We start from the raw sequence: 72,089 nt of genomic DNA, 5'->3' as shown, positions 1-72,089 counted from the left end.
TCACAATATTTCGGTTCCAATTTTTGATCGGAGTTAAACCCCCTGTTTGTTACTATGATAAGTGACGGGACTAAATAAGTATTTACCTAAAGATTTTTTTTTATATTTAACCCAAAATATAGATTATTTTAATTTTTTGGTTGGTATATAATGCAGTACTGGCTTTGGTATCACCTGAATCCTTAAAAGTTTCAGCCTTTCAGCGTCTGCTATTTCCAGCAGGACTAACCACCCCTTCTCTTCTTTTAAAAAAATGTTTATCAACTTGGTAATTAAACCTTCTTTGCTGCAGAGGAAGTCAGAGTTTGATTTAAGGAGGTAACTGATAAAAACACGTGATTTGAAATCACTGAGTTAACTGTAAGGTAATCCAAAATAAAAATATAACTGTCTGGAAAATTTTGTTTTCGTTTAATTTTTTTAAAATGATCTGGATTATGACATCGTCATTAGAAAACAGATTTTATTTTTTCTGAATAGCGGCAAAACAATGAACAAAAGTTATTTAACATATTATTTAGCATTAGTAAAATACATATTATAAATAAAAAAAAGATTTGTCGGTTTATTATCCAGGTGGTTAGCATTGGGTTCTTACTTATATACTCTTCGTAATATAACCACGCTTCGGAAATACGTGCAACATTCATAATCTACCATGATGGAGACTGCAAGCTTGTCCGAAACGTAGACAACGAAACACAAAAATCGACAAGCATATTAAGTGAAATAAATTTTTTACAATAAACGTGTGAAAGAATTTTAATGTTGCTTTTGTTGTGAAGGAACACTTTTGAATTATTTGACTCATTTTCGATTCGGCACCGAAAAATAGCCGATTATAATAATTTATATAAATAATTCCTAATCTCCCTAAATGGATTTCCAGTGCCGTACCTTTTGCCTTCCTTTGCCCCCAGCTGTCGCCGCCGGGGCTCCCCGCCGGGCGCGCCCCTGTCACATGAGACCGCTTTAATCAACTCTTTCCACCGATTTTTTTAAACCAAAAAGGCAACTTGCCGTGTTATGCTGCTAATGCAGGTAGAGAAGCCACTATGAAAAATATTGGTATTTTTATATGTTGTTGAAACCTGAAATTAGTCCTGAAAAACTTTCCAATGAATTTATTGAAGAACTGAAAAACAATGCAAATAGAAAGCATTACATTACATGTTAAAGTAGGTTCTTAGATTGTATTAGGTTTTGTAATTGTTCTAATATCATGTAGGTATATTTAATTCAAAACTTTTATAAGCGGTTAGTAGCCGATAGAAGAAATGAGCTAGGTTCCCACCCAGGCGTCGGTTGTCAATTCCTCTGCTAGTTAAGTCTTCCATTATTGCACTGTCAACATTTTCGTAAAAATGCCAGTAGTAGAAGGTTTTCAAATATTGTCAGGTTATTTGTAACCCGGGAATATTGATTTTTCTTTTGGAGGATTGGATTCCACCGCCCCAGGAATAATTTATTAGCAAGCCAATACTCCTGCCACAAGTCACCCCGAGTTGTTTGCTACGTTTGGTGACTTAGCAGGGGTGCCTGAGTTCATGGGGTGAGGTTTATCTGGGTCTTAGCGGCGGACGCGTATGCCCACATACACGTGTCGGGCCGGGTCGGGAGATACTGGTTGAGGGAGATCTTTTGACCTCTCCAGCTGGACTCTCGCCCATCGCCTTGCACCGCATGGGGGGGATGGATTCATACGTCCGTCACTCCTGGACAGAATTACTTACAGATTCGTACGCACTCCTCATACCCTTTTCCTGCCCAGAACTTAATTTCCTTCCTTCCTATTCCTAAAAAGACCCTCCACACAGAATCCTCAAAGATGATATAACCCTTGAAAATTTTTTTTCCTTGGTGCCTATTCCGTGGAGCTTTAATGATAAAAAAAGGAGAAAAAAAATAAGGAACTTTACCGAATTACCTAGCTACAATTTAGTGACTAAATCACCTCCAACGGTACATGATTTACCTGGAACATTAATATTGTTTCACTATTAATGTTTGAGGATACTTAAAAATTAAAAATGGAACATAAAATTTCGAACATTTGTAATAAGGATTGTATTCCGTGCATTCGGGTGAGTCTATAAAACGCTTGAATATCTGTTATTGGGTTAACAGTGATTAATATTTTATATCTTTTGTTATAAAACGTTATATATTTGAGGTGGCCTTTATTCGGGACCCTTACAGAATCATTATTTCCCAGTCTCTCCTCAGAAGCCAGGTGATTTACCGAATGTAGAATACGAATTCGAGGAGCGTTTGAATAAATTCCACTCGCTCGAATTGCAAGTTTCCATTAATTACTGTCGCACACTTACTTAATATTAACTCTTAGCTATATTCTGTCAGACGGTCGGAGACAATTCCGCTTTGCAATATAATCCAAATAAATGCAGTGTTTCTGAACGTATCCGAAAACTAAAAACTGTTTTTGAAAGGTATCATATTTTATTGCTAGAAAATTGCTAAAAACACATATTAAAGTTTTAATGCAAACACAAAAAAAAATAATTGTTCGCTTATCGTTTTTTGCAACTAAAATTACTTAAAATAAAAATATATATTTAAAAAAACACACTTATTTTGTAAGACAATGTACCTCACTTTCTTGTCGTTTCATGTAAAAATAATTAATTAAAAAATCACGAATTCTCACAACTTGTTTTCAAATTGCAGTACCTTTGGTTTCATACAGGTGCACATTGTAATTCTTCTGTGGTTAACTTCTACATTTGATTAAAACGTGGTGTTTTTTTTCATTCCATCACTTTTTAGATCATATTTCTAACCACAACAATAAATGAGACATAATGACTTCTGTGAGACCATATGATTTTTTCCCAAAAGCCAATAAAATAGCCTGAAGGGTTAAGATCTTTCAAGTTTCTAAAAACATGTCACTCTTTATTGATAACATAGAACATAAATAAGACACCCTTTAACAACAACATAGAACATAAATGTGTCATTCTAAATTGATAACATAGTACATAAATATGTCACTTTTTATTTATTAATAGAACGTTAATATGTAATTATAATAATTGATAACATAGTACATAAATATGTCACTGTTTATTGATATAGTACATAACATAGTACATAAATTTATCCTTAGCAACACTTGTTCATCTAACTACGGTATACCACAAGGTAGTATATTAGGTCCGTCTTTGTTCCTGTTGTATATTAACGACTTATGCAACATTAATATTCAGGGGAAAATCGTTAGTTTTGCCGATGACACCGTTTTACTGTTTGAAGCTGACACTTGGCTAGCTGTCTACAAAAAAGCTGAAACGGATATAAGCATGGTAAAAAAATGGTTGGATATAAACACGCTTACACTGAACACCGAGAAAACTAAATATGTCACACCAAGTATTAATATTACTGGTCAACCTCCTGATGATGCCTCCATCAGAATACACTCGTGTTTGAATTCCGATGAATGTTGTCAGTGCCCCTACATTGAACGCTCTACTCAGATGAAGTACCTGGGCCTCACCATTGATCCATATCTCAAATGGAACCTTCATACCCAAATAATTGCAAACAAAATAAGAAAAACCATGCACTTTGTTAGAATCATACGAAACTTTCTCGGCTTTCAACACCTGAAAATGATTTATTTTGCAGTCTGCCAATCTATTATTGAGTATGGTATCATAGCATGGGGAGGCGGCACTTCATCTGCACTAGACCCAATCATAAAGGCTTAGAAAACAATCTTAAAAATAATTCTAAGGCCACCTATAATTACAGACTCGAATCTAATTTTTAATATTATGAATGTGTTTGATGTTCGGCAGCTATATGCAAAAACTATCCTGACTCATCTATACTCAAATATACATAATTACTACGTAAAAAGTTCAAATACACGATGTACACGAAGCAACAACAAAATCTTACTACAAATTCCGATAACACATACTATGTTTGGTCAACGAAACTTTAAATACTTTGCGACAAGACTCTACAACATTTTTCCATTCAACATAAAACAATGTTATTCACAAAAAATTTTTAAAGATAATGTAAAAATTTGGATTAAAAATAAGAATAGGGCCTTTACCGGTGCATTCACCCAAATTCGCAGTTATTGAAGTCACCACATTACCACCACATTATTGAGCGAATACTTCAAATATAGGTATGTTCAATGGTATTAGGAACTAACACTAAAAATTCTGCCTCAACACAGGCTAGCCTAGTGAGGCGGTATTTGAGAAATCACAACTGTACTTTTATTTGCTATTTTCCTTCACAATATTATGTTTATATTAATAGTTCTTCATTTTTATTCATTTAATAACCTTAAATATAAAAGTTACAAATCAATGTACACCATAATATGTATGTATAGTTGTAATGTGTAAACTTTCCTAAGTAAAGATATTATTATTATATATTATTAATAAATATGACACTCTTTATTAACAACATAGAACATTTATGTTATTCTTAATTGATAACATAGAATATAAATATGTCACTTTTTATTGATAACATAGAACAAAAATCATAACAAATAAAGATTAGAATTATTAAAGAAGAGCCAGGCGTAGGTACCTTCCTTTTTTGATAGAGAACCCATTACCTACCTTAATTTGGTGAAAGTAATATATTATTTTTTTATGAATATAGCCAAAGATTCAAAATATAAGCATACAATAGGTAACTCTTTTGTACCTCTAAACGTAGTAAGTATCTCCAACAACGTAATATGTTCGTAAAATATTGTCAGCAAGTTGTCAAATGACACTGTATGTGAGCACAAAATACATGACCTTTGGGTGATTTTTTCATTTACTCAGTGATATCTGTGTTAAAATATTTCAAACTTTTACATTATTTCAACCGAAAAACAGTTTGAAAACAAATTGAAATGTTGTGATTATTATTTGTTATGGTTTTTATTCAGAACGCTCCTCACCAAAAAGCATCACACTGTTTTATATCTCATCTGAGCGGCCCAACATTCCAAAGATATCACAGGCCGCCTAGGAGCCTGAATTCGTCCTAGGCATTTTAATAACAAAGGACCTCTTTCTTGTTATTAAATAACCTAATATATGGTCCCGGCGAAGAAAAAGAAAAAAAAGTGAATAGTAGGGGTGAAATGTGTTGACAAATATTTTGAATCGCATTTTTCTCTAGTTATGAAGGTGTTTACATATTTTTTTGTCACAATCAAAGGACAGAATGGTGACAACGGCGCGGTAAGTGGTTTATTACACATAATAAATTATGTATAAACGTGTGTCATGGTTTTTTCTACGGCTTCCTAGAAAAGGACAATGCGGCAGGTATTTGAGTAAGTCAGGTGATAATATTGTGTTATGAAAGCTTCGTTAATCTTTCTTTTATGACAACATTATATTCATTTTATATGTGTATGTACGTACATATATAATAATTCTTGTTTTTTGCTTAACAAACTCATTAACGGGATGGTGATTTTGGGAAGCCATTTGTTTATTTCTGTTAATGAAAGCGCATTGCACAACAGAGCGGATACATCACAAACCAAGTGAATCAAATATTTGAGTCGGGTTATGTCAAGACAAAGTTACCTAAACATAGTAACTATAAATTTTAAGATATACCACCTTGGATGGATCAAGGAGTGTATGTCATAACAAAGTTGTCTGCCTATACTAAAATCGAATTACGCGATGGTGAGAAAGTTTAGCGTTGTTGAATAAACTTATATTTCTGGGAAAGCTGTCAGGTTTACCGTGTGTTTTACACTCCACCGTTTATATTCCAAATGAGATAACACCAAAATAATTTCTTAATATTGCCGTGTTCATCGTATCCGTCAATGTTTCCAACATTGTAATGATTTTTACAAAATTATCCAATCTTCACCAGCGGTTAACCGCCCAACCATTCGCGTGCGGCGGCATTAAATATGGTTCAATTAAATAATTTAATTATCCGTCCAGTGACGCGGGGTCGGACTGCGGTCGTCGGAGACCTCGGCCATACCCCGGATAGCCAGGGACTCGGAGACCTTCAAAATGGTTCTGTGACAAAACAGAACTTTTAGGTAAGAGAAGTGAAGGAATAAAACAACCTAACCAACTTTTCATTTATAATGTTCTATCTTTTCACTGTTGAGTGAACTTTCAAGACAAACATTCCCGAGTTACGAATAACCTGATCATATTTGAAAAAGTCCCACTACCATCAACCTATAATGCTTATGCAGTAATGAAAGATTTATCCAGCAAAGAAATTGAACCCACGAAGCCTGGGTGGGAACACTGGGAGCCCGACGCATTTGTCAACTCAGCCACTGACCTGTTTTATCCGGTTACTCTTCGACATAATATACCCCGGACAGCAAAACCCTTTATACATATGCCGGACGGCGACAGACCTATACAGATCCTGCCTCATGCTGCTCTGGGTCCCAAAACATAAATGTTAATGCGGCCGGCTACTAAAACAATTTATTTATAATGTCGTTTATGCACCGTCATAAAATAGTATTTTGTTGTTGACCAAAAATATTTGATATCATTTTTTAAAGTCGAATAAATTTTGGACTCTTGCATTTAGGGCCAGCGCGCATCAACCAGTGATATTCTATATGGGTTTTAATATCCCAAATACAGAATACGCATAATAATATACGTTATCCTATCCTCACTTTTTCGGGATACTATTTTTAGAAATCGGTGACAGTGTTGACCAAATACCTTGTCGATTCTGTATGATATGCATAACTAGACGAGAGCATATCATACGAAAAACATAACCTGAATGTCTGAAATGTGCTTAATTAATGGGGTTTTATACAGGAGAGATGAAGAGGAGTTCTAAGCATTTACACTCTTTCAATAACATCAAGCATAACTGTGAAATTGCGAGTCAATTCCGTAATGAACTCCAAAATATTATTACCCCCCACATGGCATTCCGAAGATGACATGGGACCCAAAGGGAAATTATTTCTTGCTTTCCATACTACACGGAGGAAAATGAGTGTTGCCAATCTCGTCAAATCCGGTTAAAAACTGGATTGCAAGCCAGTTTCCAGATAAACTTTTAGTAAATTCCTTTTATGTCGGAACACGTCTTCATGTACGTGCATTTACCTTGCGAATATGTAATCTAGAAATGCGAAAATATTGGTGTAATATTAATATATTGGTAACTTACTAAAAGTTTATCAGGAAATCTATTAATTCGTTCAACCCCTTTCTTAACTGGATTACCAATTATTTTAAGAGATTCTTAATAAATTAGCAATATCGGGTTGCCAAGGTGAAGTAAAAAAATGTTTTTTGGTACCTAATTACTAAAGTCAAATCTGTGATAAGAATCATACGTTACTAATATTTATTATTAATTGTTAATGATTATATTGCATAACGTCAGCTGACTTGTAAAATCTTCACATGGTCTTGATTTTAAGTACTTTAATTACAAACGACTTCTGATTTATCCCAAAAACAAGTTTCGACCATATTGCGTATGTTGTCAAAATGTTAACTTTAGAAATAATTTTGGCAATTTACTTTGGTTACGTATTTTTGTTTTTTTTTAATTTGAATCCTATTGATTTAAAATATTTGAAAACGGACTTTTAGAAAGTTTTACATTTTTTAAATCATAATGGCAGCATTTAATTTCCTATTACCAGCATGTGGTGTTATAATTATCGTAGTTAAAAGTAATGTTTTTATACAACAAGAACCCTTTTCTTATTCTCTCTCATTATTCATTTGCATAACCATAAGATAACTCACGCAATTTCAATCGATACTTCAATAAGTACGCAATCTGCATACGAGAATAAATACTTTGCGATTTCCTTTCTCACCTCGGTGCCATATTCGGCGGCGACGATAGGTTTAGCCGAGTTCTTTACCTTCATTAGGGAACTAGCACCCCTGGCGGCCGCCACGGGAGGCTCGCCACAGGACCCGATCCCCTCCCTGCCAGAAAAGTTTCCAGTTGCCAGTACGCAAAGTAGTCAATAAACCTGATTACCGGCAGGACAAATAATAATATTGCCTCGAATTCTTACAACGATTTACTGATTTAGAAAATGTATGAAACCCATTATCTTTTTCGAACGTTATTTTGTTAACCCGTTTTAACCTTAACCTAACCTAACCTGTTTTTTTAAACCTTCTAAACCATAGGTTTCCAACTAATGGGTCACGAGCCTAAATGGTATTTTCTGTGAGATCTTCTTTCTTCGGCAAAGCGTGTGTCTTGAAGTTTGAATAGCATCATAATGTTAATTCTTACATCCGTTCAATCTAAACAAGAAACAGCTTTATGGCCGAGTATGACTTAAGGTTGGCAGTGGCTATAGTAGTAGTAGTATAAAAACCGCGAATTTTCAATGCTTAAATATAATTTAATGTAGGTATATACATAAACAACGCCTGGCAGATGTGAAATACTGAAATTGATTTTTAGTCAAGAAAGTGAAAATGATTGTAAACAAGTCTTATTATATTTCTGATAGTAAAACAATTCCTATATTATTATACACAAAAAATCTATTAAAAAAAATGTGAAAAGACCCATTGTCAAGTTTAGTGAGAATAAAAGCAAATATACCGCACAGAGTTTTGGCGGCCGGGCGGAAATAATCGACGACTGGCCAAACGAAGCGTTGTTCCGCGCAAGAGCGTTTCACCAACTTGCCAAGCTTGCTTCGTCGGTTTTACACTCCCAGGAGCGCCAAATGATGTTTCACATCAAAAATATTTTTTCGATGCGTATTCTTTACAACTTTAAATATCGTTAAACCGCGGAAAAAAATAGGCAGGTTATAAATTTTATAATCCCCAGCAGGAGATATTCATTGTTTACCCGCCTCCGGGGGAGGAGGGGGGTCGTGGTCAATGGGTTGTTGTAAAATGGGGTCGCGACCCGAAAGAAGTTGGGAATCCCTGCTCTTCTATACGGAATGATTACAATTAAAATTGAAATTTCCATAAAGGAGCACTAGTGCCCAGTTACTATGACATTTCTAAGAACTAGCTATTTCTAATTCAATTCGGCAATCAATTTAAATAATTTTAATTTAATTTAGGTTCTTTGACAAAACTGCAGAACTTAGAATTTAGCAAAAGATAGCGTAGAGTGGTGTATTTTATAAAATGAAAAACAGCATGTTAAAGTAAGTATGCTTTGCTCAGGAAACTAACACGCTGCTTCCCAAGCTTCCATCTCAAAACCAAATGGGAAGACGACTACGCCATGGGGTTGTGGGGCGGAAGGAAATAAAGGAGGGTCAGGAAAAGGCGGAAATGAGAGATTTCCTGTCTAGATAGATTTTTCTTAGATATCTGAGATAAAGCGACAGCTTATATGGCTTCTGTCATTTCAAGCAGGATTTTGATTTTGAATGACAAGGCCATACTTTATCCAGGATACTGAGCAACTACTCTTAAATGAAAAGGAAATATATATGTACAGGATGTTAAGGCGATGCCATACGTAGTAATGCAAAATCATGTGTTTTTGGTTTGAAAATTTGGTCTCCTAGAAATGTTTCAGATGCTTTAATTAAATACTGCGAGTAGAATACATCTTGGCCTTTGAAATAATCGAGTATTTTTTATATAAATCTTTTTATAAGACCAGAAAAAAAATAATGTAAAGGCCTATGAAAACTGCTTTAAAGTTCAAAATCTCCTACTTACGAACCCATTTTCGGTTTTGATTTTATTGTATAAAATCAAATGTGCCTGAATGTGGCAAATTAAGTTATTTACAAAATGATTGAAAAAAATGAATATTTATGCCTGAACATCCACAAAATAAAATAAAAGGCAATTTTTTGCCGTGTTTTTTCTTGCATAAATCAAAACAGGCGGATGGTGTTAAGCGGGAATTTAAACCTTATCGCAATCTACGTAAGGGTTGTTATTGATAGCGGCTAAATTTAAAGTATTACACGACGTAGTAAATCGCCTTAAGCGATTTACCTGACTTACTTTACCAGATATTTTTGAGGTTATTTGGAGTAAAAAATGTAGATGACATTTGGTTCTCTGGTGACCTTCTTAAAAACTAAAAATATTCAAAAAGTAGTAGTCAATGGACAGGTAGGGTTGGTTTAGAAATATGAAGTGAGAGTGATGACCATAGACATGTAAAAGTATTTTTTGTTATTGTTTATAAAAAAAATATGAAAAACCAAAATGAAACTGGAGACCAAAACTTAATTCAATTTTTTACTGCATATCATGTCAGAATTCGCTGGTTTAAGTAAGTCGGGTAAGGCACTATCCTGTATATCAGGGGTGCTCAAACGGTCGATCGCGAGTGCTTTTTGAGTCGATCTCGAGAAAAAATTCCCATTTTTCATGCCTTATTTTTTATTATTTATTTGTAGCTTGTAGCGGACCGAGTTACTGAACGGAGTGTTCTGGAATATTGCAGATAATATCAGATATACATCTCATAGCCACAGCCTCTGACACAAAATTCTGGTATTTTATATCTGAAGATAAATATCCGAATCTAAGGCAAATCGCCCTTCAATTGACGACAATGTTTGGGTCAACTTACTTGTGCGAGTCTGCATTTTCTGAAATTAAGATAATTATGTCAAAATATCGCAATCGACTAACTGACGAACATATTATGTCATCGTGCTTGCTATTAGCACTCGGTAATTACGTACCATCGTATGAAAAGTATGCTGAGGACATGCAGTGCCACGCTTCAACATCCAAAGTCATTATTTAGTTAAGTTTAGAAACTAGAACTCGTTTGTTTTTTGTAAGAACCAATAAACTTGCAATTTTGAATAAATATAAGTTTTTTATTGACTTTTTAGTGCAGACCTCCACCTACCTTGACTAAAAAAATGCATATTGCGAACTAATTTCTGTCGTTCCTACAAATTCTATGTGGATTTGTGGCCATGCAATTGTGCAACGTCCCTATATATACACTTATACCTGCGCCACGATACACCCTACCTACATAGACGACAATCCTGCATCACACATACTTGCAGCCTCTCAGAGTCGATCGATCGGAATCTAATAATATTGAGGTAGATCGCCAGCAGTTCAAGTTTGAGCACCCCTGCTGTATATGAACGCTGTAAAGAAAATGTTTGTTATGTTATATTCGTTGTAGGAGGGTGTGTGCTGAGGGCTGCATAGCGACTGGGGTGCCTCATGTTAGCGCGACTGCGGGGTTAAGGTTAGGTTCCCCGCAGGGGTCGCGGGTCTGTCCTTCCTTCCCGCGCCGCGCTTTTCGCCGCGCTTCGGGAACTTATCGCCTTACTTGCACATTAAATAATAAATAAATAAAATCATCTGTCTGCGCGCGCACACCGCTATATTGCCGCACCGCAACACTGGCTGCCTTTCATACTTCGTACTCACGTGAGTCCGCTGATTAGAGGACCGGCCGCCGCGAGCTGCGGGGGGTAGTAGACCATACCCCAACCAATTCTCTTCTCGATACAAATTCCTAATATTAACGAGAATTATTTTATATGCAGCAAATGTACCACCCCAGGGGCACTCCGGTAAAAAAGGGTGCAAAAATTTTCTTTTTTTTCTTTGGAAATCTTTGTAGGTGATTTTATATTTAATATTTCAGTTTGTTATTTAAAATCATTTTCCATCGCGCTAAATGTGGTCAACGAATGCCCGCTCCATTCATTCCCCGGTGGGATTTATGAGGTTCGCTTGGCAACGCCTGAGGCTCTGGAATGGCTAGCAGAATACGCTATAAATTTTTTTTCTTGTATTAATATAATTATTCGAACTTACGTGATTTTAACCTGTGTTAATATATAACGTTAGTTCAGTATCAATATACTACATCTAAATTTATCGTTTTATACTTGTTATGAAGGGAGAAAAATGATTGATATAAAATATTGATAATTTCTTTATTTGAATTATTTGTTTCGATTAAAAATGGGATTGCAGGCCCTTAACGAATGAATTGATAGGTTTCATGATAAACTTTTAGTAAAATACCAATGTTTTATAACGATGCGATGTCGGAAAACGTGTTTCATAAAAATTCTAAAATTTTCGCATAGCCTTATTATATATTATCAAGACAAACGCAGGGGCATGAAGATTAACCGGATTACCAACTATTTGAAGAGATTCTTAATATGTATATGAGCAATCATTTTCCAATTATTTCTAGCCCGAATAGTTGTAAACACAGTTTAGTGTAAGGAATGATAAAGATAATATCTATATTTATATGTGTGTATGCATGCATATATGTCTATTTATGTATGTATATGTATACATGGGTGTATGTATATATGTGCATATAAATAAATATTTTTTTTCCTTTTTCTTTAAATAACAATGTACAATAACCATTTAAAAAAAATTAAAATCCCAACTTACACTTATATAAGAAAATTTAACCGATACACATAAATACATGTACCATTTAAACATAACCACGTAAACACCTCAGCACAGGTTCTCCCAGTGAGGTGTTCACGAAACATATAACACTACCTACCACAGTGTCACCTACTCAAACCTACCTCACACCCAGAATAAAAATAAAAAAAAACACCATATTAACAACAGTTATAAATTTATGTATTATATACAAATGTAAATATTTGGTAGACACTGTAATGTATGTATGGAAATAAATTAATAAATATTTTGCGAGTAGGCATACTCTTATTTTTTGTATAACAGGTTTATACTACACATACATAATTATTGTATGCATATACGTATTTATTTACTGGTATATGATGATTATTATGTTATTGATTTTACTACTTATTATGTACTTAAAATCTTTTTTTTGAAAACCATGTATAGTAAATGCCCAATGGACGTCAAAATAAATTATTAAAATTATTATTCAGGCGATAGTACCCACCTCCTGCCGCCGGCTTTGCTGACAGGAATGCGAACAATGAAGCCAATTGTAATGAGAATTCGTATCTAGATTGGCTGTGAAGCCAGAACGTTGGCAGTTGTGATTGCAATCTCTACGGAAGCATTGATTGCTACATTTTTTATATATTTTTTTATGAATTCCAGATCGCTTTGGCACGTAATTATATGGTGTTATCACTCCAATGACTTAAATGGATTAAATCTGCAATAAATTTATAAAGCTTTTGCAAAAATAGAAACATTTTTTGGGCGTTAATTTTTATTCGTTTCTAAAAGTAGATTTATTAGTATTTTAAATAGATCGTTGTATTAAAAAGCTTAGTATATTTTATTGCTTTTTTGTTTTTTTTATTAAGATTGAACAAAGGCAAAACCCTTGACGCACAGTCGGGTTAAGCATAAGAATTAATCATACCATAGTGTAAGTGTTCGCACTCTGCTTTATTTTATTTTATTTGGGAAACAAACAGTTATACAAATATATTTTAATACAAATCATTTTTACCAAGTTGCATAAACCAGTAAAGTTTCCACAGAAGATTCATTTTATATATAGGTAGAAAAACATATGAATATAAATAATACAATACAATATAAATACTAACTAGTAGAAAAGGAAAATCTCAAAAAAAAAAAAATAAAAAGACTACAGATTCAACCCATACAAAAACATTACACACACTAAAACTACTAAGTTTCCCGCAACGATCGAACGCTACTCTCTTAGGAATGCTATGAATCCTGCGAGGCTCGTATTGAACACATCGATATTTGTGCATAATCTATTAAAGGTGCTACAGCTTCTTCTTATAAATACATTTTCAAGATAATTAGTATTGCTCTTGGGAATATAAAATGTGTCCGGAGATCGAGTTACTCTTAATGGACATCTGAAATGAATATTTTGTAAAAGGTATGGGCTATCAATAAATTATCTAGATTATCTATATAGATTATCTTATATAGCATTAGTAGGTCTCTGATATCTCGGCGTTGATCAAGAGTTTTAAGGTTCATGGACACATTGTTTTCATCATTTCGCATGCGACAAGAGACATATTTCAAAAACTTTTTCTGAACTCTTTCTGTTTGATTTATATGTAGAACTATGAGGGTTCCACACTGTTGATGCATACTCTAGGTGGCTTCGGACGTAAGATATGTAGAGAATCTTAAATGTTTGTGGATTTTTGAAAACTGAACATACTCTAAGTATAAATCCCAGCATTTTCAAAGCCTTCGACGTAATATGCTCGATATGAGTTTGAAAAAGAAGCTTACTGTCCATTAGGACTCCAAGATCTCTAATCACATTTACCCTGTTTAAGAGTTTGTTTTTAATTTTGTAGGGATATAATATTTTTTCAATATGTTATTTTGAATGTGTTATTTTCAATATATTTCAATATGATCTTGAGTGCTTGATGCTTCTTTATTCATAAAATTTTTTAAATAATAAGCAGGTATAATGGTAAATGTACGCACTTACAAAAAACGCGTACGCTTACCCCCGCACAATTACCCCATCAGACAGAAATAATATTTACTTAAATAAAAAAGATGAATAATTATCTCTATGAAAATAGCTCTTTTGTATCCATGAAACTAGCATTATTTTACTAAAAATGGTCATAGACCATACCGTTAAGTTTCAATTGATTACACAATAGCACCCATCGGCAACATAGGTGAAAACCAGGAGAAAAAGCAATTTAATTGTATTTTTAAAATTGTAATTAGGGCTCACTGTACACGTACACCGGATTCAAGACGACCTAAATTACTACAGAATTAAAGAATAAGTGCAGGTGAATCATGCATGGATTCAATTCGCAAGTATCACCGCGTACACTTTCCCAACGCGTACGGTTACCCCACGTGACTCTACTTTTGTAATGATAACTCTATTTTTACAACTACCATATTTTAGTGCCTAACTTGCAATTAATGATCTAATACCAATACGATTTTTACAAAGATAGGTACTTACGCATAGAGATTTTAATACAGAACAACACAAAGAATTTTAGTTCGTTGTATATTTAAAAAATATATTATTTACTAGGTGAATATTTATACCTGCATAAATCGGTGTAATAAAAAGAAAACAAGAGTTTTGTACATAATTACGTCCAATCAATTCAAATTGGTGAACATGAGCCATTGATTGATTTAGCAGACCTCAGAAAAGTGGGTCGAGTCCCTCAAAGTCTCGGACCCCAATCACTTTTCAGGTTAGATTTGGTGCAAATTTGCATTAACCTTGGATAGTTTTTGCGCTCCATCGATTAAAGTCTGCGTTTCCCACATGGTGATAGGCACAGCATAGCAATGGCCTCTCAAACTTACATATTTAATCGATTGACTTACTTTAATGATGAAATTTTTTTCAACCAATTTCGATTATACCATCGATCGATGTCACATCACATCTACCGTAAAGTTATGTTTATTTTTCCCTTTGTTTTTTCAAATATTATTATTTATTTATGTTTTTATTTATCGAGTTTTATAAAGAAATGAATTTAAAGTCCTTTGCGATGAAAATAGGTGATTGAAGATGTTAGTTTGTCAGATTTACGCCAAGGAGGTTTAATTATAATAGCGTATGGATATGTTTAAGTTATCAGTTAAGGTTGAAAAATACTGTAAGTACACTAGGCAGTCATCTCGTCAAAGTAATTGAAAAAAATATCTGTGAAAAATTCTTCCTTTTTCATATTATGGTAGTCGGTTTCTTGAAAATATTCTGAAATAAATGTGGGGAATCTCTGGATGCAGTTCTTTACAAATCAGGATCCATGCCTTATAGAAATCCGTGGGAAATCCTATTGGATGTAAAGTGTTTTCGTAGAATAAAAATGGTTCAATAGAAAACGCGGTTTCTTAAACTTTGCCAGAAAAAAATATTCATTCATTTAATAAACAATGGTAGGTACATTGCAATAATATCATAAGCTGCTCATCACACTAGGGAATTCCTGTGTCGAGATGTGCAGATTTACAGTTATAGTATATAATAAATAAAATGAAATACACCTGGACTTAAAATAATGTTGAGAATATAAACCTACGAAATTATTACTACAATTATTCAAACCAAAATTACAGCTGGGCAGTACGTTGGCAACAAAATAGTGACAATAAATTATATTTTAGGTAGGTATTTGAATAATTTAATTTATATATATTTTTTTTAAATGTCGGAATTTTTTTAAAAGTATTTTTCTATTGCATTTTAAAAATAAATATTGTTATTCAAATAATAAAAAAATTCAAAAAAACAGTTACATTTTTGCTTACTTATAAACAAGCTCTATATTTATAAAAGAATCAAGATAGTTTCTCGTTAGTTACATGTCTATGAACTTAAGGTGGTGATAAAAAATACTGCGGTTAAGATGAAGTAAGATAATATCTGTTTTAACTTTCTTAAATAATTATTATTTAATTTTAAAATGTATTGAATAAAATGTATATTTCATGGTAAAGTTACAGAGCCTCTGGCGTCACGTGACATCCGTTTGTGTGTTGTATCTTTACCAATGAGCGCCGATCTGTGATCACCATTTAAGGGTATCCTCTCCCCATGAGATTGACAGTTTGATTGTGCCGATATAATGTGAGCAGCGAACAGCGAACCATGGGAACATTCGCGACCTTTGCATAGCGCGGCTTCGAATAAATCCCTAATCTGTGCTAATCCTAAATCGATCCGAAATAGTTTTACATCTAGTTTTTTAAAAGTAACCTCAATAATATTTTAAAATAAGTGACACCTCACAATGCTACCCCTCTCTGTGCAGTGGAATCACCAGAAACGCTATGTTACCTCCCGATTGAGCAGCGTTGTGAGGCTCAAGGTAGGGGTGAAGGAAGGAATTTATTAATGCGGGTCTTTAAAAGGCCCGGACTACATGAAGTAGGAAAAACAGATGTCGTTATCTCGTTCCACATACAAGCCAACTTACACAAAAACGAGTTGAAGAAACGACCCATTCTCATCAACTGTGAATGGGTGTTCCGCTCATGTCTGTCAAGTTTGTGTAAACTAACTGTAGAACAGACTCAGCATGCTTTTTTGCGTCTGTTCATTGGATATGCACTTGTCGAGTAGATAAAAAATATTTATATGATGTTTTTAACAGCTTTGTGGCAGAGTTTTAAAGCCGGATCCAGTTCAAACCCCGGAAAAGCAAAAAAAAATAAAAATATATTTCCTACTCTACCTTGTGTGGAGGATACCTACAATTCAAAATGCCATAACATGAGTCAGAATCAGAATGTTGCTTGCAGATTTGGATTGGATATATATATATATTCCAGAGTGGAAGATACTACCAGTATCGCCCTGGTGTAAGACCACCATTCAGAATTGAAACGTTGCTCCAAATGGCTTTAGCCGTGTTGAGTGACTAGATCTGAATAGCCAGGTACTTCCCCACCTTCCTCTTTCCCTTCCCCACTTACCTTCAGCCTCACAACATCCCCCAATTGGGGATGCCATAGTCTCACTGGCTCCAGACGGGAGCAGTTGGGACTCTTGTGAGGCATTCACTGTAAAAAAAATATATATATATATATATAATATCAATGCCATTTTCTTCAATTTTCCAGAGTCTAGAACCGATAAATGGTAGATTTTAAAAAGTTTTGCCATCTGCATTTCACCTAGTATTACTCCATATAATCCACCTCTCTCAGACAATTTAATATATATAAAATCAATGCCATTTTCTTCAATTTTCCAGAGTCTAGAACCGATAAATGGTAGATTTTAAAAAGTTTTGCCTTCTGCGTTTCACCTAGTATTACTCCATATAATCCACCTCTCTCAGACAATTTAAGAACATGTGCATACAAATAGATCTATTATAATAATTTTACAGAATATATCAAGACTACTTTCAAAGACATTATCAGGAAATGTAAATATATTAGTAATTATAACGAAGGATCAATAAATAAAAGATTTTTCGATTAATTTCGTGAGTCTGGGGTGATGTTATGAGGATGAAAGGATGACAGGAAAAAAATTGAGAAGAAGAGGAGGAAGGGTGGGAAAGGGAGATGAGAATTTGGCTAGTCCGACTTGATAACTAAACACCGCTAAAGTCATCTCAAGCATCATCTCGCTTTGATTCCGAATGGTGGTCTCGCACCACGGCTGTACTGAGAGTATCCTTCACCTTGATTATTGATGCTTCACTTAGCATGACTGTCCAAACGTCCAGCGAACATCGTGTCTTGACCCCAGACTGCCCATAAATAGAACGCTATTTTCCCCCTTTAGATAGACAAAGGCGTCCGATGTCTGGACCAAAACGTATTTCACATCCGTATAAACGATTTTCGGTAAATCACGACTCAGGGATACGTAGATTAGATGGGTCGGTGAAGGGATTGCAAGCGGATATTAGCGGATCTTAGAAAGATGTTGCTGCTCTATACTAAATCGTCCATTACTTATGGATGCTTATCAGCTTGTTCTGTCATTTGCGGAGGCGTGCATTTATGAAGAAAATAAAGTTGTGAAGAAAAATAATATCCGATAAAGTTATGGAAAACTAAAATCTCTTTACTTACATTAAATATATATTTTGTTCTTAGTGCATTTACTACTTGAGCGCACTGTTCACTTCACGTCCCTGGTCATTTCTTAGGTACCTACTTCTTCGAATATGTCTTCTATTTATGTAATAAATTACTACATTTATCACAAAGGTGGCGAAAGACATGTTGTTACATAGTTCTAGAAATGCGTAGCATTGAAAAAAGCTCAACGAATAACCTAAAAGCATTTAAAATGTGTCCGTGCAGGAGATTGCTGAATATATCACTGAGAGCACCGGTCACTAGCGGGTGCTGAGGATTAAATTCAAAAAGCAGAAAGAGTTCTTGGAAAGTGTGAACGACGTATAAAACAGCATACCCAGACACTAGCTACGGATAACAAGTGCTACATACCAAAAGCGGTCATGAATGGTGGAGTGGGAAGCTGAACCGGTATAGAACATGGCCAGTAATTATAATGGCTGAATGGAATTCGTCTTTGAACAACACATGATCGAAGTTTTCACGAGCGCTGTAAATTGTATGAGGACCAAGAATGCTGTAGATTGTCTGAAGATCAGGAGAGTTTGAATGATGGCTGTAGATTGTTTGTCCGAGAACCAGGAGAGTTTGCATGAGTGCTGTAGATTGTCTGAGGACCAGGGGAGTTTGAGTGAGTGCTCTAGATTGTCTGAGGACCAGAAGAGTCTGCATGCGGGCTGTAAATTGTTCGAAGGCCAAGACAGCTTGCATGAGTGCTGTAGATTATATGAAGATCAGGAGAGTTCGAATGATGGCTGTAGATTATCCGAGGATCAGGAGAGTTTGCATGAGTGCTGTAGATTGTCTGAGGACCAAGAGAGTTTGCATGAGTACTGTAGATTACCTATGTGAAGATCAGGAGAGTTTGAATGATGGCTGTAGATTGTCTGAGGACCAGGAGAGTTTTCATGAGTGCTGTATATTGTCTGAGGACCAGAAGAATTTGCATGAGTGCTCTAGATTGCCCGAGGACCAGAAGAGTCTGCATGCGAGCTGTAGATTGTCTGAGGACCAAGAGAGCTTGAAAGAGTGCTGTAGATTGTCTGAGGACCAGGAGAGTTTAGGCGGAGTAACCAACATTATTTGAAAAAACTTGAAATATTTTGCATTTACTTTATTCGAATTTTTCGCATGATATCGGCTCTTTTTTCTGTTTCCTAACAAAATTCTTCAATATATTCCTTGCGGTGTTTCCAAACGACAAGCACGGGTCGATGGCACTCTGTTTAGATCAATCCTGATTTAGTAGACTCTTGTAGGTTGTAGAAACATAAGGATATTATATGAACAGAATTAATAATAAATATTGATAGTAATTCAAATAAATAAGTAGATTGGTCACAGGCACCGCTTGTGGATTTGTTCTTACAATCTTAAAAAAATATATTTATATGAATACAACACAAGAATCCCAACTACTCCCAATATTTTGGAGCCAGTGAGATTATGGCATCCCCAATTAAATAAGTTTTATTATGAGGATGAAGGTAATGGGGGAGGGGAACGAGATGGGGAAGATGAAGGTTTAGATCTGTACCTACTTGTATATTTAGATCTGGTTACCATTGTTACCAAACAGGGCTAATGCCATTTGCCATGCCATACACTGAAACCAAAGGTGAAACCCCCTCTAAGATTATTGTATGTTACTAAAAACTATAAAGTTTACAGTGAAATTAATTATTTAATGTGCTATGTTCGGCAAGTTTCAACATTATGGCATAAATTACAAACAATTTATTTTTATCCTTCAGGTAGAATATTTCAGAAAACGACCCAACACCCAAACTCAATTTCTTGACTTAGATCCCAGCGCATAAAAAAAAATACAATTCCAAAAAAAAAATTTGTCAAAAAAATAATCAAATATTTTTTCACTATTTTCCAATAAATCTTTTCCAGCAATTAATAGCATAACCTTTCAAATTTTCTACGCAACAGCCTCCGCGGATGGTGGGCGTGGCCCGCGGTAAGTCCACCAATCACAGAGCGGAAGAGGCGGGGGGCGGGTCCGCTGGGCAGGCCTCTCCAACTCCCCATCGGGGTCCATTAGATCCATTGTCAACCGAATTATAGACGAAGAGGAAGATGGTATTATTTTTTTCAAAAATTGACTAATAATCTTTTTTTGATTTATAAAATTGCTGGTTTTTTTGTTAAATCTTGATGAAGATAGTAAGCAATTGTTGTGTGTAGGCAACATTGTCCACTGAGTAAGAAGTTACTTATTATTAATTAATAATTTAAAATGTATTCTTGTTTCAATATACAATTTACGATATTTTCATTATTATCAACTGCTTTGGGTACTAACTACTTTTACAACCTATTTAATGCAAAAAGCTATTCTTTAAATTATACTATATCAAACATAGGTTGACTGAAGAGTTTTTTTTCCAGAACACTAATATTGGAAATAGATTTGATTAGGTTTGGTTAAAATATGATTTCAGATTTACGCAGGCAAATATTACATTTTTGGGCTATTCATTTTATTTTAGCCGTTTGTACATTCAAGTTTACAAATGTCTATATTGTTATTAAATACATACATGCGTTATTACATTTATATTATTATTTTTTTTTTTCTTTAAATGAACCTGTCTCCTACAATCCAGCGTAAATCTATCAATTGGTGCAAAATTAATGGTTTCTGGCAGCGCGTAATAATTTTGTATATATGTGTACATTAAACTATTTGTATAGTTAACTATTTTCTACAGTAAACAATTTTTTAATAGTAAACTTTTTTGTATTGTTAACCATTTTGTATATTAAACTATTTTGTGCAGCAAACTATTTTGTACAGTAAACTATTTTGTATAGTAAACTATTTTCTATAGTAAACTATTTTGTATAGTAAACTATTTTGTATAGAAAACTATTTTGCATATCAAAACTATTTTGTTCATTGGCTTGGTCCTTTTTTCTAAATTTAAAATGATGCCGTGACATACGATGCCCTGTTGATGGTTACTGCAATGGTTGGCCAAAGAAGGAAGAACCGCAACAACTCATCTCACAACTCAAAAATTAATCACGATTAAGACATTTAAAAGTAGCTAATATTTTTTTCGTATGCTACAGGCAAATATAAAGGTATGTAGGTACTACTTGATAATAATATAACAGAAAACCGTCTTGAAGTAAAGATTATGAAAAAGTGAGATTAAAATCGTTGGTTACTGTGAAAATTCTGCTAAGCATATCTGAAAATACTGAAAAGTTATTTTTATAAAATAACTTTATTTTTATAACAAAACATTTTATTTGTAAGGGGGCTCGGAAGGAAAGTGTGATTCCAATTAAATTTTTGGTTTTTATACATTGTCATATTATTAAAGTGCCTACCGTACCTTTAAAACCCACCAATCCAGATATGATTTTTAATCTCATCTGTATATAAATACCCTTGAATATTTACAGATTTTGGAAATCTTCAGCAGTCGTATTCTGTATCATAAACAATCACAATCTCATTTCCACCGAATATTAAAAAAAATATGTTTTCGTTTTTCTAACCAGTAAGGTTAGAAGACATCAATTTTTTTTTAAATATATACGAACAGCATTTTTTAATGGAGACGATTATTCAATGATCACCATGGTTAGAAAATTTAAGAAATACATTTTTGTAGTTATTGTTTTTTCAACAATACTAGTAGACACGATGACGCGCTTCCGTCTCTGCCAAGGACATGTGGCAAAGAATAGACCACGACGTCTTAAGGTCGTGACTGCCTTCAGTTTCCATCTGGAATTACATTCATACTTCATACATTCCCATCGTCGTGTGTCTTCACTTAAAGGCCTTTTGTTAGCGCTCAACGAGTGCAGTGAACATTTTTTACATTTCAAACATCGACGCTATTCTTAGTTACGAGTAGGAACTAAAATCATTGTTCAACGTTTCGAACAATAAAAATAATTATTTCAAAAAAAAAAATCTGTGATTATTCATCCATAAATTGTACTTACGAACTTTATGATTTTATACTTCCTTCACTAGGGTCATCAAATACAAGGTCACCCATTTTATAATCAGTAGTTAGACTAAACTAGTCCCGGCGAGAGCTCGTACGGACGTCATCGACGTTCATCCTCTTCCTACTCACGCTTCGTTTGAAAACGAAAAAGACAGAAGATACTAGTACGATCACATCACACACGATCTCTCGATGGGACTAGTATAGTAGTTTCCTGCGCAGTTAAGAAGACCTCGTGTCCAATACGTACATACGTTTCTAATAATCTCTATATAATAAATCATAACATAAATTTTCTCAGAAATCATAAAATTTGTTAGTGGGTGTTTAAATACCTACCTACATAATTAAAATTACGTGTATTACATTTTACGTAAACAAATAGGTAATTTCAAATTAAGAATCATACAATTTGTCTAAAGAAACGTCACTATCTTAATGACGATTCTTTATTCAAACTCTCTTTAGACAGGCTTTTCGTGCCATCATATTGAAAAGCTCAGTAAATATTAGCCATCTAGTCAAAGTAAGGCTTACTTGAATAATAAACTGGAAGAAACAGATTTTAGAAACCAAAAACGGAACACACAAATAAATTTGCAAACAGATGAAATGCAAAACAATCGAGTTAAAACAGGACTTCAGCTTCGTTCAATCAATTATTGAAAAAAGTAAACGAATCGTGATTTATTTTTGGGGGAGGTAATGCCGTGTTGAGCTTCTTTCTTATTTGGCGAACGTTTTGGACAGTTTTAAAGTGTCCATCATTAGAACAGATGTGACAGGGCATAATACACCTAAAATACAATCACGATAATCAAAATCTCAAATCATACAAAGTAGAACTTAATGTCCTTGAGACCAAGCAACTGGTAGAAGAAAGTTCAGTTATTCCAAGGCTGAGAAATCTGCAGGGCGAAGTTTGCAGATTGCCTTAATGATATCCGACGAAGAAGTAATATTTCCCGTTGAAGATTTTCCAAGTCCATTTTAAACGATATTTTAGAAGTTAGTCGCTGAAGGTGCAGCTAAACTTTTATTTACGGAGACGGTATACTAATTTTACTGCAATGTGAAAATCTAGAAGCTAGTATTTATAAGTCAACACAACAAAATATACCACGAGATTTTCTGCCAGTGTGTTTAAACAACTTAAAGGTGACTGCTGTGTATTAAATAAAATAAATAACTGTACTAAAGCTTCTAATAGCCTCGTATTACGGTATTCAAATAATTAAATACTTACTCCTACTTGAGGCTAGTTATAACGTTTGTTAAAATAAAAATAATAAAAAAATATATTTGATACCATGTTCTAGGCAGTAGGTACCTATCTACCACCACTATATCAGGGCGGGATTGTTCTTGACAATAAAAGTTGTATCAAAATCCTTGAAACTGCTTCCTTTCAACATGAATGCATTACAAATAATTAATGTAACTAATCAACCAGTATCGGGGTCTTCATTGGGGTCTCAGTTGAGTCTTTTCAGAAATGATATCTGTAACCTAAATGGTCTTATACCCGACGAGTGATTGTACTGTCAAGTTAAAAATGTGTAATTTAAGATCTCAAAGGTTAAGTTCTCAAAAAATATTGACAGCGATTTCTGAGCATACTTGAAGTAAAAAAGTAAATGTCAATTTGCTGTCCGTTGATATACTTTTTCAATTAAAAACAAAAATAATGAATTTTCATCACACGATACCACTGGGGGCATTTAACTGCATCACGTGGTCTGCACTCCGTCTCATTCCAGCACCATCGTGCAGATGAGACAGAGTTTGTATCACGTTAACAGTGTGATCAGTGGCGACGTGTGATAAAAAAACATATTTTTGTTTTAATAATGTACATTTATTTATTACTCCAAATGTGTTCAGGAATATCGGCGCCGGTTAAAATATTTTTGGTACGTGCTGATGCATACTGTATATATGATTAACTTTCTTAGGAAATTAACGTTAGGTAAATACTGTAGATTTGAAAGGTTATTATTTTTCAAAAGCTTTGTTGAACATTCGATTCCACCCCTGCCGATATAACTTCCTGGGATCACTGCCTGGTGGTGATACTGCGATGCACTCCATCTTGCATTATATCCCATACCCTCCCGCAAGATCATCCGAATCATCTCATTTATCAAGCAGCATCCACAATGGACCGTCTTGCTTCAAGTGATCCGTGTCATTAGTCACCTTCAGTAGCCCGGCTTTATGGAGACGCTGGCTACATTCTGCCTCATGATGAGACGGTATCATTCATGCTGTCAAGTCCCGGGGTCGAGAGTCGAGAGGCAGACAAGAGTACAGACCGTCATTTAGCGCACGAAGGGTCGCGGGTTCGACACCCGTGCATTCCTCTTTGCCTTCTTTATTGGCATGAAAAGTCTTTTTTTGTTTCATTTTGTTATTAGCGCGATGGATTACCTATAAATCTAGAGTTGCGCGTTATAAATGATGCGAATAAATTACTCGGGTATCTCTTCTTCAAGTCGGTTTTGTTTTTTCACTTTGATATTACGAACGACCTTAAAAAGGTTTGATATATTGTTAACCTAAAGATTAGAGATTCCTGAATAGCAATGTACCAGCATAAATCAGAAGATGAACACGCGGCGATTACTCTAATCCTATCCTAAAATTACAGCCACAAGTTTTTAAAATCACAGATCCTGTACAGTTATAGATAGTATTCTGTTATAGATACGGAAAAAACATACTGATATAAAATATTGCGAATTTATTGATAATATAATCAAACTATTCGAATTCCTGTTGAAATGGCCTTTAAATAATGAAATATAAACAAACTATTCAAATTCCTGTAAAAATAGCCTTTAAATAATGAATTGATATGATATGATATGATTTGTCTGAGGATGTCGGAACACGTGTTCTAAAAAAATATTATATTTTCGCACAAATCAGGATAAGCGCAGCTGCAATAACACGTTTTCCGATGTTTTCTGAATTTACTGATATTTTGTTAGGAAATGGCGAGCCATCATGTTTTTAATAAATCAGCAATACTCCGTGTACACTTGATTGTTTATTTAAATAGCTAACCAAACAGGTTTTGGGATAACCGTGCCTCCATCAGGTTACATAATATAAACCAGTTCATATTGGCAATTACGTGAAATACACGGTTGAAATACGTTGTAATAAAATAGTGATGTACACAATGCAACAGTGTTTCTAATAATAAATTTCCTTGTATAAATTACTACCTATATAAATAAATTAACAAATCATAAAAACATTTCTTATAAAATTCGTCTTATTCAAATGAAAAATAATAACCGTTTGGAGACCTACAACGTATGTGCATATTTACTTATTTAAATTATCCATAATGAAAACTAATTACCCAGCAGCGTGGGGCAAGGAGATTATCGCAGCTTGACACATACAAGGGGACTTAGTTAATCTCGCCTGCGTTCACATGATCGCCTTTGGAATCTGTTCCCAACATCTCCAGGGAGACTTATCGCAGGAGGTAGCGAGGAAGCTGCCAGGATTACCGCATACATTGCAGAAATAAGCCATCCCTTTCATAAGCAGAAGTAAGCTATCCCTTTCATAAGCCTCGACAATACAGCACACCGAAGTGTCAAATTAAGGTTCTTTGAAAATGGTTTGTTTATCAACAGTATAATGCTGTGGTTTGGTGAAAGAAAAGCATTGTTAGAGTAAAAGTTCTCTTTACTTTGTATGCCAAAAAGTTTGCTTCATTTCGTTTTCGATGAGTGTGTTTTTTGTTGTTATTTCCCGCCCAAGACGATCTACGACTAGAAGTAGGGATGGTAATATAGACATAGATTGTAGAAGAATGAGGAAATTGATAGTAGTTGATATAATTATTACAGGTGTAGGAAATTTCCGTAGAAGCTGAAAATATTCTTCATTTAAATGGTTTAAATAAATAACTGAACAATTTTCATAACACTAGAGCTCCATGTTTGAGAACTTTCAATTGCATTATCCAATGAACCGTATGCTTGAATTATTCGTATTTTTTAAAATAATTTGCCCACTATTTTCTATGTTTTGTAAGCTAAGTACATTTCTTTACACGCATGGCACCAAAATATTTCACCTACTAAAAGCATTTTCAAAGAACTTACCTGTTAAAAAAGATGTAAAACTCTCTCTTCAAACACGCATTAAAAATAATTTCCCATGAGACTTAAGAAAAACTACAAACTTAAGCAAATGACGTTTCGAGTATTGTAGGACCACACGCGAGAGACAGCATGGCGTCTTTACTTGTTACTAAACATAAACACCCTTGGGACTCCTATTCTTGCCCTGATGGGTGATTGTTCACTTCTTCAACACTCGCACAACTAAGGCTAACCTTATTCAAACATAGATCTAGGTAGATATATATCATTTGCACGCGTGCTTGCCTTTCCTTGAATCGGGCCACTCTTCTAGAAAATTTGCAATCGAATTTCAGAAGAAAAAAAAACAGTTTTAATTTGATAGGTAATTATGACGGTCTGAAGGATTGTGCATGTTTTTTACGTCATTTATAAAACATTATCGTTCCTTGAATTGGCTTACACAGAAGATAATGAGAAAAATAAATTCCCTCATGGCTGTAGTAGGTATATTATAATCCTATGTACCTACTTATGACGCTTTATCTAAAGCATGGGACTACACTAATTTAACTAACTTTTAAATGGATTAATTTTTTATAATTATTATTATTTTTCCGATTTTATGTCCGAGTTAAATCTTCCCAATAGGAAAAACTAAACCCTTCCACACACTTTTCCACAAATGATCATCTAGTCAATCAACATTATGCAAGTGCATTATATAAGCAAAATAAATACAAAACAATACAAGAACAACACGTCAACTCACCAGAGATCAAATGGGAAAATAATTCACCGACTCCAGATATTTTCATATCAGAGGGTTCGGCTCGGTAGAACTCCTAACAGGGCCTATAAATCCTACTGATCCCACAACATAAATATTTAAAAAATCTTTCGTTATCCTACATGTATTTAAAAAAAAATTTACATTTTTATTTACAAATTTTTTGATAGATCTAATACGCCTAAATTTTTAATGAGAGAGCTAGTTATAATGCCAGTAGCCGAAATAACAAATGGTAATATTTTTATAGTCTGAGAATGCCAAATTCTTTTTATCTCATTTTACTATCATTATTATTATGAGGTCTACATAGGTCTTGAAGAGACCCATGTTTTAGGGGGGTGGAAACAAAGAGGCCGGCAAATCGTTCCACAGCCGAGCTGTTGAACACAAAAGATTTTGTAGAAACGGCCCATTCATGTGTAGAGTTGATAATAAACTATTTATTAAAATACCATCTTTATACTTGTACAGATTATATTCATATTACATTATATTTACACTAAATTTTCGTTGATACCTACGCTGATATTTATTTATATTTATAGTTAAGAAAATAAGGATTACGAAAGTTTGGTGAAATCTTATGTTCTTATTTTGAAATGTACCTATATAGAATATTGTTCTTGTTTTTTTTTTAAATATTACAAATAATTATCTTGAGAATTACAGTTTTAATACGTTGAATAAAATAAATAATTTTCATGGTTTAAATCAAACGATTTAAATTGTTACCCTTATATCGTTAGACGTAGGCAAACCATGTCAGGTTAAGTACTTAGGTAGATAAGCCAAGTCGGCATTCAAAAGTGCAATTCTATTTTTCAGATTCATCACTAATCTCTGCTTAGAATATCTGTCATATTATAAATATCAACTAAAACGTTTTCACTGACAGAACAAATTGTAAGGGGAAAATCTTAATAAAGTGAGTGATTATTTTATAGTCCTTTATATGAATTACAAAACCGCATCTTTACAGCATCTGCCAGGTGGCCTCGTTTCTCGCAGAGTGGCGCAAACCCTGATATGATTGTAGCATAATTATCCGATCAAGCCATGCGATTCGCACTTACGCTAAGCCCCTCTTCAGGGCAGGGGCCACTTCTTCTTCAATTCAGGTAGTGGCCAAATGGGGTGTGAATAATGGTGTTTATTCTGCAGAAATAAGTTAAAATGCCTGCGCTAAGCCGGGTATTGTGTGACCGGGAGATGCGGCGGTGGATTAAGATGTTTGCGACACCTTTTGGCGGAGAGAATAAGTTTTCAGGTATTGACAAACTTTTTCCAGAAGTAAAGCAGGTTTTTAATATTATTGTGTTTTAGTGAAATTATAAAAAAAAATACTAACGATTTTTCCGAAGGGCGTGTATAATCATTTTACAAGAGAAATGAACATTTTTTTCAAAAGGTAATTGACAACAGACTGTGTCCAAAGTAAGATTAAAAGAAACAAGGAAGGTTCAATAATAATAATAAATAATAATAAAATGGCATTTGTTTAGCGCAGTTTAGTGTCATTTCATTTCAAGTGCGCTTAACTACTCGTATAACAAACTTTAAAAAAATGGTAATTCAGTATTAGTGGTTCTTAAAATTATTCCTACAGTGTGCCTTACCCAAAACAGATCTAATATTATAACACTAAATACACTGTTTATACGAAGTGATGACAAAACTTAGAATAACAATAACAGCAGGACAGGACAAACACGAATATTAAAACTAAAACATAATACAAAACAGGAGGCAGTTTGTGCTCAGAAATGAGAATTTTCTGAGCAGACACTTTCAATGCATCTAAATTTACAAAATCACGGAGATGATTAATGACACGTTCCCACTTCATCTATACTATGAACCATTTTATAGAATCTATGAAATAGACCGATGAAAACGAGCTTTCTGTACCATAGAACACCAGATAGAAATATAAAACCAATGTTAAATCATCTTCAACTTTCATTCTACTCTATATAGAAACGCCGCATAGTACGTACACTTATATCTATGTTTATGTCGTATGGAAAATAGATCAGTAGTAGAGCAAGTGCGAACGTGTAATAATTCTTTTCCATTTTAAAGGGGTTCGTTCTATGAAAGAGGTCATAGAATAGATCAGGTGGGATTCCAGCTTTACTGAGTAGTAATAGATATAACATAGATAACGGTTTATTACTATTGTGAGTTCTTCCTCTCTATAACTATTTTTGACAGTATTCCGCTTGACTAAGCAATAAAAAAGTTTAAATTTATAAATCCACGACGTAAACAAAAAAAAGATTGTCGATCTCACTAAAAGTTTGCGAAAGTAATAAACGCGCCATATTATTACGACACTTTTAAAGGAGGTCTCGAACAAAACCACGACAAAAATTATATACAGCTTAACTATGGTTTCTGTTATCAAAGTAGAGACCACCCAGACTTACGAGACTTCATAAAATGAAATTCTAACCACAAATAAAGCGTATTGTTCTTTGCCTCATGTTGAGGTCTATTTAAATGTTATCTACTTTGTTGCTTTTTTATTTATGAGGAGGCAATGCTAATAAAATTCACACCAATCGAATCATCAGTGTGTTGAATTTGGTGAACACCGTGACACCTTTTACAAAGTACCTGTGTACCTACCTACGATATTATTATTCAATTTAAGAATGAAAGAAAATACAAGCGAAAAGCCACTGAATACCGATCATTTTTATTTTTTTATTAATTAAAGCTATTTTTCGGAGCTTTTACATAAGAATATTAAGAAATATACATTATTTATTGTACATAACTGAATTGCTTCAATGACAACATTTTATATTTGTAGATAAATTGAAGATGTCCACTGACTTGGTATAATTGTTTCCCTCCATTAGTATTCTGGTCAAAGAGGAATACATATGGTAGTTAGTCCCAGAATTTCTGCACTGAAATTAATCCTGACTTTTGTAATGATTTTATTATATGGTTGTAATTATTTAGGAAGAGCGGGGGGAAGAGGAAAAAAGGAGGGTAGGTGGAAAATTTACTAGAATAATTTTTGGGACCTCCTCTTACCACAACTTACTATTTACACAACCTTGAAAAAGAGATGTTGCAAATAATATTTGTTTTACATTGTATGAATTTAATGTACAGTGGGTACTATTCTATTATTTTTCCTACAGAATACTAGAGAAACTGGGAAGGTTTAAACCCCTCACCCACCTGTATTTATCTGATTTGGGTACACGTTGGCGTTCGGTTATTTGTTTCTATCATCGTTGGGTAAGTTGAAGTAGCGTCGCCATTGGAACCGGAAACTTTTCGCCTTCTTCTATTTCTGCTGGACTGCTAATTGAGTCCCATAATTAATATTTTTTTAACAGGACCGTTTTGAAAGAATGCCAGGTTATGTGTTTCTTCCCTCTCACGAAGATTACGTTTTCCTCGGGCGTCTCTGACATCTTCCACCATTCTCTACTGCGTACCACAATGTTAAAATACTAATATAATTCGACTCGGTATTTCATTTCGGTGCAGTGATATTGCGTTTCTCGGGCGTCCCCGACTTTTTCTACCATTCAAACTACTCTTTAAACACCCCTGATTACTAATAAGAACAAACATTGAAATTTTCAGCGATATCGGTCGACTACTTTTCGAGTTTTGCGAGCGCAAACATAAGCAGGCTGAATTTTTATATATAAAGACTAGCTGGCGTGTACCCTGCGTTAGTTATTAGTTTTCTTTTGTCAAATTAACATTTTATCTATGTAAATATTATAATCTAAAGTCGCTATCCGCGTCTGTCAGAAGGTTTATTTATATATAATACACGCATATTATATTTAAGGAAAGTACAGAAAAGTCTAGCAAAGCCGGGTAAACGTTAGCTAATTAAACATAATATATTTACTCTGTATTTCAAAGTGTTATATATTCTCAGTAGGTACCTGGTGAAAGACTACCATTCACGATTAAAATGGTTTTAGCCGTGAGAGGTAACCAGAACTGAATACCCAATCACTTTCCACCTTTCTCTTCTCCTTCCTACTACCCATAGCCTCACAACATACCTAAATTGGGGAATGTAAACATCAAACTTCTCCAGACGGTTGAGAGCAGTCGGGACTCTTGTAGGGAGTATTCACATTAAAAAAAATATAATTGCTTAGCTTTGTACATTATTACAAATATGAACATCTTTTTAATTGATATTTAAATAATGATGTCTAGTATGTAAGTATTGTAATTATTTTGAGTCCATTGAATTGCTTCAGGAATGCGGGGTCAGGGGGCGCCACCCACCGGAGCTGCTATTTTGCTCATTAAAGTAGTATTTTTTTTCTTTAAAAATAGTCAGACTTACATCATCACCTCTTCCTATCCCCGGCCGCAGTAAATCTGCCGAAGCTTCGCCGGCTTATTATTGTGTGTCCATCTCATTACCACTTACCACTCCTTACTGCCAAAGGCGATTCGGCGCAGTCCCGTCGATATACAATACAATACGTTGGTCTTGCAAGCACTGAGAATGAACATTTAAGAAAACATGTGGTATTACTTCGTAGATGTTACTAAATGTTCAACTTAATTGTTTTTAATGTATTATGCACATCAGTTTACTTCCACGATTCTAAAAATATAATACGGCTATAAAGTAACGTTTAACTTGGGCAGGAATCACAATATCTAGATAAGATTACCTATTAAGAAAACCTCTGTAACATAAGTTAGTTTTTTTGTTTAACAATTCTTACTCGTACTAATAGAATTGATTTATTTGGTGTAATTACATCTTCAGCAACTACTGACACTTTTATAATCGTTTGTTTCATCACAAACTCAAGCCCAACATTTTACATTAAGTTGTTTATCAAATCACAGCTATTTCTTACATGTATTTTTTTCATTTTTATATCAAACCTGTAGAAGCCTAACTACATTATGTTTCGATGTTTTAACTGAAAATTGGTAGGCATAATTTCTTTACAATGTATCCTTGGATATAAAAACGAAGGGGGTTACAAGTTACAACAGGAGATCAATATAAGTCGAGTGTTTTCTAAAGGCAAAGTTTTTGTGGTGGTTTAGAGATGATACTCGTAGTGATGTATTTAGCCTTAGACACATAATTTGCGCATAGCATATACGTATTATATGTTGGGGTGACACACCACGCTATAATCTTACTTAGGAGAGGAGATCGGATCAATCGGGGAACTGCCATAGAATATCATTTCTTTGTATTGGATCGGTCACTTTGACAGATAACAGTTGCGTAACTGCGGAGCTCCGTAAATTGTTCTGACCCCTTCTCCTGGCGTAGGTATATCACTGCGCATATCTTCGCCATGTCTACACTTACAACAGATCATCTTTTTAGGTGTGACATGTCTGTATGGGATTGTATGGCGAGCAATATGGAGTTATATAAAACGATTTGAACTATTATCGTAATCTGCCACCCCCATTATCAGCTGCGAGGTGTTAAAGATGAAGAAAGGATGCTGTTTTATCATAATGGATGTGACATTATCATAGAAAAGATAGATTCCAACTCATAGATAGAATAAACACATTGGGCCTAAAATAAAGATTAGCCGTTTAATTTTAATTTGATTCCTTCCCCATCCAGAGGACCCATCCACCGAATTTTATATCAATGGTTGGACGCTGAACCATATCCACTTTACTTCGTCATGTTAAGCGTTTAAGAACGCAAAGTTCGTGACTATTTTCTTGAAAATTTTATTATAGTGTTATTGGAATAACCTGCAGGTATAACAACTTACCATTGCATTTTAGGTATAACAACTTACCTTCTGGTCTTATTATGACCTTGTCGAAATATTATGTATTATGCTGAAAAATTTCATTTTCTATATATTCATAAAGTTATGTTAGAAAACGTCAATTCTAACAGACGATCAAAATATTAACTCATTAAGTTAAAGTTTTCATGTTCTCGTACAGATTTTTTGCCAAATTATGTAGTTGATACCTACGATAAAAATGCTACCTGAAAAATACATCTAATTATTGTATTACACAATTAATTTTTCGTAATTTTTAAATAGTTCTTCTAAAGTTATTCTACTTATTTTGAGGTTATTTAAGAAAATGAAACAAGTATAATTATTATTCATGTATATTTTGCAAAATTTGCTTATTTTAAGGACGGAATCTTTTTTTATAATATCTACGTACACGATACAAAACAAAAATTAAATTAAAAATAAAACTCACGTTACATATTAAAAAATCGTAGATAAGTTTGTATTTTTACCGACAGGTGGATTTCTTAGTAATATTGGACGCAAATTGGTGCTTAAAATATCAAACTCGTTAACTTATGAAACCTTTTCAAATATACCTTTTGGGCACTTGTCATTACAATCGAATCGAAGACTTGAGCTATCCCATCAGGCAAAATGCTATGATATCAACATTATGGCCTCAGAATAAAGAGTTATTCTTTATTCCATGTAAATGATTAAGGCCTCTGATTCGGAAAATTTACAAACGCTAATAATTATCACTCGATTTTTTCAATCACTTAATGGATGAACTAAATATTTACAAATTATCGGTCTTCAATGCGAAAACTATAATTATCATAAAATATTTTCACTGTCAAACAAAAACATTATTTACGCATTTATTTACATCGATTCATAAAACGGACAATAAAACTAGAATATTTATCAAAATATATGTACAAATACCATTTTACGTTTACAATATGCATTGAAAGCAATACGAAGAGATCAAATAATATTGAATTAATCGAAAATTAAGAATATTTTGAACAGTGAAATTTTTTGCATTTTAAACAGTGGCGTAGCGACCTAAAGTATAATAAGGGCAGCCGCCTGCGGCAATACAACATTAATAGTAAAATTAAAGTATAATATAAATGTTGTTATACGCAGTTAGATAGAGCGTATTTTAATGTAGGTAAATTCGTTGTCCAGTTTCCATGGTTGTCAGGCTGCCCGGTATTTGTCACAACGCCACTGATTCCAAATTATTGATTCATAATAATTATTGTCACTTGAGTATTTTGATAAATCACATACCAAAAATTGCGATATGAAATATACAAATTACCATGTCAGAGAAACCGTAAATTCCATGACTTTAGAAGCCATTAAGTAGAGCTCGGGATAAAGGTAATAAGTAATGCGTTGAAAACAGTTGAATAACATAATGCGTATATAAATTATATTGTGTTGCACAAAGTATTGCAAGGAAGGAACAATATCTCAGACGGTTATTGACACCCCCCAGCGATAAATCCCTATTTATGTTTTAAATTCTTTATATTTTATAACAAGACAATTTTAACACCTTCAGTTCCTGGGAAAATTTTGTGTTTTATTTTATTTTTTAAATCAGAGATTTAATCGGACACAGTTATTTGAATTAAGGCAACAGGTTTCGGTGACAAAATGGTTTCACTTTATGTCATCAAAAAGTGACTGGTAATTCTCATTATGCAAATTAAAAAAAATTTCAACAATGGAAATAGGGGGGTTAGGTATAAGCAAACAGATGGGTGCCACATCTACCAATTGTTCGCAGCCATGTGGGTTGAATATAATATATTTATTACCCCCTTCGATGTAAGTTATAAAAAAAAATTATGTCGCATTGAGTACCACTTACCCTGTAATAAGAGAGTTTTTGTTAAATATAATTCAAAAGTAGAAACACATCACGATGGGAAGTAATATTCTAAAAGTATAAAGACATGCTTTTAGAAGATTACTTTCAGTGTTGCTGTGTTTGTACTTATTATTGTTTATCTTCTAAAAGTATAAACACAGTAATAAAAATAAAAAAACAAAAAAAAAACAGGAATCGATAACCTTAGTAAGAGATCACAAGAAAAGAAAGAGAGAACATCTACGAGACACTTCAACAATTTAACCTACACACAACACTTGATTTACTATGATTTAATTTAATGTTCATTAATTACACAATCCAAATAAATCTCTGCCTAACATTTTTACTTGAAGATGATCACAGTGCATGATATTAAATTCTTAAAAAAATAAACTGTCGAGCAGAAGCATGCGTGACTCGATTCCAGTTATTTGTCTAAGTCACTAGCATCCACAATACTGTCTATCGGATAGTTTGAGTTAATGATATCGTGTAAGGAACTGACACTGTTGGTTGCACCAGGTCCAGAAATAGGGAGGGTGCCCCCGAGGTTATGGGTAAGGCTGTGTCTCCTGAGGTCACAGTTTCTTCGGAAGACCTTGCCACAGGATGAGCAGTTGTAGGGCTTAATATCGGTGTGGGTGAGGAGATGGGTCTTGAGATTGGAGCGCTGGTTGAAGCTGCGACTGCAGACGGGGCACTTGTGGGGAGACTCCTCCATGTGCAGGATCTTGTGCACCGCCAGCGTGCGCGACTGGCAGAAGCCCTTACCGCATTCCATGCACTTGAATGGCTTCTCCTTGGAGTGGATATATCTGAGGAAGAGAGAATACTCTATTAGCCTTTGATAATTTATACAAGATGTTAGTTAGTTTCAGAACAAAGAGCCCAGTGAATGAACACCAGAGATAAATGCAAACAAAATCAAACCCATCATTGTCTATATTTTTTAAAGTTTTGGTTTGACATATATGGTCCAAATCAAAAACAAAAAACAACATGAAATTAATAAAGAAGATGATCCTCGAACTGAAAATTACTGTTTTTTTCTTTGTCCCTATGATACATCTTATACAAACATGGAAATGATGTTTGTGTAACATATATAATTTAGGTGGCGGGTATGGGTACCGCCGCCACGGCAACCATTTATTTTATAACCAACACCAGCCATAGGTCACCCCAAGTGGTTCACTACGTTTGGTCACATAACAGGAGTTCAACAAATGAGGTGTGTTCAGGTCTTGGCGGCGGATGCGTCTTCCCACCAGCGTGGCGAGGAGAGGCCAGTCTGGAGAGGTCTTTTGAACTCTCCAGCTAGTCTCTCTCGACCCGTCGTCTTGCAACCCGGCTGGACGGATGGATTTGTACGTCCGTCACTCATGGACACACTGACCCCTAGATTACTACCACCCCTCATACCTTTTTCCTGCCTAAAATTACCCTTATTCCCTTTGTTGAAAATACCCTTCACACAGCATTCCCAAAGATGACATAGGCCCTAAGGGAAATATTTTCCTCAGAGCCTCCTGTGTGGGGTTAATGTAATAAATATTTATATATCTTTAAGAGAAACGGATGTGCGGCCCTTTTCAAACAAACCTTTAATTTGGGTTTGGGGCCAAAATGCCCAACCAAATTATATTATTTACATATATATTATATATATTTTTTTTATGAAAACGTTTAGCAAATATACAGTACGAATATTAATGTGCTAGTTTATTTATTTGTGTTTAAAATTATGATACATTAAAGAATTCAATGTTGTATGATTTTCGAGGCAAATTTGTGAGATTTTTTGTGAGTTAACTGTAATTAATAAAAAATAATCCCTCTATTGATAAAATGAAAAAAATAAGAAACCCTTATTTATATACTACAAATCTGTGTTCCAACAATTGGTCGTTCGTAATTAAAATTTACTTTCATCGAAACACTTTTTTAAAATTTTTATTTATTTTGTATTTCATTATATTAAATAAATAAAATATTTATCAAATAATTGCTTTGATTGACTCAAATATAATGAAAAAAATAGTTTTTAAATGGTCCATAGGGTTTTTATAATTTAAAACACAAATAAACAAAGGTGCAAAAATCCATAGATACTAGATTGTTATAACCTCATAATTTTTTTTTTATTTGTTTGGGTATTTTACATATATATATACACACGGACAACGGTCAGTGAAGAATATGGTGCTTTCATCAAGTTATTCGTATATTGGTTATGACGTAATACACGGATATCAGATTGTCAGAATAGCTCTCGTGTGTTAAAACGACACAAGCGTATTAGTTTACGAAAATTAGTACAGTGCGAAAATAAAACAACAAGAAAATTATCTTCTAGTTTATTGTTGAGTTTATTAAATGTAATATTAATTAGATTCACACATGTTCAAAAAAGAATTAGCCAATTTTTTAAAATCCAAATCGTAGTAAAGTACCCAAGGCAAAAAAACACGCAATGATAATAATAATACAATTAATTTTAATTTGTACCTTTGTGCGTTTATCGTTTTTGCACCAGTGTATGTTAATTTATCTGATTAAAATTACACAAATTTTTTCATTTTTATACGTACATACATAGATTTCTATTCATGTAGAGGAGAAGAAAAAAATCAGTAGAAATAATCTCATGAGCCGCCAACAGATGAAGTCAAAACATCACTGGATGGCTAGTTAAGTTATGAAGAACTGTTAGAGTAAAATTATGTAATGGGAGGTCAACTATTAATGATGGATCGACATGGATGTCTATAAACATATCCGTACAGTTACAATGAAATCGTTTGTGTGATTTATGAGCATTTTGAACCGGCCTGTTCATAAATCAGTGTTCCGGTAATATTTCAAAATCCCACTTGAACGACTGTGAACAGATGAATAATCACAATATGGATTCCGTATATTCTAAAACATGCAACCCTTGATTGAATGATTGAGAAGCGATTGCCAAAACAGCCTCGACGGAATGCTGAGACATTAAAATATACCAAAGTATACCTAAAAATCTAGTGCCGTATCGTGCTGAGAATTGTCCACCAGACCACGAATTAAAACCTTAGGCTTAATTAGAACACGAGGATTTTGTAGATTACGGTTTAATTTCCCGTCACAGTAAACACAATATTATGTATCTTGATTGATTAGTTACTTATGTATATATATATATATTAAAATTAATTAAATCTAACTCATAACCTAACTATCCATAGCAGAACATAAAATATTTATATGACAAAATAATGTTTTTTTTCTAGAGTGCAAAGGGTTAAAGAACAAAAATAAAATATGACGAATGTTTTGGAAGCAGGTAAATACTTGTAAAATGAATCTCTTTAGCACGTACTAAAATAAAATACAACTTCGTAGAGTATTAATGTGTTCGTATCAAGGTCTATATTTTGGGATCTATCATATTATTTATGTGCGGTAAAAAAGAGAATTCATAACAAGTATTCGACCAAAACAGGTTGGGACGTGAAGACTCTCGTTTTTTTTGTATTCCGTGGCTGTTTTTTACGAATGGTAAAATATGTTTAACGAAAATCTAACCTCCTCCGGGCTCGAGTAAATTGAAATGTACAACATGTTTTAGGGTCTTCAAGAGATCGATTATTTCAAACTACTGCTGGGAAATTGAAGTATAATGTCAAAAGAGTTATTCTATCTTCTTGCTGTTGATAGAAAATTATTGTGATAATCTTAGTCTCTTTGTTCTAGGAGCCCTATGCACTGTTTAAATTTGATGACGTTAGAATGGGCCCTCACACGCGACTGCACTAATTTCTGTGAGAGGTAGATTCTCGTAAGAGAAAGAAAACCTTTGGAAATTTAAAAATTTTAAAACAAACTTAATTATTTCTGAACTTCAGTAAAGAAAGTTCAGAAAGTCATTATCTTCGTCTGTCTGTTTGTGCGATCAGTTCTTCTAAACTATGCAACGGATTTTGATAGAGTTTTCACTATCACGTAGAAAATTATTTCGGGAAGGTTTGTATATGTATAATACATGGATATTATATTGAATAAAAGTAGAGAAAAGTGGAGTAACGCCGGGTACACGTCGGCTAGTTAAATAATAGTATATATGTAAAAAATGGGATAATTTGGATAGCACTGTTTTATGTGAATTTTACAAATTTCATATTGTTTTTTACAAATAGAAAAAAAAATTAACTTAAGTTACTCGACCTGAAACTAAATTAATACTCAGAAAATGTACACGAATTGCAATTTTTTAGGAGATGCCAGAGCAAAAAAAGATGATAAGGCGAGATGAGGCTCTAATAAAGACGATTTTCTCGAGGTTTACATTTTAATTAAATCCGGCGAATTCGTAACGATTTTTTTTTCGAGCGATCCCTGCGAATATAAGTAATTTATATTTAAGAATTATTAAAGCAGTACTTTACCTTTAAAACATTTTACGGTTTGAAAATTATATGAAACGTTTTTCATCTTATGACATCATCACTTATGTCGTTTAATATTCCCACTTTATTTTAGAGATTTTCTAGGGCAAATTCAACGGCAGGTCTGTCCAAAACACCAGGGCAGCGCGTCGCTTATTTTCGTGCATGGCTTCATTTTACGACTTTATTTTAGGGTATTGTCTCGACTTAAAGTTATTTTTCTAAATTTCAACCATATCAAAGAAAAATTGTTTACAAGTGACCCTTGCAACCTCCCGAGCAATTACGTTGGAATTACAAATTTTCGTCTAGTACCAATATAACCTACCCACCATTCGAATCGAAATAATCAGAGTAAATAAAAAATTTAAACACATAAACTGTATATTAAACTTACACTTTTTAAATGACACCGAATCTATAAAATTTCACTACTTCGAATCTCTTCAAACACGACGTTTAATTTATAATCAAATCTGAAAGAAATTTTGAATAGAAGTAAATTAATGCGTGAGTATGGAATGTATTGGGAGCATCTCCTATCCTTATCCAATATTCCTTTTTGTCTCCCCTTTACCCAATACGTTTTAAGACACAAAAAAACTCCATTCATAAGCAAATTTAGCATAAGAAACATATTTGATTTGACTTCAATAAATCCCAAAATTTTAAATTTATCTTTGTATTCTATGTATAAAATGTTTGATTCTCACAAATCATTAAAAAAAGTAACATTCATTCCACAGCACGAAACCATATAGATTCCATACAGATTTTTTAACCAAAGTATTCTAAAGGGTTGGCCACCTCATATAGGATGTAACACGAAACCTCACGGCTAGACCACGGCTCCATGTTATGTTAAAGTGCCCTTTAATTACATTGGATACGGATAACAAGTGTCATTCTCATTTGACGGCGCAGGAGATCTCTGCCGAGAGCTCGCGCCCATTCCTGTTACCTGTTGCTCAGACATTTGTTGTTAACCAATACACAGTTTGGAGGGAACAGATTAACTTAAACACTGACTTAATAAGTGAAGATGCTAACAAATTATTGGTAAATATGAAATAGGTCTAATAGACGAAGTGAGCGCCTTAAAAACGTGCCTGGGTGTTTTGTTTATTTACGAGTAGATTTTTAAATGTATCTATACACTTATTTTAGTGTTGTAATTGTTTTGTTGAATGGAACCACGTAAGGGGGGCGAATATAAATAAAAAAATATTTTACTAGGTACAATAGAAGTGTTTCAATTCATGTATACAAGCTGAATGCGCATATATTTGAAAAACTTTAACCAGCAATTCTGAGCATATTTGGAGTAAAAAATGTAGATGTCATTTTGTTGTTAAAATTAAAAACCTTTTTTTCTACCACACGTCACCACTGATCACACTGCTCGCAAAAGATCACGTGTTATGCGCTGTCATGTGTGTATGGTGTTGGTGGAACGAGACGGATAGCTTATCACGTGACGCGTTAGGTTGTAACCGGTGGCGACGTGTGATGGAAAAATATTTTTTTTTTATTTTCCTTGAAAAACAAAAATCAGATAGCAAAATAGCATGATCTGCATTTTTACTCCAAATATCCTCAGGAATCGCTGGTAAAGGTTTTTGGGTACATGCTCATAAAACCTATAGAGTTATTACGTCCAGAAAACTATTTATAACTATGAGAAATGTGGGATTCGATTGAAATTGAGTCAAAACTAAATTTATTGATATGAACCTGAAAGGTCTTAAAAATAAGCGTGATATGTATTTTTAACGTATAAATTGATGATTTCACGATATTAAAGCAAAGTTGTTTTAATATCCATAAAGCGATAAAAATAATATTGTAGGCCTTTAAAACATTTTCGTTAAAATAACAAGTTAGGTTTAAACGGAACGATTAAAATAATCAATCAAGTATACATATTTTTTACATTACCTTAGGAGGTCTATGTCATCTTTGGTGATGCTGTGTGGAGGATCTTTTTAGAGAAAGGAAGGAAGGAAGTTCTGGGAAGGAAAAAAAGGTAAGAGGGGTGGGTAGGAATGTGGGAGTCAATGTGTCTTGGAGTGACGTATGAATTCATCCCTCCCACCGCAGTGCAAGGCGATGGGTGGAGAGAGAGTCCGGCTGGAGAAGTCAAAGGGTCTTTCTACACTACTCTCTCCCGACTCGCCACGCAGTAGGTGGGCAAATAAACCCGGACACCCCCGCTAAATCACCAAAAGTAGCGAACCACTTGGGTTGACCTATGGCAGGAGTATTGGTTATCCAATTTCTGACAGCAATTTTTCATTTATCACCCGAAGTTTGAATATCTACTAACATAATATATGACTTAAATGTCGAAACGAAATCATTACCAAATATTAAAAAAACACATTGAATGATAAAAATATTTAAAATTGAAACATTTTTAAACTGAAGGTCAATAAATTTTATTTGATAAAACATCCGATTTTAAAAACAAATACCAAATAGTTAAATATACCTATTTTGATAGAGGTAAATTAACCATTCTACAACGTGAAACTAATAAATTATTTCCACCTCTAAGATAATTATTATCAATAAACTACAAACTATTGTAGATCTAACGAATCGATAAAATAACAGTTAAACAAATACAGCTGTGAATAACGAAGCCAGTGATTAACGAATTAATAAGTAACAATTATTTCTAACCCTTCAACGAGCCTTGGGATATGTGTTCTTCCCAGGTAAGCGTTAACCAATCTGCATTTCGTTAATTGATGGGTATTATTTTTTCTAATGTGTGAATAGTAAAACCGATGTATGTTATTACTGTGTTAAATGTGTTATTAAAAATATTGATCGTGGCAATGAAAATGAGATATAGTTGTCAAAAATGTAAATGAAATTGTAAAACTATATCTGATATTTGAAATTATAAACAGATTTTCATAACTTTCGCAGAAGTTTATATTTTATTTTATTTAATTTAATTTTTATCTAAGGAGAAAACGTAGACATAGACAGTAAGTAATTAAGCATGTTCCGTAACGCCAATTGCTTTTGACAGGCCGTGTACTAACCAATCGTATCGTCAGGATTTGAACTGTTTAGTTTAAGTTCGCACAAGTCAGCTAAAACGACGGAAAGCCGTGAGCCCAGCCAGTCGCACAAAAACCGTTCGTCCCGTCATAACAACATTGCCGGTTCCTTATCGAAATAATTATCTTACGTATTTTTTATCGCAATTTAATCTAAAATAACGAGTGCTACCAACCACGCTAAACGTTCCAGTGCTGACAGATGATGCTCACTATGCAGATTTCACCATCTCCTCCCGGTAAGTTGATTGTGAATTAACGTTATGCATTGTGTTCTCGCATCGCCTGTCACAAGCTATATAATTAATTTATACTTTATCTGTGTGGAATAGCCCTGTAAAGGGCGGCTATTCCAACCCCTGTTCGTTTTTCGAACATTTTTGGTGCCGAAACCAGGGAACTTTAAGATTATAATCTATCTATGCCAAAACGGATATATGCTGTGGAATGTTTCTTAAATTTTGAATAATAATCAATTCGAACAGTAATTAGGTAGGTACCTAGCTCTTGAGTATTTACGACCTACCGCGCATATAATTATAATAGATTAAATTATTATCATTTATTTCGTTTATTTACGACCATAGTATTTACGATTTCATAGTATTTACGACCTACCGCGTATATAATTATAATAGATTAAATTATTATCATTTATTTCGTTTCGTTTTTAGGTACGTTTCCAATCGCGTTTATTCAACATGGCCCCAGCCATTCAAACATTGCGCCGGAAACGGACATTAGCGAATAATAGGTTAGTCAAGACACATGAAATAGCAAAAAGCGCTTTGCACGATGCAACTAAGTGCAACTTATTGTTAGCGCATTATACTACTCTGGAAAAGATAGTTCTTGAATTTGAAACGTCTCACGCGGAAATATTAGCTTTAGATGACACAAACGAAATTGATGAGGATAAAATTCGTGAAACCTTTGACGAGATGTATTATCAAATTGTCGAAATTTACCAGGAGTTAACCAGTCAGCCTCTCGATTGTAAGACCGCGAATGCGTGCACAAACGTTAAATTACCAAAAATAAACATTCCAATATTTTCTGGAAATGTCAAGCAATGGCCCGAATTTTACGACATGTTTAACGCTCTGATTCATGAAAACAAATCTTTATCCAACATCGAACGCATGCAGTATTTGTTCTCATGTTTATCTGGAGAAGCTTTAGGGTTAATTCGGACATTTCCAGTACAAGGAGCTCACTACGTTGAAGCATATCAAAGATTAATCGCGCGCTATCGTAACGCGCGTGAACTCGCCTTTACGTGTTGGCGGGAAATGCTAAATTTAAATTTTCCGCCTAACGATCCTTTTGAATTTCGTCGCGTGTTCGATGTATTTAATGAGGATTTAACAATTTTAAAAGAATTGGATCTCCCAATAGATAATTGGGACTTCGTGCTTTGTTATTTAATTCTGTCGAAATTAGATTCACCTACAAGATGCGCATTCGAACAACTGCAGTCTCCTACCGACCTGCCTTCATATTTGAAACTCAAAGAGTTTCTTTATAACAAATGCGAAGCTCTTGTACGAGACTTACATTTTTCGACTCGCGATAGCAGTACTATTGACAAACCTCTTGCACGGAACTTTAATCAGGCTGCCAAAAAACGCACTTCAGCGCTTCTTTGCGATCTTAAGAAAGGACAGCCTAAAACAAATAGGTCCTCGAACTCCACCACTTATCTGAAATGCTCCTGTTACGGGGAAGACCACTCCATTTCCAAGTGCAAGGTATTTGCACTCAAGTCAGTTCAGGATCGCCTACAGTTTGTTCAATCACACCGTTGGTGTTTCAATTGTCTTCATTCTTCTCATTATCTTAAAGATTGTAAATCTTTGTTTACATGTCAAAAATGTCAGCAAAAACATCATACTTTGCTCCATCGAGACGAAAACGCTTCTTTGGAAGATCAGTATCAACACTCCACGGCGTCTACGGACCAGGAGCCTTCTTCCGACTCTAAAATTCAGGTCCTCACCAACTTAGGAGACAAGTCCATAGTACTATTGTCAACCGCCAATGTTGGCATTCGCGATTCATCCGGCCGTTTCCAAACCTTTCGCGCATTGATCGATTCGGGCAGTCAAGCTCACTTCATCACCGATCGTGCTGCGGAGCTCGTAGGCATCCCTCGTCAAGCCAGTTCTCAGAGAGTTAGCGGCTTAGGCCAATCTTCCGCAACCACGTCAGGAGTCATTCAATTAGAGATCGGTGTTAAGGGACGGGTTCTCTTCAACATCAAGGCACTTACGCTGCCAAGTATCTGTGGCAACATGCCAACTGTTCGTCTAGATAAGTCATCGTGGCATCAGTTGAGAGACTTGCCTCTTGCCGATCCTGACTGTCACAAACCGGGACCGATTGATCTTCTTCTGGGTGCTGAGGTTTTCTCTTGTCTTCTGAGACCTGGTAATGTGAATGGTGGTCCACGTCAGCCATCAGCTTTCAATTCTGCATTTGGTTGGCTTCTTCTAGGTTCAATTGGTTCGGACACTGCTCACGAAACGAAATCTTTCATCGTTACTAACGAGGACCGGCTCCACGAAGAGGTCCAGCGACTGTGGGAGTTAGACACCATTCCCCAGTCTTCACACCTCACTCATGAGGAACAACTTTGTGAACAAATGTACTGCACTGACCACTCACGGGACGGATCTTCGGGAAGATACATCGTATCCTTGCCTTTCCGAGAAAGTGGAAGGGATATCTCTTTTCCAGGGTCGCGTGAGATCGCTTTACGTAGATTCCATTCACTCGAGCGCAAACTCATAGCAAATCCAACCTTACGTGAACAATATTCTGCTTTCATGACTGATTATTTACACAGTGGTCACATGACTCGTGTTCCTGGAAAAGATTTGCACAAGGGAAAGTATCACATACCTCATCATTGCATTCTTCGTCCAGGCGGCACTAGCATTTACTTAAGAGTCGTTTTCGACGCCTCAGCGACGGATGTTAACGGATCCTTGTTAAATGATACCTTGCTTATCGGTCAAAAGCTTCAAAAGAACCTGCTGGAGCTTTTGCTAAAATTCCGTATACCATCGGTAGTGTTTACTGCTGATGTACGACAAATGTATCGCCAAATATTGGTTCTAGAACCAGATCGCGCTTTCCAAAGAATATTTTGGCGTTTTCATTCGTCGGAACCCTTCCACGAGTACCAACTAAACACTGTAACCTATGGTGTCTCCTCCGCCCCATTTTTGGCCTGTCGTACTGTCAAACAGTTGACCAAAGATGAAGGTTATGATTTACCGCTAGCGCGTCGTGTGCTAACTTCGGATATTTACATAGATGACATCGTTACCGGTTGTAACAGCTTAGAACAAGCTCAACAAACGAAAACCGAAGTTATCGAGCTGTTTAAACGAGGTCAATTCGAATTGCGGAAGTGGGCTAGTAACAAACCAGAATTACTCGCCGATCTGCCTCCGGAATACTGCCTCAATGACTTGGTGTCCATGGATGTTGATAACTCTCACATTCTCAAGGTATTGGGATTAAAGTGGGAGCCACGACATGATACATTTTCATTCGAAGTCCTATGCCTCGATCGCGAGTGCACTAAACGCACTATCCTCAGTGAAGTCGCTCGGGTTTTTGACCCTCTCGTTTTTCTATGCCCTTTGACGTTTTTCGCCAAATCCCTAGTACCAAAGTTGTGGGTTCTAAAGGTTGGGTGGGATGACACCCCCCCTGTTAAAATTGTTCGTCAATGGGATCGTTATACTAAACAATTACCGCTCTTGAAGTCGTTCAAGATCCCTCGATGGGTGTCATTCCCTCACATGGAGTCGTGTCAACTTCATGGCTTCTCAGATAGTTCGGAACTTGGATATGGCGCGGTAGTTTACTTGCAAATCATGGATGTTAACGATAAAGTCCAAATATATTTGGTTTGCGCCAAGTCTCGAGTCACCCCCACAAAAAAGATTTCATTGCCTCGCCTTGAACTGTGTGCGGCAGTTCTTCTAGCAGATCTATTAAAATTCGTCAAAGATTTATACGTACCATTGCTTCAGATCTCCAATACCTTTGCGTGGTCGGATTCAACCATCGTGCTCGCCTGGTTACGTTCTCTTTCGTGTCGCTGGAAGACTTTCGTGGCTAACCGTGTCAGTCACATTCAAGATGCCCTCGAAGGGACTTCCTGGCATCACGTGTCATCTGGAGATAATCCAGCGGATGTCGCTTCTCGTGGTCAATCTCCAGCCGATCTGATCGATAACACGTTATGGTGGGCGGGGCCTTCGTGGCTGATCCAGTCATCCGATTCTTGGCCGTTGTTCGATGGCAATTTCGACGAAATTGAACTTCACTCTGAGGAACGAGTTCGATCTTTATTTGTCCAACAGGACGAAAATCTGGTGGACCTATTATTAGTTAAATTTTCTTCGATTCGGAAGATCCAACGCATTCTCGGTTACTGTCTTAGATTCATATACAACCTACAGAATAAAGAATCTCGTCGTTTGTATCTTCCATTAAACCGTGCCGAAATTCACACTTCACTTTTGACAGTAGTTAAACGCACTCATCATGTACATTTTAATAATGATATCACACGCTTGAAAGAGGGCAACCTTATGTCGAAACAAATGCGGAAGCTTAATCCCTTCATTGACGACCACGGTGTGCTCAGGGTGGGTGGCAGGTTATCTCAATCTGGGCTCGAATTCGAGTATAAACATCCTGCCCTATTTCCTCGCGAATCTAAGCTTACTTCTCTTGTGATAGACGCTCTACATCGAGAACATTGTCATCCAGGCCCCGACGGCGTTGTTCGTATCGCTACGGTTCGTACATCGAATGGTTCTCTTCTCACGAGACCATTACCCAAATTGTGTCCATTGCCTAGTCAATGTGACTAATCATTTTCGCTTCCGCGGCGCATTCTTTCTTATCATTTTCATTATTATTATTAATATATATTTTTTTTCTTTTTCTTCTCTCTTTTCACTGTTTCTTCGTTCACGCAACGTTCCACAGCATTGCCCGTTTTGTTTCTAAATTTTATTTAAAATACACGTTGTTGTATTTTGGTGGGCGGAATGTTCCGTAACGCCAATTGCTTTTGACAGGCCGTGTACTAACCAATCGTATCGTCAGGATTTGAACTGTTTAGTTTAAGTTCGCACAAGTCAGCTAAAACGACGGAAAGCCGTGAGCCCAGCCAGTCGCACAAAAACCGTTCGTCCCGTCATAACAACATTGCCGGTTCCTTATCGAAATAATTATCTTACGTATTTTTTATCGCAATTTAATCTAAAATAACGAGTGCTACCAACCACGCTAAACGTTCCAGTGCTGACAGATGATGCTCACTATGCAGATTTCACCATCTCCTCCCGGTAAGTTGATTGTGAATTAACGTTATGCATTGTGTTCTCGCATCGCCTGTCACAAGCTATATAATTAATTTATACTTTATCTGTGTGGAATAGCCCTGTAAAGGGCGGCTATTCCAACCCCTGTTCGTTTTTCGAACAAGCAAGTATGTATTTATTGGGTTTTAATAGGATAGGTATGTAAGCAAGATATTTTAAATCACAATTGAAATGATTATATTATTAAAAAGGTATTCAATAACCACCTAACTATGCTATAGCTAACCAGCACGCCGTTTTCCACAGAGGTAGACAGAGAGGATGAACTGCTAAACACCTATTAAGTCTTAACACATATCGTGCTATGTCGTCTCATTCAAACATACCATTCTGACTTAACTCTTATTATTAGATATAATTCTTCGTCATTTAGTCTCCTTATATTCTTAGTTCATTCGCTCTATATGTCCGAAATCCCATGCGTCCGTGCACAAACGTCCCTTTCTTAATCTTACTCACAAAACTTTCACCAGTCTTGCATTCTTTGCGAATCTCTAAAATTTTCAATAATTGGATTGTTCTAATAACATGATGATAAATACACAATATGTTTAAATGCCATGTAAACGTTAAAAAAGACACTAAAAACCTCGTATTTCTTCGTATCCGAACTATTCAGATTGTAAACTTAAAATTCCTCGTTACAAACTGCTCAATTTGCAAACCTTCAATTTTATTAGTAATTCCAAACTATTTTTTATTGTAAATCTTAAATTCTTCGATTCAAACAATTCAAATTGTAAACCTTAAATTCTTCAACCCAAACTATTCGGATCGTAAACCTAAAATTCCTTCCATACTATTCGAATTCAAATTCAAGCTAAGAACATCATTGGAACGATCGTACGCCGGTAAAGTTCGCGCTTTAGGCCTAAAAAGCCGTAGCAAATCTCGCCGCGAAAATCACGATTTATTCCGCCCGTCCCTCTCCGACTAAATAGTTCTCGCATAATCGTGTCTCGCTCTTGCGCCGATAGAGGTTCGTTATTTACGATTACGGGTAATTCTCCGACTGGGCAGGATTCTTATTCATACGGTGACTAGGAACGAACTAAACTACTAAAAAACATTAGCTAGATGGGTAATTTAATTAATGATGTAATATGTAGAATGCAGTTAAAGTTGGGTAGGTACTTGCCTAGTTACCTATTACCTAAACTATTAACTTGGTTAATAATAAAACTATTTTGAATGAAACTTAATAATACGTTGGCATTGGAAAGGGTTATTTTGTATAAAAGAGTACTTATTTTAATTGGTGGACAAAGATTTTAAGATTTTCTTCTGGCTTACTTGACTTTTAACAATCTTTTGTTAAATCAAAGTTATCTGATCGAAAACAATTGAAGACCACAGAGTAAACAATACTGCATATTTTATTATTTTCACAGGTTAAATAGACATTTTAAAGCTCCATAGCTCATTGTGGAAATGACGTAACCGGTGGGAAATGATTGAGATAAACCACAAATTCCACAAAGAAATAGGTTTCCAATTTTTATGATGCTAGACTTCATAGAAATTTTTAGCTGTTCCAATCATCAGACAACTAGATTTGCAGCGTTGAAGTTGAGATTTAACAGTTTTGAGAAATGATAATCACTGTATCTAAACTGTACTGTAAGAAATAATTTTGAAGAAATGTCTGCTGCATTAATTAGTACAGCATTGGCTAACCACTTTGTGGTCACACGGTACAACCAGAACAAGAATGATGTAATTACATAAATGTCGATCGAACAGCTTTCCAGAGTTATTATGCCATTGTTTAATGTTATAATCAAGAGTAATTAAATTAATTAATAAGCCTCACGCTTGATCATATAACGACCGTAAGTAAGAGGATGAGATGAAGATGTTTTATTTTAGAAAACAATTTGAATCCGATTAAAACGCTTTACACTAGAGTAATATAAACACATTAATACATAAACGTCGAAAACCGTAATAAGTTAAAACATTAAAGATTGATTGGAAATGTTTTGGTTTAAGAAAATTAAGTAGTTACCTACTCTCTTGATTAAATTATTGGCTTTTGATTATTTTACAATATTCCTAGAAAATGTAAACTCAGAGTAATAAAGTTAACATTATGTAGATATAGTCAATTATTGCAATATGTAAAATGGTTATAATAAGAAAATATATGTTTTTGGAGAGATTACCATTTAAGGCTCCGTAGTAAGCTCCATTAAAAAAGAAGATGAATTGAAAGGGAAATATGTAAATACGAATGTTAGAGGGAGTGCGGTATTATTGAAAAAATATGAAAGTATTTAATAAAACACGACTCATTTAAAATAGAGCGAAGATATATCGACAAAAATAGATTTAAAAGAAATACTGTGAATACCTATAATACGTTAAATAACAGAACAACATGTGTTTTTAATAATTTGTTTGAAGCATTCTTTACGATTTTTTTCTACCGAGGTAATTTCATATAATTACCATTTCTGCTCTGCTGTATAGATATTATCTTCAAAATTAACATTTTTAATGTGTCCAAGGGAAATATTTTATGAATCAGTAAAATTTTGGTATGAAAGGGCTTAAAAAAGTTATTAGTTACTTATAAAATTGCACGACGGGCAAACTGTAAAAAATATAGTAGGTACAGACTAGAAAAAATCGAGGGTTTAAAATTGTAAGTTAGTATACATTTTCTCGAAATTTTTTTTTTTGTGTTGGTTCTGAATATTATTTATAAAAAAACAAACTGAAATGAATGACGTACCCTGCGTTTTGGGATCTTCTTTGTTACGGTAACTAAATCGATCTTCAAACACCTAAAGGTGACTATTATAGGCAAATATAATGGTAACAACCCAAAAACGCCCTTAATGTGACGATATTATTGATCCGGGAATTTATACAAAGTTTAATAATGATTTTTATTAAACTTTTTAATCGTCTGAACAATTTAATTTTATACGTATTTTCATATAACAATGTGTTCATTGAAAATATAAAAAAAACGCCATCATTAAACAATGTTAAAGTGTGATGCTACGTGTTGAGAATGTGCAATTTATTAGTCAGACCCAACTTATAGATTGTTTTATATTTTTCGATGGGATTGTCACGCTTTTATAGTGTTTCGAACAAAAGTAGAAACATTAAGAATCGAAACCCACATGAATGCAAACATTTAACAGGTGTCTGTTTTTTTTACCCAACCAGTTCTTTTGCAAACAAATAAAAAAAAACCTACCAAAAGAAATATTCGATAAGAGAAAACAAGTTAATGCTTAGTTCTGTGTGGAAATTAAAACACCATCCACCCACGAAATATGAATGCTGACTTTTTAAGAAACTTACCAACAACAACAATTGGTCAATTCAATGCTAAATAAACCAAAAAAATTGATTGATTAAGATTTTTAAGCAAAGCTAAAAAAAGTACGTACACCTACATAGCTTCATTACAATGTTTCCATTACTAGGTTTACCTGCTTGGGACGTTCTTCGAGTATTTTAAAACGTTCAAGAATTCATAGAAGAAAATATAATAAAGAGGTGATTGGTCCTAGCCACCAGGCGGCTAGGATATTCCTCTGGCTAGGATAAACTGAGAGGATAGGTTTACTTGCCATGGTATTAAATTTTTACTGCGTATATTTTGAACCGATGATAATAATAAATAAATAATTACAACGCATTGAATTTTTTTCGAAGAGCCAATAACACCTACTATGTTTATTTTTCATTTGATTACCATAAAGAAATGGGAAGAGTTTAAAAGCTTTTTATTAAAAAAAATCATGTGAAAATAGATTTTTTCCATGAATTGTTTGAAATCACACTACGCAGGTAAATGCTTTTGAAATGCTTGTAAAATAAAGGGATTTCTAAGGAATACCTATTTGTTATGATCACTTCGATGAATATTCTCATTTCAACTTTGAATGGAAGGAACCTAGGTACTTCAAATCAAGCATACACTGATGTAAAAGAACGGATTGATTTAAATGAGAGCATTACCACCTCAGGCGAATATTTTTTCACTCTTACGTATCCACAGGAATTGGCTAGATTCCAAACATAGGACCAATTGCTGACGTATTAGAACCTACCTGTCTAGAACACAATCCACGCTTTAAAGTATGAACCAAACGCTTGTATTTTTTATAGAACATGACGACTTAAGGCCGAATTAAGTGCCTAATCCACTCGCGACCACAAATAGCCGATGATGAATGCATGATTTGTTCCCGTCAGGTACAGGTGTACAGTCGGCGCATGAGGCGTGTGTTAAACGACTAGGTCGCCACACGCCCACTGCCGAAATTATTCGATCGGTTGTATGGCCGAGGATCCATCCTAAAAATCGAGGTGTCTTTACGCCTGTTAACTGAATTATGGTGAAAAAAAACTTGTTTTGTTTTGATGGTATGCATTAAATGTTTGTGATTTGCCATCTAAATACCGTTTAACGAAGGGAATTGCAAACTAAAATACTCCATATTACTGTAAGGGTATTAAAGCTGTTATTATGATGCGTGCACCATAAATATTAACAAGCATCATCTATTTTTTAATGCGTTTTACATTGAACGTTTTTTAAAGATTTTTGTTAATAATATGTTACGCCATTTATTGAAAATAAATAAAAATCCTAAGCTTGTGTATATAAAATAACTGGGGAAGAAAGTTGGAAAATCATTAATAAATATCAAGAATGATAGTGGGCCAAGATTAAATCCTCGAGGAACGCCGGAAGTAACTAAAGAGGGGGTGGTGTAAAGCAATTTAATACTACCTACCATGTTACGATAAAAATGTTTGAAAGTGCCGTTAAATGATCGGAAAATATTTTAAACCTAGAACATAGTTGATTACTTAACTAGATAATTAATACATTATAACTTTTGACAAAAAAACGATGTGACAAACCGTAATCAAAAGGCATATTGTATCTTATTTATGGTTTTGTTTTTTAAAATGATATTTTATCTACAAAAGAAGTACATACGCCCACCTAAGTATACAGTACGTTGTATTGATTGAGTCAGTAAATCATGGGATAATTTTTATCAAATGTAATAGATAGTAATTAAGGCATTATAAAAACATCGATATAACTTACAATCAATAAAATATTGCTTATACCAAAATACGAATAAAAAAAAAATTATTTTAGATTCCCTACTCTAATATTCTACATGTATATTATGTGTCATCGTGGGGATCAAAAATATGTGATTAATGGTTTTTACGAAGTCTTACGAATCTCACCTCGGGTCTAGACAAAAAAAAATCAAATATTCCCTCGGTTGACATTCACTTAATTTCCTATAAATTCGCTGTTTTTAACGTATCACAAAATGAAATATTGTTTTTGAAAGCAGATGAAAGGATTTATGATTTTAATATTACAAAAGGACTTACGCAATTAAAGTATTTAAATGTTGAATGCCAACACAGCTAAAGCTTTTAATATCTATTCTATTTTAAAAAAAATTTTGTACACTTTATTTACCACTTTCTAAAAAACTAAAATAACGTATTTGGTTAGGTAAACGTATTATAAAGGTTATTGCCACTTCATTGGTTTTTCTTTCTTTTAAAAATAATAATTCATAAAAATTGGCAAAACTTGACTGGGTGAACTGTTTGGTGGTTTTTCGTTTTATAAAACTATTTCCAATTAATATGGTAAACTTTTAAATGCAAAGAAAAGGCTTTGTATTCTCTCTTTTTGAATCTGTTTATATTATATGAATACCTCTGGCCATAAAAGAATAGAAAATAGAATGAGTTATATGATGACGTATCGTTTGGTGACAGATGTAACAAGTTGGCCTATACGGACAAAACTTACTGATAAAAAATATTGTTAATTTATTAAGCATCTCTTCAAATTATTAGTTTTCCGGTTAAAAACGGGATTTCAGGTACGTAACGAATGAATTGATAGGTTTCCTAATGAACTTTTAGTAAAATTAAAATGAATTCTTAAGGTGTCGGAACACGTGTTCATAAAAATCGCAACATTTCCGCATTTCGTCATTACATATTATTAAAACAAACACAGGTGCATGAATACGTGTTATTACGACTTAAAGTCGTAATATCTAAAGTTTATCAGGAAGCGGGCTGCACTTTTTAATCGGATTAACAATTAATTGAATAGATTTTTAATACATTAGCAATACTAATTTTTGTTCGTGTTTACAGTTTAGTTAAATGTGTAAAACTGGTCTAATCGTGGTTATCTCTAGTCTCGAGGTAACACGAACCCAATGAGCAAACATCAAACAACGAGTCGTGTGTTTTTTGGTTAGGTCCACTCGTCCACTGGGCCCATGCACCATCTCTTATCGCAACACCTTCCCGTGTGCGAACCCGAAGCAAATTCTTTCTGCAGGTAACATTATCATCTACACCCGCAGTCTGCACCTCTGTAGTCCACACGACCGGGTCGCCGCGTGGGATTTTATTTATTAACGCCGAAACAACTAAAACATTATTTAATATTGTACCGCGGAGGACTGCCAGCATTCTTACCAGCTTTAGGAAGATGTTGAAAATATAACATCATAACTACGTAGAAAGCATAGAAACTGTTTGTATGAAGACAGAAGAGGAAAAATATCTCTAACCGCATCATGGAATCTGCAATCGAATTAATAAGTTAATGAAACTATTTTCACAATAACAGTGAAATTAGATAAATAGCATATGTGGCCTTTTAACATCACAAAATTGGTGAATTCACCAATATTTCTGCAATTTTTAATCAAAATTGCGATTTTCGCAGACGTGGTTCCTTTGAGTTATATTTATTTGAATTAGTTACAGCAACGTTTAACTAACAGATTTATAAGCACGACTGTTAGAATATATATTCTATAACTATTTTATATATTGTTGTTTCTCGTTATATGTGCGATTTAGTGTTATTATTAATATTGTGACGTCGACCTGCTGACAAACTGCTTTAGAAGTTTAGCGGGTGCTTATAATTAAAAATAAAAAAAGCATCAATAGCTCAAAACGTACTAAACAGTCTAATTTCAAACTTCGTGATGATAGCAACCGCATTGTAACTCAAAGAGTATATTTATAAACATAATATTATAACAATAAGTGCTGCCCGTAACACGACATAGTTATTACCGTAAAACACTTTTCGGCACGAGGCCATTGTATCTTTTGCGCACAACTTATCAAAATCTACAACGCCTATAATTATGCAAATGAGGATGTCATCGTACCTCGGTACCTGTGGCTTGGTTCACGCCGTTAACCTTTGTTGTTCGGTCTACAGGAATTCTCCAAAACACACCAGCGTGCCCACTCAAGTCGACGCACAACCGTGCATAGTGCATACCCGACCTCACCACCGTGACGTGTCCAGAGGTAGGTAATTAGAATTAATTAAAATGTTAATTTTTTCTGGTATATTTAAGCATTACATTTGTCTTACAAACGCACGCATGTTCATGCTTCCTACAACTGTTTAATAAAATGTATCTTTTCAACATATGTCTGAAGTAATGAGAAAGCAGTAATGAATGCTTCTCTTGATGAACAAATGGCTGAAGTTTTGCGAAATGTATCCAACCGATTTTAGGAAATATTGTTTTGAGCTAAATGAGTATTTACGTTTTATAAAAATTATATCTGATATTAAAAATATTTGCGATTAATAAAGCGATTTTGAATTTCGTTAGCAATAACGCAACAATATTTAGTTATATTATTGTTTTGGTTCCACCTCTAATTCGATTATAATTTGTACTTTTTTGATTTTGTAAACTACACGCTCCGCGAATCTTCTTTTTAAACGGATCATAAAATTTAAGATGAAATTATAAAATAATTAAGATGTAGCCAGGGCGACAACCCTTCGATGTCTCAATCCTTTTTTGTGACCAAAGGGTCACAGCCTACCTGTGTCCGGGAGGTAACCGAACTTCAAAACTATCTGTCGAAATCGTCTTCTGGGATTTTCCTAAGGTATTCAGATTTCAAGATAAGAAGTTAATAGTTGCGGAAACCAAACCGAGCTCTATTACATAATGGTTAAATAAATATAGTAATATTTCCTTTTTTTCCTCTGGGGGGCAGAACTATTATCTATCTATAAACTCTATCACCTTCACAACATGTTTATGGCGAGATATGATATTGTTGTTCCGAAACGCCATAAATTCTGACGAAATTATCGGTTTTTACCATTTTTATTCGAATGCAAAGTGGATATGGAGATACCATTCGTAAGACGATACAGCCGTATCGCGTTACTTGGCCATATTTTGTATTGCGGCCAACATTGTGACAAGGTGTCTCATACTGAAGTGTCGATAAAAACATTAGTTATGCATTAACCCTGACAGCTGATGGCTTTTGTGGCCCGGCTGGATAAATTCGGCCAGCCGAGGTGTTTAGATTCCAATTGGAGGTGTATCAATCGTATCTCTATGCGTGGCTGAGGTGAAATAAAATAAAAATACGAGATAATGCGGCGCATAGGTGCCCGGGGTTTTAAGGACAACTCATAATGGTCGCTCGTGTGCTGGAATAAATGTTCACTTAATTTATTGTTTATAAAGGAAAAGGTAAACTAATAAATTGGTTTGTGGTTGTGAAATATATTCATATAATATAAAAAGAATGCTATCATCTGTTCGTTGTTTCATTGATTTAGGGTTCTAGGAAGACCAAAATTAAAATAGAATAAGATAATCTTTTATGACGTTGAATTTTTAAAAAGGTATCTAGAGTTTTTTAAGTAACAACTAAAAAACAATGGTAGTTATATTTAATAAAAATTCTATTTTTATGGTGTAAAATTAATTTTGTTTCTGAACAAAATAATTATTTTAACACTGTAATTATTACGTGGAGTATTTATAGCAGTCCATGGTTTGTCAACGTGTATTTTGTCGTTTGTTTACAAATGTCAAAGTCGTGATGACATAAGACGCCATGTGCAAAAATGTGAGCATCTTCCGGTAGAGTGGTGGCTTTCGCAACAGGAGAAAATATTCTGATAAAAATATTGTTAATTTATTGAAAATTTCTTCAAATTATTTGTTATTCGGTTAAGTAGAGACAATACCCTTAAATAAAGCCAGAATCTTAACGACGTAAGTGAAGCCGCCTGAGGTCGAATTTGCCCTACCATATCTCTAGAATAAAGTGGGAATATTAACGATATAAGCGATGAAGTCGTGTAAAAACAATATTCGGCGCGCGGCCCGGCGTAATGGCCGGACCTAAGGTCGACTTTGCCCTAGCAGGCCTAGAAAATCGAACTTTCCGTGGGATTCATTGTAATTATTTTTGATGAACGTATTAATAAAATCTCAAATGTTTCTAGAGGGATTCCTCGGGACGTTACTAATGCATCGTAAAGATAAATAAAATCTGGAGCTAATTTTACAGTTGATAAACGTTTTATGAAGTTTATTATAAGAAATATTTTAAACGTAAGGTCCTGTTTTAATTCATTTTAAATATGAATAACTTACAGCCGAAGGGATTTCTTTAGAAACATTCGATATTTAGTTCATCACAAATAATTAAAATGTGAGCGTCGAGCAAACCCTCCTTGTTAGAGTTTTGTCGCCTCTGCAGGCCCTTAACGAATTAGATGATAGGTTTCCTGATATATATTATTAAATACTATTATTAATATACCAATTAATTTTCGCGACGTCGGAAGTCGGGACACGCGTTCATAAAAATCCTAATATTTTCAAATTTCGTCACAAACATTGTATAACCATTTCTTTTAATGTTGAAGCTTCGGATGGGACAATGCTTTCTTCCAGAAACAAGAAAGTGTAAATAAATTTATAGTATAACTTTGAAAATTATACTAATTATTAGTTAGGTAGGTACCATGTGTTATAAATTATACCTAACAGTAGTGATCGAGAAGTTTATTTCAATAACATATATCAAGTTTGAGACATAATATATAAATATGAAGTGGGTATATATCAAATCAATTTAAAAATGATTATCAGATAATCAGTGCATCACGGCAATAAAAAATATTTAGCTTCTAATGGAATTTATAAGAATTTATGTTCACACGGTTAACCCATTGATTATTCGACGACATAATTTTTACCATAATGTTTCTGTTTCTCAGAATATTATAATGAAAAGACTGAATTCTTATTTTATGTTGGCGTTATCAATGTTTCTCTTAATGTATGTTAATACGGCACTTTAATATCAACCTGTGTCAATAGCCCTCGCTCCAGGTGGTACACATATCATTTCATTGGGTGCTTAACATTTTATCCTTAATACACTCGAAATCGTATACACAATCACTAAAATAAGTCATAAAAAATCTTTATTCACAAATTATAAACCTCAAACGTGAACTTTTAATCACCAATGCTATTAATTCAGTTCAGTTTTTATTCAATTTTAATTAAACGCACGTAATCAGTGACACGGGTTATGAAAAATTCAATAAATTTGAAGACGTATTGATTACAATGCTTAATCATTATGTATACGCGATAACACGCTATTTATTTCATGAGGAATTTCAATAAAATTCAATGAACAAGGTATCCTTTTAACACTCGAATGAAAAGTATGGTGTGTTGTTCTGAAAAGTAGACAACGATGCAAAATTCCTGCATCAATGGGTTGTAAAAAAAGAATAGTTATTTTGTTCGGGCTTACCTGTGGTCTCTGAGGTGATCTTGTCTCCTAAAAGCCTTCCCGCAGATGTCGCAGGAGTAGGGCCGCTCGTCCGTGTGAGTGCGCTCATGGATCAGCAGGTTGTAGGATTTGGTGAACTGGCGGTTGCAGAACTTGCAGATGAACTGCTTCTTCGGCCGAGGAGTTCCCGCCACGGACTTTTGTCGGACGCCGTTGCTCACTGGTTGTATTGCTGGGGGGCTGGGGAGAGGAGTCGTTTTGCTGAGAGTCGATGAAGATATTTGAGGAGGAGAGGCGGCGGCTGAAGAAGAACTTCCAGAAAGCTGCTGGTGGTACATGGCATTCATCAGTAGACTAGGGTAGCTTGTGTCAATCGGAGAGGTGGAGAGTCCGAAACTCGACAATGTCTTTACTTGGTCTAAATGATTATCCAAAGAAAATTCATCATCATTATCTAATAGGCCTAGGTCTTCCACAACTTCTTCTGAGAGATCAATGTCTTCGGTGGTAAGGGTAACGGATTCAGGAGTAGATACATGATCCGCAATGTGAGGAGAGAAGGGTCTGGATTGCGATTCTATGTCGGATTCTGATATTTTAGCACCCGAAGCGGCCAATTTCAGAATATCGTGTTTTCTGGGTGGTGAGGTAGCGACAATGTTTGGGACTGGAGCTGCGAGCCGCTGAAGGGTCAAGTACGACTCCAGGGCTTGCAGGTTAAGTGCCGCAGCCGCTGCTGAAGCAGGTGGCAACAGGGCGGCTCTTTGAAGAGAGCTGACCATCGCGCTCTGCAGGGACAACACAACGCCTTGGAGAAGACTCTCCTGAAGCCGAACTGTTGCGTCCATTCCTCCATCGTTCTTGCTATCGTTAACTTCCAAGGTAAGAACGGAGTTCATCTCTCCTTGGTTCTTGACGTCCTGGATCTGAAGGTTGTTCTTGAGCTTGATGATGGCACTCTCGAGCTGATTGGCGGACTTCCTGGGCATGTCTTCCTGCATGACGGTGGAGCGGTTCATCTCTCGCATCACGTTCCCGGCTCCGCGGCCAGGGCTCCCATGTAGGGCCGTGAACTTGCCGGCGCACTTTATGGTGGTCGGTGATAAGAGAGGCATAAATCGTAATAAAATCCGAATAAAGCGACGCGCAACGCGATATTGATTTAATGCTCTGGAAAGGGCAAACAGTTAACGATCGAGCGGGTGGCGGCAGATAAGTCGGACGGCCGTGTGTTTATGACCGGCTTGGGTTCAGTTATAAATTAATCACACATCTGGGATACTTGCATCAATGTCATATAAAAAAAGGATTTATCTTTTTAACCTTTATTTAAATATCAGATTGTTTTTAAATCACGTACCTCGGTAGTTTTCTCAACGATCACTACAAATATATTAGCGCATTCACTATTTATAACAGTTTTTAATGTCTAAAGTTTCACAAAAAGTTGTTATATTTTCACTGATGGGCAGCTAACACAGTTTAATTTTCAAAAATAAACACTTCTGAATAGGTGAGCACTCGGTTAGGTTCCCGATAGAAGGTACAGAGGCAAGTTGGTTTGTTACGTTTCGTGGATTGTTGGTAGCGCTAGAAAATCGGCGTACGTCCTGCGCGCAAGCGTGACGCCGGGTGACTGAGCGGCCGCAGTGCGCACGCGCCCCCCGCCAGCCGCCATTACACATTTTCAAATCGTTTCATATCCGTTCGAAATTCGAATGCAGCAATGAAAATGCTGATTTTACAGCATCCATGGATCTTCCATAATTACCCGTGAAAGCCAAGTGGGATTGGTGATTATCTATGGTTACATTCATTATTTGGTACCGGTGGAAATGAACAATGTACGTACACTATGATGTATGGTTATATTGGATTGAAGAGCGCCTCACGATGGAGCTTAACAATCTGGAAAATAGTAAAATGATATAATTATGTTACTACTTACAAGTAAATACAACGTAATTCACGATGGTACAGTGAAAATTTAAGGGGTGATTATTAATAATCTAATAAACGCTGAAAAGGGGGAAAAAAAACCGTTTTATTTATTATTTTGATAGCAGGCCAGTTCTTACCCCTACCGTCCAGACATTATAAGAACGCTCGTGCTAATTCTATTGAAGCTAGCAACCAATAAGTAAAGCTAAAGCTAATCTCTAACGAAATGAAACATTGTTTTTATAGATTTTCATGAATGACCACTGAATTTCACGATACTTGGGACGGGTTGTTTCGGAGAATTTCAACAGTTAATAAAATTTCCGCGTTCATTTTCATGTTCTGTGAAAGTTCTATTCAAGTTCTGTTATTATATCCTTATAGGCTAGTAGCTTGACAACTGAAATAGTAACATAACTTTAAAAAATCTTGAACAGAAAATGAAAATTAACATTGAATTTTGAAGAATTGTTCAAATTCTCCGAAACAACCTGTCCTTAATAATCATATTTATACGAGGAATATCACGATGACGAACATATTAGTTTAATATTTTTTAATGATAAACTAATGTTTATAAGACAAGGTTTTATGTATAGCATAAAGGATAACAAATAATTATAAGCAATAATTAGTCGCCTGAAATATCAATACAAATTGAAAATATCTCCCGAGTAAAAATAATTGCCGCCAACGGGAATTGAACCCGTGCCATCTGATGTTATCTTTATTTGTTATCCTTTATGCTGTCCATAAAACCTTGTCTTATAAACATTAGTTTATCTTTAAAAAATAAAAATATTTGATTTGATAAAGATATTTCACCAATTAATGAAAAAATTATATGTCTCGACGCCATCTAGTAAGAAATTTACCACTAACAAATCCTTTCCTACCAAAATAAAGTTGGTTGTTTACAGGTGGAAACAATATAATAAGTAGTAATTGTTGATTGAGATTCTAGTACATATTGAATCATTTGGCGGGTTGGAAATAATCCGACAAAGCTCAGTGGTTTCAGAGCACATGACCGGACATCAGAAGGCACGGGTTCAATTCCCGTTGGCGGCATTTATTTTTACTCGGGAGATATTTTAAATTTGTATTGATATTTTAGGCGACTAATTATTTCTTTCAATTATATATTAGTTTATGCTTATACAGCTTAGTACCATAGTATAGGAAGCTTTTTTGACCAAATGTTGCATTTGTAGTTGCTTGTTGAATATGTTTTTGACCCTGAGATAAAGTGTTTCTAATATGTGTGTTTTGTATTTACCTATGTTTAATCTTGTGTTTTGTATTTATGAGTATATTTTTATTTATTTATTTATTTAACGCCCCCGGTGTTTTTACATGGTTGGTAGTATAATTTTAATTTGACAGATACTTTGAAACATAAAAAAAATAAGAATAAAATTACATTTGATAAAAGCTATGCAACAAGTCATAAAAAAACAAGAAACAAAAACAGAAAATTACAGCTATTTGTAAGTTTACATGATGTGTTTAGGAGTATTGTTGAAATAAATATTTTAAATGATCCACAAAACTTGCCAAGTTGGTATTGAATATGTCAACATCACCGAAGTAATGATTTCCCATGGTGTGAAGTCGTTGTATCGGAGATTGGGCAATGTAGTTACGCTTATTTGTGCTGCTGTAGAATATTGTATTTTGTCGTGTTGTTGCTGTGGGTGTATGTATGTTTATAAGTTACAGGAGTTCACAACAGCTGAATAAAGATATAGGTATTTTTTAGAATAGAGTTGTTTAATTGACATTATGTTATTGTTAAAAATTTCGTCAGTGCTAGTCCTTACGGGGACTTTTTAATATTATTATTTTGATAGTTAATATGCTTAGTCCATTTTAATTTTCTTTCAATTTTGTCACCTAGTTAAGTTATATGGTGAACGTTTTCCAATAAGGGACACTTTTTTCAATGGCCATTTCTGATGGCATCTATGCATTTTCAAGTTCAGGTTTCCCATAAGTTTTTCAAAATAACAAAAACAAAACATCTTAGGAAAACACAAGAACTGGATCTATTTAAGTAGAGTCAGTTGTAAATTATTTCCTTGCATCCTATGACGTCACGTCGCTCATAAAACAATCACAATAAAATATTTCCTTGAAGGCTTTTATTGTTTACTTCATAATTTATAGGATTTTTTATTTAGTGATTAAATGGATTGTTTATATAAATTTTGTATTCGTTTGACTTTAAAATGATTTTACAGTTTACTAAAATCTCCGGCTTTGTTTGAGCTTTACGCAGACTTTTATTGAAAAGGTCAGTTGTGCACATGTTATTCAAATTCGGAATAAAACTGTAGATCAATTTAAATCCACGCCACCCGTCACAGACACTCTTCTTTACATAAATCGATTAACCTGTAATCCTATAATCTTACTTGTTTATCTCAGTGTCATCAGCACCTTAATTAATTAAGAAAAAAATACAATAAAAATGTTCAAAGTGAGCGAGCCTAACAGTTCACAGTGGAGTTCAGTTGGATACCAGCCCTGATGTATGTCAATGAGATTTACGCGGGAAAATTGCAGAGAAATGACGATAGTTGGATGAGATCTATTGGATAACCAACAAACAAAGAGGGATAGATTCATACATTCGTTACTCCAAAAACACTGCACCTAGATTCCTACCAATCCTCATACCGATTTCCTTTCCAAAACATCCTTTCCTTAAAAATACCTTCCATACAAAATACCGAAACATGACATAGACTCTGAGGGAAACTATTTTCCGCAGGGTTTCCTGTGTGGAGTTATGTAAAAAAAATCTCTGTTGTGTATGCGTAGTAGAACTATTTCGAACGAATTACGAAGGATGAGATTCGAAAATAATGCAAGGCTGATGTGTAAGAAATGGATGATATGGTGGTTTGGACAAGTGGACGGAGAAAGTACAGTAAAGATAATAAACGACGCACTAAACGTACGGACGGAGAAAAGAGAGCCAGGATAATAAAGGACACACAATGAATGAAAGACGCCAGGGACATCGCAGAAATATTTATAGAACGGTACGTAAGTTGTTTTATGCGTTCTTAAAAAAAACGAAACATGACAATTTTTTTATTAAAATTATTGTACGACAGATTAATAATCCATTTACAGTACAAAATTTCTTATTTTAACATTTGAGAGGATAATATGGGTATACAAAAACATTTTCAGGATATTTAAATCATGATTAAAAACATTATGTAGTTTCATGAAATTCATTCAATAGCACCATTTATCTTGTCCTGCTATGCTGAGCTAGAACATCTGTTCTGCCGTGTGGTATCTTGAACATGTTATAGTGACGGTTTGTCTATCGAGTGAAACATTAAATAACGTGTTTCGTCAATATATTTAATCAATACTACTGTAAATTGTGTCTATACACGGCGGCGACTTGCCTTTGTTTCTACCTACACATTTTAACTGGCTCCGTCACTTTGGTAGCCCGTCCATTTGGTCGTAGCTCTGCGACATTTAGCACGAATCCATTCCATATTTCCCTCTATTTCTATCTATGGTCTGTCCATTCTTTGTGGGGCCAAAGCTATCTGCGTACCAACCTTGCTCGGCGCACAGTGGACGTAATAAAGAAAAAACACGAATTAATTGTTTGTCGAATATGTGGTAGCTCATTTATTGGTAAATATTTATGTATATTCATTAATCTTATGTATGAATTGACAACAACAAAAAATATAGTCATTTTGAAATTACACAAAAATTTATAAATTTAAGAAATATTATTTTTGAATTTACACATTTTAATTTATATCAATGCACACAAATACACGGGAAAGAAGTAGTAACGTTCAACTTTTTATAGAAAAATCGTAAAACAGCTATGTGTTAAAGGCGTCTTCGTTGTCATCAGTGTCTAAATTATCACTTCGTGACTAGTGACTACCACAACCACCACAGCCCCTCAATGCTTAAAATAATTCTTCACAAATAGGCCTTTCTAAAAATAACAATAATATTCAAGGAAAGACAAAAGATTATAATATTATATAATGGCTCGAAAGGTGAAACATATTCTATAATATGTATATGCTTATTGAAATATACGTTTAAAAGATAAAAAAAAAAGAAAAAATAAATGTTAGATAAAATCTCACACATGTGTGATAGTTACATTTAATTTATTAAATTGGATAAAAAAAATTCTCGAGGAACCTATATACAACAATTTTTTTTGTAAATTTAACCAAACGTCACATAATACACAACCGTTTTTGCTCACGCGTAAGAACCAACTGAATGATGTTTTCACGAACATCCAGTTACGGCACATTTCGGGACGTTACGAAGCTGTCGTCATGAGCTTTTTGTTCAAATTAATACATAAAATGTACATGCTATAGTTCTACACTAAAAGGAGAAGTTTTTTTTTTTAAATTCTAAAATTTTGAAAATAACTTAATTCAGGTTTTTTCTGAATTCCATCCATAGTGCGGCGGCTCCCTATATTTTTGTCAGTGGTGTTTTGGGTAACCTTGAGTTTTCTTATTTACTGAATTACATTATCAGTCCATCGCTGGTCCAAAATTCAAGTTATATCCTTTATAATATAATCCTATATTACTATATTATTAGTCCATCGCTGGTCCAACATCCAATCCATATATCCTTCATAATATTTTTTGGCGTAGGCAATCAATTTTGTCGGCTGTTTTTGTGTTGGTACCTGTAGGCACGTTATGTAGGTACTCTCGGTTAATTCAATTTATTTTCTTGTGACCCTGGGAGTCTAGATTATAGTTGTTTGTATTGACCGGGTCCATAAATGACTTTAATTGAATCCAACAACAAACATGTTTAAATAACATGAGGATGGAAAGGATGAGAAATTGTCAAGTTAAGTTTTTTTATAAGATATCCTAAAACAACTTGTTTTTAATTAACTAACTCACCAACCATCATGCCATTTTTCCATTTGTATAAAAGAACTGAATCGGCTTATAAAAACACAATCGCTAAATATGCAAATATTATGTCTCCCGAACAACTTGCTAGTTAAATATTATGCTTATTTTGTTAATTATCATGCGTTAAATTGCCTCATTAAACACGGCTCTTAGTGTTCGTTCATACATGAAAAACACACACTTAAACACCGATAATATGCAAAATGTTGACTATATTAATAATATTTATATTTTATGTAATTATTTATGAGGAAAGAAAAGTGTCATCGAGCTTCGGAATCGCTGCCATTTTGATGCAAGAGATAGGTAATTTATTCACCCGTGTAATCGATACGATATTTAGATATTTGATTAGATTTCGACAAAAATTCCTAGTCACGACTATCTTTGGGAGAATTTATGCGTAAGTTAAGGTAAACGCACATTTATTTATTATTTATTTATAGCCTATTAGCCATTTAGAAAAACTGGTTTATTATTACTAGTCGGTTTTACTATTATATTTATCTATAAAACTCGTATCGTTTCAAGTTTTAATCAGGAAGGATTATTTGTATCTTAAGTACAAATTAATTTAATAGTTTTTCTTGTATTAACTTCATATAAGTAGCTCATACTTACAGAGTGCCTATTTCATATTTAGAGAAGGTGTGTCCTGTGATGAAAGTTTTTTTGGGGAAGGGAAGAAATGAATCTGCGCAACTTGCTGCAAACACGAAATACAGAAAGTTATTCCACAGACTGACAATTAAAAAATCAAAAAAGGGGAATGGTAATAAAAGGCTATGGACAGTGATGGACGAACGCAGCCATTACACAATCAATACTAATCCAAGGGACGACTGCGCTGATATGAAAAGGCAGCATTTTGACTTCCAAGTGTATAGCTGATATTACATCTACCTAAGGTATCTACGCGTATGTATTTGTACATTTACTGTCAATTTTGTGGGATTTAAGCTCTTCCAACACCATATCTTCCGTACTCCAATTATTTTGTACAACCTATCATCCGGCCTTTTGCCACATGTCGGGGAACTACCCCCGAGACTTGTGTGGGAGTTTGAAAATCTTATCCGTTTATCAGCACTCGTATGTCACCACTTGTGACAAACACCCCGGTCTTGCTTGTCGCGGGTTCGTGTCCCGCCCACCGGCCCGTGTACCATATTACTCACGTGCCATCGGCACTGTCCCGTGTCCCATGTCTCGTGTCCGGGCGACAAAACGGGATGACCAATGACCGCTCGTTATTGCTGCGGTGGTCTATGGCCAGTGGACACTTTCGATATTGGATATTAAACTAACTTCCGCAAGCGGAGGAACACATGAAAATTAAGTTATTTTTTATATCTTTAGGTAGAAACTTACCCTTACGATTTCAGCGTTCCAGACAAAGTGTTTGATGCTCAAGTTACATTCTAAAAATCTTTCCTACCTACATGATACCTGAGGTACCTGGCCATAACGCGTGCCGAAAAATGTTGTTACTAATTTTTTACTTGTCAGTCTGTGGAATAAATTGCTGAATTTTATGTTTGCAGCATGTTACGCAGATTCACTTCTTCCCTTCCTCAAAGAAAACTTTAATCACAGGACAGAGCATCCCCAAATATGAAATAGGCACTCTGTGGATATGGGCTACCAGCGTAGAGTGCATATAAGAGAACTATTAAATTAATTTGTACTAAATATAAAAATAATCCTTCCAGATTGAAACTTGAAATGGTATGAGTTTTATTGAAAAATATAATAAACCAAATAGTAAAACTGACTAGTAACAATAAACCAGTTTTTCTAAATGGCTAATAGGCTATAAATAAATAATAAATAAATGTGTGTTTACCTTAACTTACGCATAAATTCTCCCAAAGATAGTCGTGGTTAGGAATTTGTGTCGAAATATAATCAAATATCTAAATATCGTATCGATTACACGGGTGAATAAATTACCTATCTCTTGCATCAAAATGGCAGCGATTCCGAAGCTCGAAGACACTTTTCTTTCCTCATAAATAATTACATAAAATATGAAAAATATTAATACAGTCAACATTTTGCATATTATCGGTATTTAAGTGTGTGTTTTTCATGTATGGAAGAACAATAAGAGCCGTGTTTAATGAGGCAATTTAACGCTTGATAATTAACAAAATAAGCATGATATGTTAGTTATATGTTGAAAACTAGCAAGTTGTTTGGGAGACATTATATTTGCATATTTAGTGATTGTGTTGTTATAAGCCGATTCAGTTTAGTTATAGAAGTAGATTATAAGTATGTGCAACTGCCCACGAGAATATATTGTATTTGTAACGAATTGATACGTCAAATAACTTATAAAAATCGTAGGAAATAGGGAAATTATTATAAAAATTCAATTCACGTTATAAAAAAAATAGTGTGTGATTAACCAAATTTAATACTGCTTTATTTGGCACTGTTTTACACACTTATCTTTGTAGGCGGCCAAAGACCTTTTCCAAAGCTATTAATTTTGTAATATACATTAACTACGCCATCTACGGCAAAGTTAAGTGTGATGATCTGGTGATATTCGAGACATTTGTTCATACATAGGAAGGGTGAAACGAATACGAAAATAAAAAGTTTAAAAAACGAAGTTACTACCCGATTTTAAACACATTTCAACACCATTAACCATTAACCAATTGCAAAATAAACAATGTGAGATCTAGTCTTAATTTTTATAACTTTTCAATGATGGAAATGCCGTTGCGTACTGCAAATAGATAAATCAAGAAACTCTTGTTGTCTAAGTAATACCTCAATAATCTATCAATAACAGATTTCTAAGCCTCTCAATACGCACAACTTAAACATGTAAATGCAAACGGCAACTTGAGCCGTTTACCCATAAGTCATATTAGAAGTTGGCGATTCATGTTTATTCACCTAGAGAGTCACTCACCATGATTGATCAGCAGCAATTGAAGGCAGGATGAGCTAATTGAGGAATAATTGTACATTATTCAGCATTAAGTGCAAGACACGATGCAATCTGTGCATCACCTGCCAATACGGCGGATGCGCTCCTCAAGGTGTGGCGGTCACCCAGTTGGAACGTTCACAAAGCTCGGATTGCTGGTCTAGTGGTTGTGACGTCGAACATGGTTTCCGGCTGAGCTGATTTTTCTGTTACTTCTTAATTATTCATTCAAATGTTCACTGACTTGTTTGGATGATCATCTTCATTGCGGCGCTACTTCATTTACTTGTACCTCAATTTGTGGAGGATTTGACCTTCTCTACAAATTTTCTCTACTGGCTGAGTTCCCTCGTCATTCGCCTCAAGTCATTCGTACTTTTCGTTCAGCTCCATTCCTATCCATGTAGCTAATACAACTCTTCTTCGGTCTTCCAATGGGTCACTCCTGCAGTATGGCACCCATTTGGTCGTAAGTTTTGGCGTCCGGGTTATTAGAATGATACGTGTCTTAAAAATTTGCATATATTATTATTTATTTATCAGGCAACTATATAGGTAGGGTTTACACAAATTGTTTACTGCGCCTGTTTCACTAGGTATATCCTGTGTCGAGATAATTTACAATAATTTGATTTTAACAAAATATACATTTAAGGTTAGTTTCGATTTCGAAGGTTAATTTCGATAGGTGCATATAAGGTTACAATGGGATTATAAAACTCTTAATTTAGTTTTTGATTTGGGTGAGTTGACTAATTATATCTTCAGAATTAAAATGATATTAACCATACGCTTTTAACTATAAGCAAAGGCATCTTGAATGTTCGTCAAGTGATATTGATAGCAAACGAGAGATAATATCGTCTTGATGTAGTGTTTAATATGTTACTATGTATTACGATTATTATTAGTATTGACGGACTCCGTGATTGAAGGATACGGCTCTCGACTAGCAAGTTGGAGGACAAGGGTTCAAATCCATGCGTGCGCAAGTATTTTTTTTTTGTTATTTCAAAAATTACTCATTTTAAAAATAATATATAGTATATTTGCGGCACATTTCAGAACGGATACTTTCTGTATCGCCCTGGTATAAGACCACCATTCAGAATTGAAATATTGCTTGAAATGGCTTTGGCTGTGTTTGGTGACAAGATCTGACTAGCCAGGTAATTCCCCACCCTCCTCTTTTTCATCTCCTTCCCCTCCCCATTACTTTCAGCCTCACAACATACTCACATTGGAGATGCCATAGTCTTACTGGCTCCAGACGGTTAGGTTATGTAAGCAATTGGGACTCTTGTGCGGTTTCACATAAAAATTAATAAAATTCCTCATTGATGTTTCGAAATAAAAACAAATTTATTCGAGTCAAATTAAGATTCAAATCTTTTTATTAGCCAAAACATTGCTAAATTAACCTATAAATAGTGGGTAATTTCCAATAAACATTGTTTATTTGTTGACAGGAGCTTTACTTTTTTTATTTTTTTTTTATTTATTCTTTAATATATACAATGGTATAGTATATTGTCCTCCACGCTAGGAGTTCACCTGTGTTGTGTAGGACTTTTCAATTGTAAAGTTATATAATTCTAAAACAATACAGTGGAGTTGGTTACACAGAGAAACATTAAAAATTAAAATATAAAACTTGCCATTTTATCTTGCCTACAATCGATGCCTTTAAGGCTTTATGTTTATTGAAAGGTGGTTTAGAGATGTCACTTATAACAATGTAATAAAATAACTTTATTCGTACATAATAATGTATTGATTTTTATGTAAAAATCAATGTGAACTGGTTAAAAAGGAGGATAATGTTGTAAGTCCACATAATATATTTTTCACTAGGTTACAAAAACACCGCACGTTACTGTTATCGCGTCATCAATATTGATTTAATTATTAAAAATCTTTATTGATTTTTTGTGCAGTGTTATTGAACAGTTATTCAAACATAACTGGGCGTTAGACACTCGATGAAATGTTTTTTTCTGCTGTCTGGAATGTCTAAGCGTGTCATTGAGCAAATACATTAAAGGCAATCATGGCAGGAACCTGCCTCACTGCCCAATGCTCACTACCCATATATACCTGCGTATAAATACACTGAATTCAACCGCTGGGTAAAATCCTTTCAATGTCGTGACGTAATTAGATAACGCTTTGAAATAAAACAAGAAAATATTGACTAAAAAAAGACTTCAAAAATATTTACTAAACAACTTCAGTCATTACAATGACTACCACTAACTAACTTCAGTCGTTATAATGACTACAACTAATTAACTTCAGTCGTTATCATGACTACAACTAACTAATTTCAGTCGTTATAATGACTACAACTAACTAACTTCAGTCGTTATAATGACTACAACTAACTAACTTCAGTCGTTATAATAACTACAACTAACTAACTTCAGTCGTTATAATGACTACAACTAACTAACTTCAGTCGTTATAATAACTACAACTAACTAACTTCAGTCGTTATAATGACTATAACTAACTAACTTCAAACATTATAATGGCTAACCTTGAATTAAGGTTTTGATCGAAGTCATTTCATTAAATATTTAGTCAATCAGTTGTGCAGTGACTTTTGTAAATTACCTTCGGTAAACCTTTTAAAAAGTCGGGCTATAACAGTGTGATTTTTTTTTAATAAAAATGCTGCCTTTATATTTTTAACATTTTAATTTATGTTTAATAAACAGGTGAAATCAGTTAAAAAAGAATTTCTTTGTTCAATGAAAAATACATTAATAATAATTAATTTTATATTTCAAACCTGAATTGAAAGTGTTAGACGAGTTTTTTTTGTATAAAATTAATGCCAAGAATTATCTTGATTTATCAATGAACTTTAAATAATAATCATTATTATTGGTAGATACCAATTCATACGTTTTATATAATGAGCACCATTGCTCGATGATTTTGATTTACCTATTTCGTTAAAGATAAATCAATTTAATCGCGATTTTTTTAGGCGGCATCAATAAAGTGAAAGTTGGTTAAGATTCTCGATTGGTTTGCAACAACGTAAAGGGCACGGGTACTTTTTGTTAGTTTCGCAATTAGTACTATTAATGTTCTTTGGTCTATCAATAATGGTCTGGGTAGTAATTAGACTTTGTAATAATACAAAATCTTCTTGAATAAAAACATATTAGGGGTAAAGGTCAAATAAGTAAAGAAAAATAATATCTACTTTGTTATTATATCTAACAGATATAATATTTGTTCCCCAAAAAAATGGTAAGCTTGTATTTTTCTGTAAAGGGTTCGACATTCGATGACCTCCGTGACTATGGATATTTTCGGATTAGAAATCCGACATAAGAAATAAATTAATATTTTATTTGCGTTGTATATTTCACATTGTTTATCTCTGTATATATATATTTTATTTTTTATTATTTATTTAAATATTTTATTCTTCATATTTACCAAATTTAATTTGAACAAAGTAGTATGAATACACATCTCGTCTGTATATGTATGTACGATATGCCCAAATAGCTTTGTACTGGTGACCAGTTTGAATTGAAAGGTTGTTTGGAATGGCTTAAAGTTTTGAACAATTCATCAAATTTCAACGTTCATTTTCGTGTTCCGTGAAAGACTTATTCAAGTT

At 34.4% G+C, this 72,089-nt stretch overlaps 1 protein-coding gene across 1 annotated transcript; it reads right to left on the bottom strand.

Moving 5' to 3' along the window:
- Positions 1-33,518: 33,518 nt before the first annotated feature.
- On the bottom strand, positions 33,519-59,725 carry sob (sister of odd and bowl). The gene is made up of 2 exons (XM_089649038.1): positions 58,619-59,725; positions 33,519-35,856 (listed from the first exon to the last, which is right to left on the bottom strand). Exons 1-2 carry the CDS (start codon positions 59,710-59,712, stop codon positions 35,469-35,471), a joined length of 1,482 nt encoding a protein of 493 aa, XP_089505164.1. The 5' UTR covers positions 59,713-59,725; the 3' UTR covers positions 33,519-35,468.
- Between the last annotated feature and the right edge of the window lie 12,364 nt (positions 59,726-72,089).

The sequence above is a fragment of the Hesperophylax consimilis genome, chromosome 1 (genome assembly GCF_061612785.1).
Source record: "Hesperophylax consimilis isolate HC1 chromosome 1, BYU_Hcon_1.0, whole genome shotgun sequence".
Classification (NCBI taxonomy): Eukaryota; Metazoa; Arthropoda; class Insecta; order Trichoptera; family Limnephilidae; genus Hesperophylax; species Hesperophylax consimilis.
This window is presented reverse-complemented; position numbering and strand designations above follow the sequence as displayed.

What these genes read in the sequence shown, in the direction of transcription:
- sob (XM_089649038.1), bottom strand. Translation starts at nt 59,712, where the DNA reads ATGCCTCTCTTATCACCGACCACCATAAAGTGCGCCGGCAAGTTCACG. An exon ending in GATCACCTCAGAGACCACAG is followed by an intron (nt 35,857 to 58,618) that starts GTAAGCCCGAAC and finishes TCTCTTCCTCAG; the next exon opens with ATATATCCACTCCAAGGAGA.